We start from the raw sequence: 71,245 nt of genomic DNA on the forward strand, positions 1-71,245 counted from the left end.
CACCACAAAGTCCTGTGGATCTCAGCTACACTAGAGCTTCTCTGGGACAGTGAGAACCAAGCACTGTGGAAGAGTGGCAACCTTAGTGGTATCCTTTAAGCAGGCATATCAGACTCACCTGATCATCAGGGGTCTAGGTTAATCAGAGTGATTGACAAAACTGGCTTGACTTCTAGGGTACACCTATCAGAGCCACATGGTAGTGCAGCTCAGAGCTTGGATCAACTAGGGATTATGTTATGGGGCTAAAAGTAGTGTGTAGATATTTTGGCTTGGGAGGGAGCACCCCCCCTGTAAGTCCAGTGAGGGGGCAAGTCTCAGAGGTGAGGCTCCAGCCCAAGCCTGGATTGTCCACACTGCTACTTTTAGTCCCATAACACAAGCCTGAGTCAGTTGACCTGGGTTCTGAGACTCAGGGCAGCAAAAAACAAAAACAAAAACCCCCAAAAACGACCACCACCTGCAATGTAGACTGTAGTCACTATTACCTTTGAAAGAACATTTAGAGAGGGGTCTCTTCTAGTGTGAGAAGCTGTGGGAGTGAGGAGATTATTCCTGTTCCAGAAGCTGTTCCACAATTCCCAGGAAAGTTGTCCCATCCTTTTGTTGGTTTAACCATTAGAACCCTCTTTGGAAGGTTGTGGCATGAACAGGTATGCCTAGCACTCTAAAGGAGAGCTTACATATGGATTACACATCCCAATTGCATCCAGTTCATGTCAATACATCCAAAGATCCAAGGCCTTGGTGTCAAGCTTGCTACAGGCAAAATATTAATCTTGCCAGTGTTGGTGTGCTAGGCAGCTATGAAACCATTCACAAATCCCTTGGGGCATTGGGAAAGTATAAGGGCTGGTCTACACTTAAGCACTTCACCAACAGCTGCACTACAGTAGAGTCTTCACTAAAGTGCTACAATGTGGATAGAAGAGCTTTCCCATAGGTGTAGCTAATCTGCCTCCACAAGAGGCAGTAGCTATGTTGACATAGCAGTGTCTATACTGGGGCTTAGGTTGGGGTAACTGTCAGAGGTGTGGACATTTCACACCCTGGAGCAATGTCATTATACCAGTGTAGACCTGGCCTAAGCCTCATCTCAGGAAGATTTACAAATGAAGTTTCTATTCTTCTGCTGAAGGAAAGAGCTACTGGATTGGTTCCCCAATAATTCCTGGTTTTATAAAGCTTTTGCTTTATGTGGGGAGGGACTGTCATTCCTGTATATCTCTGCTTAGCCTTCTCTCCTCCCCCCACTCCCCTTTGCCTTCTGTTGTCAGCTGCTTGCTACTTCCCATTAATGATAATGGAAGAGACATGTGCAACAGCATGAGGCACTTCTCACCTGATCGCTACTAGAAAAAAATTCTCAGGTTGCACACGTCTCTTCCTATTTAACCTATCCTGGTAGATTAGGAGACAATTTGACAGGGAGATTTAGACATGAGCTAATATTAAGAAAACGGTTATGAAGTTGTAAGTTGCTGGAGAGCTTTGAAAGGACACTTCTGGTGGCCTTAGTGGAAGGCTAGGGCTTGCTGCTGGAACCTCCAGCACTAACACTGGACTGACTTGGTATTCCATAGGCAAGGACAATGGACAAAAAAACAGCTTCACTCAACTGATCAGATGGATAGAGGTCTCAGTTTTTAAATCACCCCATATTTGCCCTGTAGCTCAGGTGGTGTGCATGCAGGAAGCCAGTAGGTCAGCTATAATTTGAGCTAAGATCTCTGCTTAACAAAGCATTCTGTGAAGACATTCTACCACTATGGTCTGAGTGACTGAATTTCACCAAGGACTGTGCAGAAATGATTACTCCTACAGTACAGGTTTTTTGAATGTGCAATTAAAATTTATTGCTTCACATAGCAGTGGTTACCAGAAGGCAGCTGAAGCACAATACAAATAGTTTCAGGCTTAAGTGCTGGAGGCACTATGAATGAATGGTCAGTCTTCCAGCCAATGACAATTTCATAGTTTAATAAGTGGAGGGCATGGAGAGGGACCACTACTTTTTGATGAAGGATGAAGCTTAGTAGAACCTGCTCATTTGCTTCCTAAGCACTTATTTTAGACATCAGTGTGCTTCAGTCTGAAAGTAAGAGCTTCCATGTTACTTGGAATCTTGTGCCTATTCCAGAGATTAGGCAACTGGAACACAATAGCTTATGGTCATCATTGTGATGAAGTCCAAACCAAGGCATAAAATTGGCAAGTATAAATGTATCATCTTCCTGTTAAGATTCCTCTTGCTCCTCTATTCAATCTTGTTCTCAGTAGGTGACTTACTGTCCTGAGGAGTGCTTTGGTATTCCACAGAAATCTCAATGAGTGTTTAGAATGCCACCCTATTATTCCTGTATATTTGCATAGAGGGCTTCAATTTGGGTCTGAAAGTATTTAGAGAGTTCTGCTCTTTTTGCCTTCAGGGTTGGAGTCAGGAGTCCCTGTTCAATAGTGAACATCTCTGGATGAATGTAGATGTCTTTAACCTGAATGTAGAAAGACAGACATTTAAACTAGCTGTCAGTGATGTGCTAGAAAGTGTATCAGCACCATGATAAACTGAAAAGCCACTGAATTTCCATATGGAAAGGTTTACTAATGTGGTTCAGGACTAGTTTAAGCTACAGCAATGCATACTTCCCAGACCTTTAGCAGCCACTGCTTGCCTGTGGCAATGTGGTTACAGAAAGTTCATAATCCTAAATAGAATATCGGGTTAGAAGGGACCTCAGGAGGTCATCTAGTCCACCCCCCTGCTCAAAGCAGGACCAATCCCCAACTATTCCCCCCCCATATGGCCCCCTCAAGGATTGAACTCACAACCCTGGGTTTAGCAGGCCAATGCTCAAACCACTGAGCTATCCCTCCCCACCCCAAATACTCACTTGTTCAAAGGACTTAAGGCCAGCTTCTCTTCCTACTTTCACCATCTCTTCTAAAATAGCTTTTTTCAATACCTAATAGAGACCAAGTTGAAAAACAGACCATGTAACACAGCAAGCAGAAGTTTAAAAACTACCTCCCTTTCTAAATTCACGGTGGGGTAGTGGTCCCATTGTGAAGTTCTGCTTAGAGGTGTTGGATACTTACCACTCAGTACTGTGTTCAGAGCCCCATAAACATTAGCCACATCCCCATGAAAGCCAGTAGAGCATTATCCTCATTTGCTAGATTGGAAATCATTGCACTGTCTTAGTCTTCCTAAACCCCTGTGGCAATGGCAGAGCCAAGATTGGAACTCAGGCCTGGCCACCTCAACCTAGTGTTTGCTCCAGGACATACTCAGAACAGTTGTGACTAAGGACTAGCAACTAGTATTTTAAATGGAAGCTTAAAATTTAAAAACCTTCTAAAGGCACTAAAGAAATATCCTAAGTCCACATTAAGGCAGTTTCTGCAGGACTATTATTCTCTGCAGCACAAATATAATGCACCTAGAAGATACAATCTTAAGATAAAAAGGCACTTACTGAATTTTTGTAAACTTCTTCAGATGAACCTTTTATTCCAAGTTTTGCTGCAAATTTTGGAAGTACCTCAGGGTCAGGAACCACTACACCCACTAGAGAGGACTGTGGAAAGAGTCACATTTGGAACAAGATGTATGATGTGAAAGTGTCAAAAGTTTAATGCAATCCTGTTCAACATTTAACTGTTGGACTCAGTACAGGAGTCAGACCTAGAATCTCAACCCAAAGAGGCTTTGCAGAACTATAGGGTTCTCACTTTGCCACCACTGATATGGACAGAATACATGCATCATGGATTTAAAAAAAAAAGTGGCAATCATTGCAGAAAATTCTTTTCCAGGTGTCTGGCTAGCAAATCTTGCCCACATGCTCAAGGCATAACTCATCACCCTGTTTGGTATCAGGAAGGACTTTTGAGATCAGATTGGCAGAACACTTGGTTTTTTGCCTTCCTCTAACAGCATGGGGCACTGGTCATGGGCTGGTTTTAACTAGAGTAAATGGTATTCTCTGTAACTTGAAATCTTTAATCACAATTTGGAAACTTCAGTAAGTCAGCCTGGGTTATGGCCTTATTGCAGAAGGGAGTGGGTGAGATTGTAGCCTGTGATGTGCAGGAGGTTAGACTAGATTGGGGTTCTCAAACTGGGGAATGGGACCCCTCAGGGGGTTGCGAGGTTATTACATGGGGGGTTGCAAGCTGTCAGCCCCCACCCCAGACCCCACTCTGCATCCAGCATTTATAATGGTGTTAAATATAAACAAGTGTCTTTAATTTATAGGGGGGCTCATTCAGGCTTGTTACGTGAAAGGGGTTACCAGTACAAAAGTTTGAGAATCACTGGACTAGATGACCATGATAGCCCCTTCTGGCCTTAAAGTCTAATACAATTGCCTGAGTCCTCTGGATAGGGTGAGTGTTAGATACACCAAAACTACTTAACATTTGAGTTAGAGTTTTGCATAATTTAAATCAGCTCAAAGTGTGAGCTACAGTTTAATGGCTTCTCCAAAAGAGAGTCTAGCCACCCAGCCTATACTCTGGGCATCCCATTTCTTAACAGTGATGATCACCCTCTGGTTTAAGATTTCAGCATTGGTTTAAATGCTCCCATTGAAATACATGGGAATTTTTAATCAACTGCAGTGATATCACTTAGGCAACTTCTGATCATTTGAAACCCACACAGATATTGAATTACTCCCCCCACCTCCCCAAGTTAGTTCTCATCACCTCCCAGCCTACTTAGAGATCATAACAATTGTGGGATAGCATCCTGACAAACACTGCTGAAGAGAAGATTCCTGCCCTCTAATGGGAAGGCTAGCAAGCGACAGCCTGGTTAGCAGGCAGAGTTTAAAGCCTAGAGTCCACTAGTAGTCTGACCTCTTGTATATCTCAGGCCAGCTATACCCCACAGAGGCTCTGGAGGGGAAGCTGCAGCTTGTACACAGAACGAGCTTCAGAGCAATTTATGGGTCTTAAGTACTCAAGGTAATACCTCAGAAGGCCCAATTCTTAGCACTCATTTCTTATTTAGGGAGTAAAGCACTCAAGAAAGAAGCAGTTTACCTTTAAACTCTCCCCATGTACAAAAACTTGCGCTACAGGAGCGCTTCTGATGTAGACATTTTCAATCTTCTCTGGTGCAATGTACTCTCCTTGTGCTAGCTTAAAGATGTTCTTCTTTCGGTCAATGATCTTCAGAGTTCCATTCTATGGTAATGTTTTAATGTTAAGGTATTTCCTAATATTTAGAGTCATTCCTTCCCCCACAAATTAAAGCTTGCTTCTAAAAAGCTGACCTACTCCCTTTTGCAAAAGATTTCATTTTTGTTGCATGGAATCATGTGGCTTGTCTCAAACAGCTGCATCTTCACAACCCCACAGAGAAGTTGAGAGGTACTAATTGGTTCAGAGAAACTGATTAACTTAAGCCCCAACTCCTCAGTTATTCTTCCAATTATCTCAGGACATGATTAGACAGCACCTTTATTTTCTCTTTATTAAGAGAAGATCTCACCTTGCCTGATCATTGTGAAAGCAATGGCATGTTCTGGAGTTAAATTACTGGCCTGACAGGTGTTATTTGAAGCCTCCCTTGTCTGAGCTAATTGGTCTTGGGCACTCCGCCCTCATGCAAGAAACTTTAAGTTACTGGTATCTTTGTTTAACCACATATTGTACCAATCATAGTGGTGAAAAGGGGTCCTTAGATGGACTCTACACTGACATCTAAGTTTTGATCAACACTCCAATTCTATGTCTATATTATCTTTGTATTATGCCAAACAAAGCTCCCCCATTTAACTGGTTAGAGTTTTCTGGAGTATATATCCAAAAGAAAGATGCTTAGGCCTATCTTTAACAGTTTGGGAAGATACTAGTATTATGTATCTACAATACAATAGATACAATACTTTTTGCCTTCACTGCAAGTTTACTAGTGATCATCACTTCCCCAAGATTCCTCACCCAACTAGGGAAGTGTTCCTCCTATAGCAGGTATTAAACCAATGAAAACTTACTGGCATCCATTTCCCAATGTCTCCAGTGTGAAGCCAGCCATCTGTGTCAATAGCTTCGGCTGTTTTCTCAGGATCCTTTAAGTAACCTTTGAAGACATTTGGTCCTTTAATGCAGACCTACAGCATGCAAACAAGAGATTTGTTATTTGATGTAGCATTGCAGCAATCCTTACAGCATCACTCCAAAGACAGGTTTGCCTACCTCTCCTTCGTTATTGGAAGAGAAATAGTTCATATCAGCCACATCTTCTAGTTTTAGGATATTGCAGGGTAGAGGGGCTCCAACATGGCCTGCATGAGAAGTTTAGGCAGATTTTATTTGCAAGACCTAACCTTTTGCAGAATCCATGGGTGACTTCCTCACACCCTCAAGGTATTTTGAGGGAGTCAATTTAAAGTCAGTTTCAACTTTAGAGATACTGGAATTCAAACCCTTGAGATTCTTTCAGCCCCCCCCCCCCTATTGTTTTGGAGTTTCCAAACTGTACTATACAATGGTTGGATCAGGGAGGTTCTTCACTGCTGCAGGAAAACAAACCCAACAGATCTTGATTAAAGGTGAACATTTTAGCTGCCAGGTTATTCTTTATGCTGAAACTATAGAATCTCCTACATCTTTTGATATAGAAGTCATTGGTCCTTACCACTGATTGTTTAAAATCCTAGGAAATGTGTAAGTTAGTTTGCTCCCTCCATCTCATGTCCTAGCAGTTTTCTAATTTGGGTAATAATTTCTGCCCAAGATCTCCTCTGCTCATCTTTTCCAACTGTATTTGAAATTTTACCCTGTCCTAAGTCTCAGCTACTGTGTGCTGGTAAATGGATTTCTGCCTAGTAGTTTCGATTCATAGTGATTAAGTGATCCAAGTTGGATCTAGCAGTTTCCTGACTAATGGTTGTGTTGAGGATTAGTTACCCAATAATTAGGTTGTTTTATTATGAGCAAAAATAAAACAGCTCTGCATTCCTCCAGGAAGATACTGAATCAAGATCCATTTTATATTCCATGTTGTTCAGAAATACCTAACCACATAACAGTGCCTCCCTGGATGATGTTTAGGTCCCTACCAACTTCATGGTCATATGATTTTTAAAATTGTAAATGCCATGATTTCAGCTATTTAAATCTGAAATTTCAGTGTTGCAATGGTAGGGGGTCCTGACCCAAAAAGGAGTTGTGGAGGGGTTGCAAGATTATTGTAGGGGGTTGCAGTATTGCTACCCTTACTTCTGTGCTGCTGCTGGTGGTGCATTGCTTTCAGAGCTGGGCAGCTGGAGAGTGGCGGCTGCTGGCTGGGAACCCAGCTCTGATGGCAGAGCCACTGCCAGCAGCAGTGCAGAAGTAAGGATGGCATAGTATAGTATTCCCACCATTACTTCTGTGCTGCTGCTGGCAAGGTACCACCCTCATAAGTGGGCACCTGGCCAACAGCTGCAGCTCTGGCCACCCAGATCTGAAGGCAGCAGTCAGGGTGGCAATATTGTGACCCTCTAAAATAACCTTGCAACCCCCTACAACTCCCTTTTGGGTCAGGACCCCCAATTTGGGAAACACTGGTCTCCCCTGTGAAATCTTTGAGGGTAAAAGCACATGAAAGGCCAGATTTTGCAGAAGGTTACTAGATTTCATGGTATGGGGGCACCTTTTTCGTGGCTATGAATTTGGGAGGCCCTTATTGGGTTTTAGAAGAGATATTGGAGATTCTCGGTGAAGCGTGACCAAGGAAGATATGCATGTGCGCTTTGGTCCTTTAAAGCCTTTTATGCCCAAAGAACACATTTCTATTCTTCAGCCCCCAACAGAACTATACCATTAAGCCACCAGGTCAGTAAGTTCATGCTTAACAGAAGAGATGCTATCCAGGCTAGCAAGCCCTTCCTCATAGAAAAGGCAAAGCAAGGTTAACTGGTGCTAATGGGTGTTTGAGAAGTTGTGTGCACAACAGGGCAACAATAAACTGAAAGAGTATTTAAATTCTGTCTACCAGGTGGGAATCAGGGTGATCTTTTCAAAGGCTCCTAGGACAATTTAGTTGTGCAACACCTTCCATGGCAGTGAGGCATCTGCCTTTAGCAGCTTCAGGGAAAACTCAATCTCAACCATACCTGATGTGCAATCTCCAGGCACTGTGAAGGTGCAACCAGCTGCACATTCTGTCTGACCATAGGCTTCAAAAATCTGGATAAGATGGAAACAAATATCCTTTTAGTGCTGGAGTCCTTGGGTGGTCCCTGCTGTAACATAGGAGTTGTGCCCATCTGTAGAGTGTCAAGATGCACTTTACATGACCATATGAAGTATTTTGCCACTTCAGGCATATCCAGCCTTTGTATGCAATAGACGCATATAGAAAAGAATTGTGTACAGCTATTGTAAAAAAATCCAGATCTAATAGCCCACTGTTTTGGTATGATCAGAATTTTACCACTGAGAAGGTTGAGCCTACATCCAGTTCCTTCATATAAACACAGAATTCCTAGTGCAGGCCTCCGTTAACAGCTCAAGTGCAGATTTGAGCAGAGAGATCCCATCTAAACGCTTCCTATTGGCAAGAAAAAGTTAAACCTATTTCCTCCCTGAGCAGAGCTGTCCAGACTCCTTTCCCAGTTCCCTCCAGAGCCATTCCCACCACACACCCCTGCATAGAGCTAGTGGTATGCTCCAGACACTTTATGCAGGGTTCTGTGGCAGAAGTGCCAACACTTGCCAACAGGGCATGTTGCTAAAAACTCCTGGCACCTCATTACACTCCCCTGCAAATTGACTGCTGTATTGCAGAGAGCATCTGCTGGAGGGAAGAACTACTCAAAACATACCACAAAAGGTTTGTGTTCTCCCCTTGCTATACTAATGCTACAGTGTGGGGATTGCCAACTTAATTTGCAGAGAGGAACATGTGCAAAAGAACAAGTCTTAATAGGATTGTGGCACTACAAGAGGCTTTAAATTCAGTCATCTGCTTTACTGCTCCTCTCCACCCTTTCCTTTCTATTTGGAGTAAACTTTTCATAGCAGGGAGTCTTCCGATTTGGCTATATGAGATGCCTGACAGTGTCAACCTTCCAAGCAACCTCATCCTCCACTCATTCAGGAAGAGGCCCTTATTCTACATAGCATGAACACTAAAGATTGTAGGATGTTGGATCCAGCTAGAAAAGTGCAAGTACATAGATGGGGAGAAGAGTTTGTGTGATCAAGAGTCAATGATGTAGAGTCTGTCTAAAAGAGATCTTTTAGTGCAAAACTGTTTTCTTCAATGTGGAATGCTATGGCATTTGTCTTAGCTACATGCTGAGAAGTCCATACTTCATACAAAAATAATCCCCCACTACACTCAGTCTGGGCCAGTGTCACTTGTCAGTGAAAGTGCCATCTAAAGTGTTCTTTCAAATCAAGTCTGAGAAGTTAACCATAGTCTCAGAGAAGAGTCTCCACCATGGAATAAGATGGCAAACATGGCTCACCTGACATCCCAATGCTCCTCTGAGAAGTGTCAGGACAGAGGGAGATATGGGGGCAGCTGCTGTTACCATTATACGCACTTGCCCACCCATGGTCTCCTGCAAGAAATGATTAGAGTAGTCAAAAAGCAGAGCCTCATCGATCTATAGGAGTCAAGGGTTTGTTACTCATCAGCATCTCATTTTTAAGCTGTGTACAGGAACTTATGACTTCATTCAAGGTATGCCTCCTCCCCCCTCCTTAACAGGAACCATTGCCACAAGTAGCTAGCAAGTCATTGTCCAAGCCACACAAGCCCTCCAAAAGCAGCATACCACTTGAGCAGAATTGAGAACTGCTCCAGCTAATGGAGGACTAAGGCTTAGTTGCCATTCATGGAAGGGAGAGGATCAAAAGACATGCTAACAGGCCTTCCTATCTAACAGGCATCAGTGGTGCAAGCACCAAGCTTCCCAAAGGGAAAAGTTGAGACATTACTGTATTCTGTCCCACCTGGCTCTAGAACATGGTAGCTACTTTTTGGAATTACTTCAAGGCAGCCAAGTCAAGTCAGATCAGCATTCTTCTCCCCACCCCCCAGCTAATTCGGTAAGGGTCTCAGGGTGCTTTTAAAGTGCCAAGAATTACAGTATCTCAAGTGAGGTAGCTACATGCTATATCCAAAGTGGAGGTGGAATGCTTGTCATTTATCCATTTTACATGGCCAGCCAGCGATCACTCAAGGATTAGATCTCTACCTTCATCTCCTGCTTTAGCTTCCAGATCTCATTCCCTCCCCTATCCATGCTGCTATTGCCCCAATTTGGTTGTTGATCCAGTGGCCGCCCACTGAACAAAGAACTAGGCTATTCTCCTCTTAGATGCCAGACAAGTATCTGGTGTATTACACCTTACACTAATACTACCATAAGGAGCAGTCACCAAGGATTGGACACTTCTAGATTTTAAAGAAGCAGTCCCATCTTCCAGTTGGTTCAGTTTCAGCTCAACACCACCTTCAGACTAAACTCAGGTGCAGAGTATATGTTCCCCAGACACTTCTGTCCAACTGGAACACAGCAACTCAAAGTTGCATTCATGCATGTGTACAATGAAGTTAATCACTGCAAGTCTAATAGTTTTACTGTGTTGTTTTGAACTATTGCTATAAAACAGTGTAGTGTTGTGACACATCCTTGTGTGTAATTCACCTCTGTTACACGTTTCCCATTCTGGGCATGATCTACAGATGTTCCAAGTCTGCTACATTACAGCCTGGTTCTTCAGCTCATGTCAGACTCCTGCTTTCAGCTCTGATCCAAGGTAAACACCATTACAGTGGTTATAGTATTTTTTTGGGGGGTTCCCATGCTGTTCTAGCCTCTGCTTATCTTATTTGGGCCTGGAGCAGTTACTCTGAATATGTTCTGTTACTCAAAATTATATGCATCTTTGAGACATACCTGGACTTTCTTAAAGATCATTTTGTCCCAGATGCTGTCATTTCGGAGAACGCCCTTCTTCACTTCGTCCAGTTTTCTGGCTAATGCAAAGTTCAACAGAACCCGTTTCAATGGATTCTGTGCACCACTTTGTATCTGCAGGAAAAAAGCTGTTTAAGTGAGTTTATTCATGAGCTCGCCAGGATATTTTCCTTCATGATAAAGAAAACATTACTTCTTAAAAAAATTTGCAGGGTGCTAGATTCAGTGTCCAGTGCCATCTTCCTCCATTTAGAGACAGCCTGGACATTGGAGAATATAATGGTGCCACTTGGTGTAGTGGTCACCTCAGCCATGACCTTGAGGGACTGCCTTTGTGGTAGATGGGCCATGCAGACTCTACAAAGAATGCCATGACAGTAAAGACTGCCAACAGGGTTTGTGTTGGCTTTAAATAAAAGCAGACACTCCTGCCATGAGTGTTAACAGTTGAAAATCCACATTTATTTGATTTTCATGGGAAGTATGTGATGTATTTGCATCTAGGAGCTACAATCATGACCCCCAAGCCCCTGCATTGTGCTAGGGGTTATAAAGACAATGCTCACTCCTCTAATCAGGACCTCTGCCCCCAACGTGTGGGTTTTCAGTACATTTAATTTAAAGCCAAGTTTCCAGTGAGTGCTAAGTTGTGTGAATTTGCAACTGTTGGAAGCAGATTTAAGTGCACATCCCCTTCAAGTAAATTCATCTGGGAAAGCAGCAGCTTTTATTACCTTGTCATAGATCCTGTTGAGCAGTCTTGGTACTGTTGGAAACATAGTCGGCTTCAAGGTTTTCATGTCATCTGTTAGTAGTCTAATGTCTCCTTGGAAGAAACCCACTCTTGCTCCACTGGAGTACATTATAGTCTAGAAAGTAAATATACAGAAAATGAGTCTAGTTCTGCAAGTCCTTGCTTGGGGTAAGAATTCCCAGCCTCATAGGACTAGGAGTCTTGGAACAATTAATGAGTTTAAGGCTATGCAGGCTTTTCATGCATCTGTAGCATACAGCTTCCTTGGAGGAGTGAAACGGTTATCCTTTGTGCTCATGCACCCCCTGGGAGCAAAGGATGAAATCACTTAATTGTCAACATATCCCCATTTGAAGGATAGGCAAGTCACTTGTACCTGTTAACCAAATGACATCCCTCTTGTAGGTCTAGTTTCTATCATGAGATCCCAGACTGTAGTGGAACAAGTGAAGAAACTGAATTGTGATATTAAGATTTTTTTAAGAACACTATTACACTCACTGCAATTTTCTGAGTGCTAATGGCTTCCTGTATTCAGTGTTCTTTAGAAGTATTAAGATTAAGGATTTCCACTTTACAGATAGGGAAGTGGAGGCAAAGGGGCCAAGTGACTTGCTCAAGGCCATTGAAGTAGTTCAGGAATCAGGATTAAACAGAAGGTGAGGTTGGGTAGAGAGTGTACTTTGTGAAAGGTTATTACAATATGGGTCCACATATGTGTATTTGGGCTTCTGGACCTGCTCTGGGAGGATTTATTGCTTCTGAAGGGCTATTAGAGTTAAGGGATGTTTTAGAAATGTCATTTGTTTAGGTGTTTTCTTAGTGTCCTCTGCCCTACACTTTGCAATGGTGTGACAGTGTTGCTTTAAGGTGGGAAATACCCACCATCAATCCCTTCAGAGGTAGCAGATACCAAGCAGGGCTATGTTTGTCAGATGCAATTCTGACAAAGGTTATTTACTTCATTCAAATTGATTGAAATGTGAAAATTAATGAGACTGAATCCATTTCTCAGTGGGATCAATAAGATCTTTGGCATCAAGTTCTGTGGGGATCAGGACTGGCCTGAGATCATGCCTTAGGAATAGAAGAGCCCTCAGTTCCTCCTGTGACCCCTTACTTTCTTTATCTTGCTCACATTCAACCCCTATTGGTTCAGGCCCTTGATACAAGGGGCTCTGGCTCAGGGCCTATTTTGGGGATATTAAGGTGTTGCATGTGAATGCTAGAGAGTGAGTGTGATAATCTAGACCTGTGTTCACACCTTACATACTGTTGTAATATATTTTGTACAAAGTACACCTAGTAAGGTAATCATTTGAAAACTCAATTTGCTGATACATCATACAGGGGAATCTTTGCCATATGTATTTCAACATGTTCCAAACTCCATGGCTCTGCCCAAACAGATGTTGGCAAACAGGTCTGTCCTAAAACAAAGGAATGTGTGCTGTGCTTAATTTGCATTTAAGCAATAAAAAAGTCAAGCAGGAAGGGAAACCAAGGAAGCTCAAACAGGTGAGCAAGTGTATGTGGAAGGATGTTCCCTGCTGGTTATCTCCTAGTGCCCAGCTAGAAATTATAAAAAAGGAGGGACAAAAATCTCAAGGCACCCCTTCTCTCTCCCTGCCCATCCCATACACTGCATTCACTGGACTGTGGGGGAGAGGGGTCCTGACTTACAGGGTTTTGTCAGTAAGATGGCTCAAGCAAAGCATCTCACCACAAGCTAGCAAAAATGTAACTCAAGTGGGGTAGCAGACTGTACTATGCAGACAAGCTGAAAGACTGAGCAATTCATGTGGGAGCTACTTTGGCAAGGCATTGTAAGGCACCCAAGGTTGCAGGACAGAGGGGACATTAATCTGGATCATACCTGGCAAAGTCAGTCTCCTGACCTATGCTGCAATGTTGAAATTTGAGATATTTACAGGTACATGCGTTCACACATTCACAGAGGGTTTATAGTACACGTCTGAGCAATGCACCAGCTTGTCTACCACATATGTATTTAGATTAGGGCTGTCAATTGCAGTTAACTCATGTGATTAACTCAAAAATTAATTGAATTTAACTGTTAAATAGAATACCAATTGCTATTTAAATATTTTTGAATTTTCTACATTTTCAAATATATTGATTTCAATTACAGAATTGAAAGTGTACAGTGCTCACTTTATATTTGATTACAGATATCTGCACTGTAAAAATGGTAAGATGTATGAGCTGAATTGAAAAATACTAAGTACTGTAGTGCTTCTATGATGAGATTGCACAACTGACAAATGCAGGTTACGCAACTGCACTCAAAACAATGTAAAACTTCAGAGCCTACAAGTCCACTCAGTCTTACTTCTTGTTCAGCCAATTGCTAAGAGAAGCAAGTTTGTTTACATTTACTGGAGATGTTGTAAAGAAGCAGGCAGCATTGTCAACTGAAAATGAAACCAGGCATTCATGTGGCACTGTTGTAGCAGGCGTTGCAAGATATTTATGTGCCAGATATGCTACAGATTCATATGCCTCTTCATGCTTTGGCCATCTTTCCAGAGGACTTGCTTCTATGCTGAAGACACTCATTAAAATGTGTTAATTAAAATGTGACTGAACTCCTTGGGGAGAATTGTAGGTTTCCTGCCATTTTACCTGCATTCTGCCATATATTTCATGTTAAAGCAGTCTCATATGCCAACTTTATTGGCAAGTTTAAAAGAATGTATATGAATGTTCTGATTAGTCATAGTTACATTTGTTTAGTGGTTGGTATAAGCCCTGGAGCATGACTATTAATATCACTAAATAATGGTTTTGAAGGTTGCCCTATGGACAATCTGTTATTGACCAGTCACTTAAGTCAGTAGCTAACTAATACTGAGTTAAGTGTGCCATTGTAGGACTAGTTGCATGGACAAAACTTCTACCAGATCATTACAGGAAGGACATTGCTATAGAACATAAGGAAACAAATTAAGGGCTTGGTTTACTCTTACCTGTACTACTCTCTCAAACATGTGAGCCAGAGGAAGATAGGACACTGAGATGTCTGAAGTCTTGCAGTCAAATGTAGTCTACAGTGAAACAGAAGAGCATTGAGGTGGGAGATAGTTATGCCACAGCATAGCACAAAATTCAACAGATCTAGGTTTAACTGCTATATTGAAGTGGCAGGTAATTTTACACCTGCTCCAGCCTACTCAGAGGTTTGAGGAGTCAGAACTTTGGTATCCCTGCCGCCAGGGATCTGTTAGAGACCACTGAAATTAGCATGGGGGACAGAGGGAGGATGGTGGCCATCCGCAATTCCTGAATTCCCTGTCTAGTAGATTTCCTCAGCTTGGTTTGGAGCCAAGTCAGGCACTCGAAAGAGTGCGATTTGGGTGGTGGGGGTGGGGAAGAGGGAGGAGGGAGGGAAGAGTTGTGTCTTCCTTCTAGGAGCACGTCTAACTTTCCTGAGTGTCCTTGTATAGGCAAGCCCCAAGAAAGGCCCAAGATGGGAAGTTCAGATCCAATCTGAGCAGCAAGGATTTAGATAGCCAGACCACAAGATCTGAAATCAGATCCATTCCTAGGACCAACTTCTCATTTCTGTAAAATTTGTGTTCTGGCTTTGGACAGGAGTGAGGTTAGTTGTCTTGGCCTGGTCTGCAGGGGAGACTTGTCCATTTCAAAGTCCTGCACACAGTGTAGGCAGATTGTTAAATTGACTGTGGCAACTCAGGAGGACTTGAATAGTTTTGTGAAGCTGGGTGGCTTAGACAGGATAACAAGCCTCCCAAGGAACAAACACCAAGTTACTCTGCAAACATGAAAGCAGCAACTTACCTCTGTACTTTTAAGGAAAGCAGCAGCATTTGCAACAACGTTTTCATGGGTGAGCATGGCTCCTTTTGGGTTGCCTGCCAAAGATCATGGGAAAGAACAAACTCATGGCAGCTGGAACCACTAGGGATTGGGCAAGTTTTGCAGTTTACATTTGGCTCAGTCACTTGTACATTTGCAAGCCCTCAGTGGATTCATTTGTGGTATTGGACTCAAGTCATGTTTCCACATGTAACTAGTAAGTCTTCACTAGCAATGTGAAAGTGTTGCCATGGTAGTGCTTTAATGCAGGAATGTCGTCATGGCACAGCTCTCCCAGCACTAAAAAAAGCAGGGACACACAGCCTGCCCCTGCCCTGCCCCTCCCCCCCCACACAGGGAGTAGCTCCCAGTGCTGGTGCTCTGTCTACACTACCACTTTACAGCACTGAAACTTGCAGTGCTCAGGGGAGGGTGTTTTTTCACTATTCATAGATTCTAGGACTGGAAGGGACCTTGAGAGGTCAGAGTCCAGTCCCCTGCCCTCATGGCAGGACCAAATACTGTCTAGACTATCCCTGATAGATAGTTAGGAGTAGGTTAGATAAATGTCTAAGAGTCTTGAGACAGCTTTTGGATCAGAGATAAAAAACCATCACTACATAAGCATTACATCAAATGCAAGTGTACCCAGAACATGACCTATAGAATCCTGAGGTGCAGTCTAGGAGCGTCTCCAGCTAGGCACGTTTTGAGTGGAGTTGAGAGTGGCAGGGTTTAAAGGGATAACATGCCCAAGACGGAGGGCCAGCTTCTTAGACTAGTGGAACTATTCACTGGAGTGGAGTTGCATGGATGTAACAAAAGGAGATTTTTGGCTCATATCTGCTATCCCTCTACAATGGCTTCCATTTTTAGAGTTTCAGTGTAGTGTATGAAGCCTCCTGCAATTATTCACTACAGGATGACAAAGCAGGAGAGGCTCTCATTTGATTGCAAGTACCAACAAGCAGTTTATGACAGAAGGAAATTGTTTTCTGCATTTCAGGTCTTGAGACATTTCCAGTATCCCCTCTCATCACCACAATAGTCTCCCCTAATCCAAGGGAAGAAAATTTAGATAAATAAGACAGACTATAGTGTCTGAACGCTACTTGTTACTTACCTGTTGTTCCACTGGTGAAACAGACAACACTAAGATCCTCAGGTTTAGGCGGCTAAAGGGATGACAAAAGACGCAGTGTTAATTTCATAATCCAAAGGGCTTTTTTAATCCTTTGCCCCACTGTGTCCAAGCACCTTCCAGTTAAGAAGCCAGTAGCCAAATCCCTGGTATTTCTCCCCTTTTCCAGCAAGGCCCTGCTTGGGTTCAGTTTTATTTCCTAAGAGTTCTGAGGTAGAAAGGAGGGGGGGAATCATTGGTGGACTTATGATGGAGAGGCCTCTTCAAAGAGGCAGGTTTTGCAGTGCTTTCAAAGAAAGAGTATTAAGTTTCAATAACTTACAACAGGTTCTCTTAAGTTGTTCCTGCCCAGCTCCTGTGTCAAGAGATAAAAATACATTTTAACACTTCTTGTAATATCAGAATGTAAATGCAATGCAAGCAGGTGAAACAGGCCAGATGGGGCATGATTGTTTAGCCAGCATGTGTTTTGCCTGTGTGTCAAGGAGTTTACACCTTGTCAGGCACTGGGCTTTCCCTGCACTTCCACAGCAGTTACTGCAGAGCCCTCTTCAACATACTCAAGACAATTAAGTACAAAGCTGGCTGTAAAGAGTTTCAATGGATCTCACTAAACTGGTGACAGCATGGCAGATGAAATTCTATGTTAAGTGCATAGCAGAAAATAATTCCAACTACACATACAAAAATGGGGTCTAAATTAGCTGTTACCACTCAAAGATCTTGGAGTCATTGTGGATTGTTTTCTGAAGACATCTGCCCAGATGCAGAACAGCAGTCAAAAAAAGCTAACAATGTTAGGAACCACTAGGAAAGGAAACGATAATACAATGGAAAATATAATGTCACTATATAAATCCATGACACCCACATCTTGTGTACTGTGTGTGGTTCTGGTTTTCCCATTAAAAATTGATTAGAATTGGCAAAGTACATTTTGTTTCTGTTCTCTGTAAGGGTATGGAACAGCTTTTATATGAAGAGGAATTAAGACTGGGACTATTCAGTTTGAAAGAGACAGGGATAGTATAGAGGTCTATAACAATCATAGATGAGTGGAAGTGTTATTTATCCCTTCTCATAAGAACTGGGGCCCACTCAATGAAGTTAGGCAGATTTAAAAAAAATTCAAGATGCAGTTGATCTGTGGAACTTGTTGCTGGGGGATGTTGTGAAGGCAAAGAGTGTAACTGGGTACAAGAGATTAGATATGCTCATGAAGGATATAGCCATTGCCAAGATGGTCAGGGATATAACCCCAGGCTCTGCATTTTCCTAAGCCTCTGACTGCCAGATGTGGGGGAATAGTCCACTTTATAGTTATCCTGTTGTATTTATTTCCTCTGAGGCATCTGACAATGGCCACTGTCAGAAGGCAGGCTACAGCGCTAGATGGATCATTGGTTTACCAGATACAAGAATGGCCATGTTCTTAATATTCCCATCCAGAGTTCCAGCAAGCTCGTGTTGGACCCTTGCACTGCAAGTTTTACAGCCCATGCATTTTACAAGTTACAGCTCCAGAATCTTGTGTTTGAGATCTCCAGAGCTAGCTTTAATTTCAGTTAATTTCTGGAGAGCATGAGGGAAACTCATGTGGAATCAGAGAAAGAACTGACAGAAAGGGGATGCAATGCATGACAGTTTGTTGACAAGAGTCAGGCTAACTAACCTTAATAACGTGAGATTTGTAGAAGCAAGAATTGTGTGAGGCGAGTGGGAAAGAACTGTGTGAGAAGTTGTTGCAACTTTTTTTTTTTTTAACCACACACACACACACACACACACACACAGTAGACTAAAGTCAAAACAAGTAAAAAAATAAAATATCAAAATGGCCTATGTATAAACAAAATGCAGCTGTTGCTTATTGTCTGTAATAAAAGGTATTAAGGTTTGCTGTAATTGTTTACCTGTAGAGAGACCTGTTTAGCTCTCTCCCTCTATGCAATTGTTAAAAAAAATAAAGTATCTGACTTGCTGTCCCCAAATGAAAAGTGAGAACTCAGTTATTCTCCGACACTCAAGAGGTGGTACAGACCACGTACCTTAGGTGGCTAAGGATAAAGAGCTGCAGAAAGTCTGTCCATTCGAACAGTTTCCGCAAGGCTTACCAGTTTGCTTTGGACAATTTCTTATTCAAAAAAAAGTCTATGTTGTCATTTAAGGGAGCATAGATTAACCCCCAACATTGCTATTGTATTAAAAAACTAGACATCTGAATACCAAGTCAGTATGCCAACTTAAATGCATATAAAGAGACCTTTGTAATAGATGCAACTTAGGAGTGTTGTATCTCCTTAATAGGTGGTACATGACTGATCCGCTCTAGGGAAACTCCAGTTACCAGTGTAGTAAACATGATCCCAGTGTCTGCATTGCACTAGTCAATACATTGCTGTTTCTTCAGTGGCATGAACTAGCAATCTGAATGCTCAGTCTGAAGCTCTCAAGCAAGCAGTGAAATGTGACTCTAGCTTCAAATCATTGACTGATCATAGCGTTAAAATCCTTCTCTTACCAAGTAGCTGTATTGACCTTTCCCTGAACAGTCACCAGATAGGCTGTAAGTGAAGTGTTCACATACCTCAGCTTCCTGAAGAGACAGGATCTCAACTCCTTCTTTGGCACCTTTATCCTTGAGCTCATCATCAAAGAGATCCATCAGAATGATGGTCTTCAGACCTGGGATCTTCCCTTGCTCACAGTTTTCAAGCAGGACTTGTGCCTTTTCAGGTTTGTCACAGATGACCATGGAGATGTCAGCTACAGAAAAGGAAGAACTTACACTTCAGAAGCCTGATCCACCTCTTGCTGAAATTATAGGAGCCCTGATCTGACCCATATTGAGATTTATTAGTCATGATTGATTATAGGTTAAGGGAAATTCAGGTTCTGTCCTTCAGCATGTTGAGTTGTCATTTGAAAGGTTGCAGCCAAAGCCAGTAGTTGAAGTTAAATGCTCTGCCCTCAGTTGCTATGGTTACAAGTCTGGGCCTATACTAATGGAGTCATACCAGGGCTGAATTTTGACTTATGTACAAGTGTCAGCCCTGCCCCACCCCTCCCCCAAATGGACTGTACATTTTAGTTGTAAATGTAGAAGTGGGTCTTGGTAGCTGGAGAAGGGGGAAAAAAAAAAGTCAGCAATAAGTATTTACAGTGGGATTTTCAAAGTCACTCAATGACCAATTCCAGCCTTGTACTTAAGGAAAGAAAGTTGATCGGGGATAAAGTTTTAATGCCAGTTTAGACATTTTAGCCATGTACCAGGAGTATTGGCCTCAAATACTTGGAATTTACAGAAGCCTTTTACATGTGGTTTTAGTAATTGCATGTTGTGGTAAGACAGCAATGGAACACTAATGAGCAAGTGACATGTTCAGACGCAAATGAACCTAATTAGGATTACTGCTCTGTTGTCCCAGGAGACAGAACCTGTTGCTAAGGTTAGCTTGGCTTGTAATTTAATTTGTAGTGATTTTACAAGTTGACTGATGGTCTGATTATGTTTGGCAATCCTACATTTGATTTATTTGAACAGAGAGAAAGTTCTGACAAGGAAATAAGCAAGATAAAGATCAGTGGAAGAATCAGTCACCTAAGGGGAAGACTTGAAATAGACAAGAGGGTGTTCACTCATTTTACTAACTTTGGCTGTAATCATGTTGACAGTTTTGTATTCAATTAGTCCCATAGGATCTCAGACATACTTAAGTGTTGGCAGGACTGGGCCTTTGTATTAGCCTGTGTTTCAATTTAGAGTCTCACCTCAAACTGAGGATACTGCACTAGTTTGCTTTTTCTAGTTGGAGAAAGTTTTGTAGGGGGTTTCAATAAGTGAGATACAGATGACCCAGTTCTTCCCAGGTAGACTTGACATCATCCTTAGAGTCTAGTGGACAGTCACCAAATCTTAGTACAAGATTTCTCCCAAGAAATGCAGTGGTAGACCTATTGCTCAGATCATGTCATCTTACAGGATGGGCATTGAGAAAGTAGTGCTAGCTACAGGTGATGTGCTGACAGTTTAGGGTGGAGTTGCAGAGCTAGAAGTGAAGAGGTCTAGGTTTGTTAGCTAGTGTAGGTTTAACTACTATGAAACCTGAAGCAGAAGAGGAGCATTGTTAGGTCAGTGAAAGTGGAAAGGAAGAGTTATTTATTGTGAAGAGTATAAGGTTTTTACCTTTGTTAATAATAAATACAATGGCATCTGGCCCCAGAGTGTCATAGAGTGGAACAGCAACCATTGAGTAAGTGTAGCAGGCATATTCCGAAATGATCCACTGCACAAAAGAAATAGCACCGTTAGAGAAGCAACTACCCTGAGTTTGTTACCTGAGATGTATGGTAGTTCAAATGCTTTTGCCAGAGCAAGTTTAGTAGCCTGTAGAGTAGCCCCTCACACATATACATCTAGTATTGATTTGTATATGAACTGCATGTTATGGCATGCCAGAACCCAGATCTTCATGGTTAGTCCTAAGTAGCCACCTGGACTAGGATTAGCAGATCCTTCCAATCACCTTTTTTGTAAGACAGATAATCAGTTCTTCTATGGGTTCAGGCTTTAACTCTTCTCAGATTGTCACTTGGAGTCCAATCCAATCCCTACTTAAATAAATCGGGGACCACTCCACTGAATTTAGACTCCCATGAGTGCTAGACAGTTGCCCATAGCTAGGGTTCTGCTTGTCACTTACCTCTGGTCTATTTTGAGCAAAGATGCCAATGAATTGGTCTGGTGAGGGTTTACATCCCTTGAACAAGAGCCCTGATCCCAGGTATTCAGCTCTGTCCGACACCTGCAGGAATAGAAGAAGTAGTTTTGGCTCATTACCACTGGAGACTGCTACAATGTGCTGATCCATTCTTTGGATGGTATACAAAATAAGTGGAACTAACCTGTTTGTAAGTCAACCACTGATATGGCTGTTTTGGTTTTCTGTACCCCAAACATGGTCCATTTTCTACAAAAAGTTGGGAAGTTTGTTATGAAAAGTTACATACAAGTTTTATATTCAAACTGATCTTCGTTTATTGGGTGGTCTAAAAGATGGAAAGTGCCTTGTTGGATCAATCTTATGTAGTTACTCATGTAGTTAAGTATTTTGCTAGAATCTTTAATCCCAAGAAGAGACTGCACATGGTCAATCTTCCAAGCAATCAGGGAGAACTACAAGAATGTGTAAGAGGTAACTAGGAGGAGAGTAATGTGTGTGCCCCATAAAAGGTGGTTTCTTGGAAAGTCATTTGTCTAGAGAGCAAGGGAGTTGGGTAGCAATTAGCCAGAACTGAGGTACTCCAACTCCAGAAATGAAGTACCAGAGACTTGAGAAAAATGGAGTTTTAGTGGAAGTTTTTGTAACATCTCTGGCAAATTGATCTTCAGGACAGATCAAGAGTAGTCAACTATTGATTAGAGTTCTGAATGGCTTCTGGCTGGGATTGTCTCTTTTGTACCCTTTGATATTTGCAATTTTTGGGGAGGGATTTCTTGTAGTTAAAGACCTGTTAACTACACCTGCATGCTGCCCCCTATAATAAATGCATTAAGAATTTAGCATTTGCCACCTATTAACTATTTTCCAAGAACTTTCATTCACCCAGTCAGGGAGCTGCAATACCATCCAATTCTGCTGGCCATTCACAGGACTATTTTAAAAGATAGACTGACACTTATGGCCATTGCACATGTTGTCCAAAGTCAGGGTCAGTTCATGACTGCAGATAAAATTGGCTAAAAATCAAATAACTGTCAACATGTAATTGGCCATGCAGTCTCCAGCTCAGAGTCATCTTAGCTTTCCAGATAAGTGCTACCTAGCTACAGTGCACTCTGAGTTTCAATCAGATATCTGGACACAGAGTAATGGCATCCTCTATGGATTAGAGTTCAGGTTCTTTCCTTTATACTAGGATGTAGAGACATTTAAATTTAAGCTTATGATCTCATCTTCAGTTAGCAAACCTGAATGTCACCTTCAAACAAACAGAGGGCTTTTTGATTGTAGCTAAGTGTGTACAAACATACACTGCTACTAGTAGTTCCCACCCACTCATGCTGGTTAATGTGAAACTGTAGGCTTGTGCACTGAGCCACAATGAACACCATTACCCATACTTTGCACTACACATTTCCCACTCAACTAGATGCACAAGATGCTAAAAACAAAGTGACTGGAAGTGCTTTTCTTCAGAATTCAGTTGCATATGAAGAGTTTACACTGCTTTTGTACTTTTTGTAGTGGACTAGTTTGTTCAGCAATGAAAAGAATTTTCCTAGCATAGTATTCTCCCAAGGCTTTATAGATGAGCCATAGGCTGCATTAACACAAAAAAAATATTCACATCCCCCCCTCCCCCCACAGTAGTGGTCAAGTGTCCTGAAGGCACAGACACCAAATTGTGTTGAATCAGAAAAACCTTGATTAATCTCTTATGCCATAATGTTTCCAACAGTATGAATGGAAGCTTCATTGCTTTGGACTGTGGAATTAGAAAGCTTTTTGTCCAGTCTATTGAAGGCATTCTTACATTGGCAGGATATTAAAAGATCTGAGACTGTCTGATCTAACAAGTTTATGAGAGGTGTTGGCATCTTGAGAGCAGTTTGAAGGGGTATGAAAGATGGCGGTATTGTTTATTTGGATAAATGTGAATCTGAAAGGCTGATTATTCCTTTATTTAAGGAGTTACTATCCCAGGCTTTTTAAGTCTGTATTTAAAGCATGGTCTTGCTCTCATTGAGAGATGTGGCTTAGCCCCTTAGATTGAATTCAATCAATGCACACAGTCAGAACCCTCTCCTAGAGAATGTCCGAAAGAGAATTTAGTTGGACCTAGACTAGACAATAACATTGCTTCTGGCTTTAAGTCTATGTAGCTGGAACAAACGTTTACTTATGACCCACATGAATATCTACTTACCAGACACATGGAGTCCTCTTTGGAAGGCCTCGTACATAGTTTTGGCATCCTCATAGTAATAAGCAAGCAGCTTGTTCTCTGGCAAGAAAGTACTTCTTCGGGCACCTCCCTAGGGTCAGAGCACATGTTTGTAAGTGTGGTTACAGAGCAGTGAACTGAAGGTCAGGTGTATGACAGGCAGCTACTTCCTCCTCCAACCCTCTCCCCAAAACCCTTTGAGGGGGAGCTTTAACACAAGCCTACAATCAGTTAGGAGGATTTAACTTCCTCCTAGATTTCTGTCTGCTTGCTCAGTGGGGATGATCCATCCACTGTAGTCTCCAAGACTAGAAAGCCACCTTAAGTTTAGGTAAATTTACTTCATCCTCCTTTATAATCAGACAGCCATGGTGTTTACACAACTAGTAGATTCTGAAATATTGCACTTATTTTAACCTCAGAGCTGACAGGTTATCAGATAGGTATTTCAATGAACTCATCAATAAATTGAGTAATTGCCACTAGTACCACTCAAGTGATCTAGATGTTGCTTGCTTTGTCACAGCTAATAATGGCCCACCCCTTATTATGGGCATAATATTAAAAGTGAATTAAGAATTTTGAGATTTACCAAAGGTAAATCATGCTCCTACTCCCCATAGTTTTAGGCCAGATCTCAGATTGGAGGACTGAAAGAAATTCCCCTAGTTTAAATCACTTTTTTTTAGCTCCCATAAAAACCCACCACACAAAAAAATACAAGGCAGTTTTTTTTAAGTTAACTTTTACCCAAGGCAAAGTTTTCAGTTGTGCCTAGATCCCCTTGAAAGTCAAAAAGAATTAAGCATTTTACTTAAGCAACATGAGCATTACCTGAATTCCTATTGACTGGTTGTTCAAGTCAATAGGAGGTGAAATGGTCTTTGGTCTGGTTATCACCCATAAGAAAATTATAGCTCCAAGAGTAATAAGGCCAATCAATGCTGGTGTTGGGAGTGGCGAAAACAAGAAATGAAGTATCCAAATCATGGTGCTGGATCAGCACCACCAGGGTGTTGGACCTGAGCAGAGAAACAAAAGGTTTAGCAGAGTATTATGGCTTCCATGATTAATGTGAATAGCTATTTTAAGAACAAAATAAGATGCAAGATGTTTAGACAGGTGCTATTGGTGCCAAGTAGCATGAATCAGTTAAGTGGGTTGCCTTTGAAGACATCCTCTTTCAGTAGGTAGTTGACACCAGGCTTATGCAATGCTGTAGGTCCACAAGTTCTCAAGTCACCCATCCAGTAAGCCTACTCCATCCACTGAACGCCAATAGACTCCTCACTCAGGAACTAAGATAAATGTTAAATGGGGGAAAAGGTAGGAGGTTGAGAGGAAGTGGTTTCATTAGGACGGGGTGATTACCACTATTGAAAGAAGTGGAAATATTTGGAGGGGCTAGAGGCCATGAAGTTTAGCCAGATCTTGCCCCAAACTCGTTCAGTAATGCAGTGAGTTAGTAGAAGCTCCAAACTGAACAATGAGGGCAAGAAAGGCAAGAGCTGGAAGCTGCTTGTCAAAGGAGTTCAGTGGTGACTCCCATCTATCCTTAGTCCTTTTACAAGAGCAGAAGGAGAAGTCAAGGGTAGGTTTTTTAATGCTGGTGGCTAGAGAATGCTTGCATGTTAAGTAACTAGAAGAAAAAGCAGCTGCTAAGAAAGAAGTGGCTAGGAGTGGGGGAAGGTTGAGGCAGAGAATAGATGAAGTCTCCTTTCCCCCATCGCTGAGGGGAAAAACAAAATAATGTCTTTTGGATTGGAAGGGCAGGTTCTCAGATAAGTCTTCAGCACAGCAGCTATATGGATTGAGAAGTTTTAGCCCTTTCTACCCCCACCCACATGGTCATTGCTCTGCCTTGCAGATTTCATCTTTGCATTAAAAAAGGAAAAATAATTTAATAGCTGTCCAGCTAGTATCTATTCCCTCTACAGAAAAATGCCAAGACTGATAGTTTGTGTTGATAGAATCTGGTCCTGAAGACCACAAGAGTTACAGTGGTAACTTTGTTTAGTAATGTAGTACACTTCTGGAATGCCAAAGAGCAAATTATGCCTGAGCTACATCTTGATCTCCCATGTAACCAGGATCTGGCCACCTGTTTCATACACAACTAGTGAATGATGCCCACATTGTAGATCAGAAGTTTTCTGTGAAAACATTGCATCAGTGAAGCAGGAAGCTTTGGGGAACCACCACAAGAACTCTGCCATATTAGGATTTGTTTCAGTTCTGTCCCCCAGGTACCATTTCTGAAGGTGGAACTGCCTTAAATAGTATATTGAAATGGTAAGATAGAGAGCTGATCCTATTTTGAAGGATAGTATGCAGAGATAAGGAGAGTTTTTCAGCCCTTTGCAGATTTGTAGGCAAGGTACTCATCTTGGAGTCTATTACAAAATGCATCTGATGTAGATTATGTAAGAGAAATTACTTTCTTGGACTCAGAGTTGGTAAGACAATTCCCACCTGTTCATGCTCTGTGTGTGGGGTGTGTTCAATATATGTTCCATTCTATATGCATCCAAAGAAGTGGGCTGTAGCCCACAAAAGCTTATGCTCTAATAAATTTGTTAGTCTCTAAGGTACCACAAGTACTCCTGTTTTTTGCAGATACAGACTAACACAGCCACTACTCTGAAAACTATGGTGGTAAGTCAACCTAAGTTACACAATGCCAGCTATGTGAATAATGTAGCTGGAGTCAATGTAGCTTAGGTTGACTTACTGTCATGTCTACACCATGAGCCTCTTGTTCCAGTGGAGTACCATGTAGACTGAAAGCACTCGGCTGTTGATTTAGCAGGTCTTCAGTAGACCTGCTAAAATCAAACCCTGGAGCATTGATTCTACAGTAGTATAGACATGCCCTATGTCTCAATAGCTTTCTGTAGGTGATTTAGAATGTGCATCCACAGCTCTTGAGAAGGATGGACCTGGGGCAAGGCTCTGGAATGGGAATAAGGAATTTAGATCCAATTCTTGATTCTGCCTTTAACTTCAAGTTGGTCAGGTTGTTTCCATCTGCCTGGAACTAGCCATTTTACTCAAGATTTTTGACATGGGCTTGAACCAGACCCCCTACCACAGTTCCCATCAAGTTTAGGAGGTGCTTGAAGTCAGAATCCAGATCTAGTTTCACAGCAAGTAAACCTGAATACCTAGAGTTCAGAGTCCAAATCCACATCTGACTTTGCTGCCTATCACCATGGATTTTAGCACAACTGATCACTGGGATGTTAGATCTGGTTCTGAGTTTCCATGTTTGTCTTTATATAGTGCCAGAGCAGAATGCTGCTTTCCTGGTAGCTTTAAATAGTGGTGATGCCATGCTTTTTGCTGACTAGTAGATATTAATTCTTATCTACTGTGGCTAATTTTTTCTGATTATGGGCAGGCTTGTTCCTGTTCCCTTTCCCCAAATGTATTTTCTTCACTCTATGTTAAGTTAGAAACTGAACTAGTATCTTTTAGCCAAGTGGTGTGTGGGACTAGTAAAGGATGTGCAGACTATGTGCCACAGTTGTACAGTTTTGGGATTTGCTGAAGCATACTTCAACCCCCCCAAAACAACTTATTTAAAATAATGTTGCTTGTGCTCTTTGCAAAGAATGCAATGTACATGCTGTGCAAGTTTGCACCAAGTCCACTTTATGCTATTTTTGCCCACCTGCTTTCAAAATGTCTCTAGTGGAGGAGGAAGGACAGGCTTCTGAAAGAAAAAATGGGGAGGACAAGGCCACAAAATAGCACCTCTCCCACTTTTTGGGGGGTGTCAGATTCTACATGGATTATTGGAGATTAATGGAGTAAAAATTAGGACAGAACAAGGGCTTTGAAATTAAAGCCAATGTTATATTCATACTTAACAGGCTACAGGGATGCTCAGACCATAGCTGATCATGGAGTAATATTGTCCCATTGTTTCCTTGTACTCCCAAGGCAGTCTGCCTGTATCCACATATGCCATTTTATACTCTGACTGTAAGCTTTTGGGGGCAAGGATCATCTTTTCGTTCTGCATTTCTGTAGCCCTGGTCCAGGATTTGGGCTGCTAGTCACTATGAAATACAAATATTTTGTCTGACAGTCAAAAAAAAATTGACAGACCAGTTGTCAAAGTGCAGTTTTGTCCAATTTGATATTTCAGTAAAAACATGACAGGAGCACAGCAGCCTTATTGGAGTAATTTGATAGCATCAGGATAATGTGTTGGATGTGGCTTTGTAAGGTGTTTTGACTTTGTCTTATCTGAGATATGTCAGAGTTTCCCCACAAGATGGAAGTTTGTTTTTGGACCAGCTCTGCTTAGGAGTTACTCCTTTTTGCAGAGTTAAGATTTTGAAAACAAGCAACTGTCATCTTAAAAATTGTACAGTAGAACCCCAGAGTTACAAAAACTAGAGTTACAAACTGAACAGTCAACCACCCCCCTCATTTGGCAGCAGCAGAGGAAAAAAAAGCAAAAATCACTACTCTGTTAAAGTATTAAAAATAAACAAAGAGAAAGCAGAATTTTCCTTCTGCATAGTAGTTTCAAAGCTGTATTAAGTCAATGTTCTGTTGTAACCTTTTGAAATAAACCACCATAGTGGTTTGTTCAGAGTTTGGAGGTTGTTTGTAACTGAGGTTTTACTGTAGTTGAAACTTATCCTGGGCATTAAACCAAGGATGTTAGTTGGATCACACCAGGCATAAAATTTGGTGCAACATGCTTATTTCTACAGCCTGGAAAACATGGTGTCCTTTTTCACATCTAATTGATGTGTTAATTCTTCTGCATGTACAGACTTATTCAGCAGTGAACACAAAGGCTAATTAGAAGGAACCTACAGCTCCAGTCTTTCCTTAACTAAATGGTTAAGTCAGTTCTGTCGATTGTTAAAGTTGTTCTGAAACAAGTACATGGCAGATAACAGGAATCCATGCTTTATTTTGTGTCAAACAACCTGAAGTCTGACAGCTTACATTTGCTATCCCTAGCCCCTTTTTACATTTCATAGTTCAAACTTGACTATGTCCAAATTTAGTTTATCTCCATTGCACTGGTTTTCCAGACAGGAAGTAGGGGATTCCTTTGGCATATTTGAAAGGAAACACTCCCAGTACCAAGTCTGACCTAGGACAAATAGTTCATATTGACTGGTCCTTTGAATCATGTATTTAAGATACAGTTCTGAGATATCAAAGCCAGTTTCTCTTCATTTACACCAGGTTGTTTTACTAGCCACTCGAGATGTGCAGCAGAAATGCCACGTGCCATTTTAGATACCTTGTGCTGCTACTGGTTTCAGTTAGTGGTCAGTGCTCAGCACTTTGAGGAGCCAGGTTCAATGCCTCTTAAGCAGATTACTCTACACCTCTAGTCACCTTTGAAAGTTTCACCTTACAGTAGTAAATTCTGCGCTCATTTTCAGGAGTGGTGGCCCCTGCAGGATTTGTAAATCAGAGCAAAATTTGGCCTAAAGGGGAACTGATTTGGTTCCCTATTTAGGGAAAGGGAGGAGTTTACAGCTTTTGAATCCTTTTGGCAGTTCATTCTCAGACACCTTCACTTCAGCTAGGGCACTGTGGGTTTTATGCTTGTTGTAGCACAACTTCTGCTCTTGATTATGCCTCTGTAACCCTATTGAAGCCAGTGGATTTACACAAGTTTTAACAGAGCAGGATTTAGTCCAGTTGCCTTAGTGGTTAGAGGCAGGAGACTGCAGGATTGTAAAGAGCACCAAGGTGAAGTGGCAAGGGATTGAGGTAACAGACCAGTGGACTCCCACATCAGTATTTATTCAGGGACAAATTCTGAGGCCGTCAATGTTTGACCCAAGGAAGTAACATGCATTTTGAGCTCTCACCATCTTAGCCATCTCACTAATGCTTAGCCTTCACCCCTATTAATGTACATCATAGCTACATGTACATTTTCTCCCTTTGTACATCATGCTCTCAATGTCCCAAGGTTGTTTCTCTACACCAGTGGTCTCCAAATTTTTACTGATAGGTGCACGATCAAAAAATTCATCACCCCCCCCCCCCTGCACCAGCTCTACCATTTTTGCTAAAGCAACAAAAACACCACATGCTCCTCCTGCTGTGCACCCCCCCTCCCCCAAGGATTCTCTTGGGCACACCCCCTAGGGCGTGCATGCACACCCCACTTTGGAGACCACTGCTCTACACCACACCGCTCCTCTAGTTCTGTGTCCCATTAGTCCAATTCACTCCTGTCTTTGAGGAGACAGCTTGATCATGCCAACTGCAGATTTAGTAAAGTGGAGTAAGCTGTGAGGTGTTCTACAGTAGTTCTAGATACAAAGATCATCATTTCAATCCAAGAGATGGACTATTTACAAGGAAGCATTAAAGTAGAAAGGGAGATTAAAATAACCTCCCAAAGTGGTCAATATGATGGTTCAGGTAACCCTGTCCCATTCCTAATCCAAGAAGTGGAAGTTGGAGAATTGGCTGGTATTGATGCCAAGACACCTGTATTTGGGAGCAGTTTGTTGATTTTTACATGTGTTATTCATACCACATATGAAAGTCAGATGACTGGATCACCACAACTGGCATCCATCTTCTCTGGTCATGGCCAATAATGTTTGAGGAAAGTGAAAGTCCCTGCCCAGAATGCACTTTGCCAATAAGCAGTTTCGTATGTGGTGTTCACTGGCGTTGAGAACGCTTGTATCCTATTGCTCACCTAGATTGTGAGCATTGAGTAAATTCCAGCATTAAGATTACTAGCAAAATCTTAATTCAGTCCCTTTGTGCTTATGCTACAGTCTTTAGTTGCATCACTGTACATTATGGACAACCTTAATTCTGGCGTTTTAGCCTTCAGATATTTGCATTTGCAACTTTAGTCATGTTCTAAAAAAGAAAAACCGACCACTAAGTTACACACAAACTACATTAAGAGAAGTCAAACTCCATTGTGATATCACATTGGCACCCATATGGGCCATCAGCAGGGTTAGAGTCTTTCGTGTCACTGCACAGACCTCTGCGGATACTAATCCAATACTGCATAATAGCACTGGTAGGCAGTCATCTTCTAGACTGCACTAGATGGGCATGACACTTTGCCAGTGGGTTTTACAGACATTTGCTGAAATCAGAGGAATGGTGAACACACAAATAGAAAACCACACACACTAGTTTCATTCCAGGCTGTGGATAGTGTCTAGTGGGAACAGATGCTGTCCATTCCCCTAAACTTGACCCCTTCTGCCCTGTCCCAGTCCTGTCTTTTCCACCCATAGCTCCTTGCCCCAGCCTTATTCTCATCCAGGGAGCCCCCACTTTCTAATCAAGCTTCTCACCACTGTCCCATAGCCCCACTAGTCCAAGTTCCCTCCCAGTTCCATCTCTTGCACCCTCACCCAAGTACTCCCATACTCACACCCCAGTCCTGCTTCTCCTTGGCACCTTGTCCCAGGTTTTTCCCCAGACAGTGCCAGTTCCCATTCTTCCCCCTCCAGCCTAGTTCTGTTCAGATCTCTCTGCCCCACCTCAGCCCAGTTCTTTGCAATCCCAGGATCCTTTCCCAGCCTCTAGTCAAAGTCTTCCCCTTCCCACAGGCGCCTTTCCCCAATTTAATCCCATGCTTTTGCTTCTGGGTTCAGTTCTTATCCCTCTGCTTTCAATTTAGGCAGCTTCTTCCTCCTTGCTGCCTGAAGGCTCATCAGGGAGGGGGAGGAAGAGGCAATGAATGAAAGCAGAGACAGGTCCCCTGCTCTGAGGTTTGTCTACACCTAGCTGAGGATTGTGTGGAAAACAGCTACATGCCTAACATTGAGATTACAATGTACCCTCCCCAGCATAGATGCAACTATGCAGACACAGCTGTGGTCACTTGGAGATGGTGTGTGTACATTGGCAGAAAAACCCTTTTTGTTGGTGAAGCTTGTGTCTACACTATAGGCTGACATATATTGGTATAAGCTCCATAATGTAGACAATCTCAATTCCAGTGCCTAGAGCCAACATGACCTGAAGCAGCCTGCAAGTGCAATAGCCAGGAAAATCCTGCACAACCCCTAGCTGGAGCATGTGCTGTACAGACTGTTCAGAGCCTAAACTGTGGCATCTGAGTATGTGCAAACTGCAATTTCTCCAAAGGTTCACAACTTGGTCAAATTGGATCATTTTTATGGGGATAGGCCTCCTCCTGTCCCCACTATTAAGGCCACCCTCCTGCTAAATGACAAGTCCCTGCTCCAGAGCATGTGGGAAGTTCTAATTTCCCCCACAGAAGAGTTGAGTTTTGTATGGACAACCTTTCCTCTAGACTTGTCCTTGAGGAAAGTAGAACTGTTTTAGTTGATAGTTTTTGGAAACTATCAGCTCCAGGCAGACATCTGGTATGGAAGACTTCAGCCTAAATAGCTTGTTTTCAGTTCCTATTCTAAGACTAAGAATTGCAGTATTTTAAGGAAGTATCAGGAAATGTTACAAGTTAAAGTATTAACTTGTATTCTAGTAACACATAGCTATTAATAGTAGCTAATTGTTGTAGCCCAGTCATTTTAGATATGCAATCCACATTCTGAGCCTAGTTTTTAGGCACAGGGGCATTCCAGGGGCAACTGGAGCCTGATTAACACCTTCCTGCTGCCCAACTTGCTCCAGGGGAATCGAGAGCATAGAAGCAAGGGCTTATCTAGCTAGTACAAGGGATTAAATCAATCCCCAGCAGCCCCTTGATAGGGGTGGGGCAAGCCAACTCTTCAGGCCCTGTTGTGGAGTTCTGTGCTTTAGCATGTACTGACCAACGTGGGCTATTAAAGAGATTTTCATCTGGCTGGGAAGCTAGCAAGACCATCTGCTCACTGCCTTCATGAGCCTCCTCCCAACAGTCACTCACTTACTATTGTCATCAGCTAGTCACCATGCTGAAAAGTGTGCTAAAGTTCATTTGAAAATGGACCTTTAGCAGGTTTATCACCAAAGATCTCAATCTCAGCACTGTCTTGAGATTGCCAAGTGCATGCAGTTTCATTATTTAGAGTCTAAATCACTTGGCAAGCTAACACCTAGGTTAGTCAGTGCACTCTAACCAAGTCAACTGTCATTTACTATGCAAACAGGAAATGAAAAGAATTGATTCACTGAGCAACTGGTTACTCACCTTCTCTAACAGTCCAAGGCAGAGCCAGGTTCATCTCTGGTCTTTGTCCAGCATAGTTAGAGAAGGAGTGAAATGATGCCCTGCCCAACCTCCCCCCCAGATAACCTTGATTTTTGAAGAGACACGATTAGGTGGTATTATACAGAAGCAGAAAGCTGTAAATCCCTTGCAGCACACTTAATGAATGAGTCACTGGGATGATTGAGTCCCAGGATGGGGGGGGGGTGTGTGAGGAAGAAGAGGAGAGGGTGAGAAGACTCTTCAAGCCTGACTAGTCTCCCCAGGAAGCACAATTTAGGGGTATGTGGCCTCTTTAGAGTCCTTGTCCATCTGTTGGTCACTCTTCACAACACTGCAATGTTCAGAGACTCCGAGGTCATCCCCAGTGCCCAAACAAGGCATCTGTCCCAGTGGCACAGTAGAGTTATGTGGCTGCCCTGATTCCCTCACCATAAGGTGGCTGTTATCCTTACAGATTCACTTAATCATCTGCAGATATGAAGCATAGAGGAGCTGCCCAGCTCCAGCCAGGATCTGGACCAGGGAATATCAAGGGCCAAGTCTGGGCCATAAACACCAAGACAACCAGGAATACTTAGCATTGAAATCAAGTCCTCTACTTGGTAGTGAGCCTAGAGTCAAGCAGAGGCAGTTCTCCCACAAGAGAGAAAAGGCCAAGTGAGTAGATACATCATGTGTATCAATAGACGATCATGACTGCAGGGTCACAGCCTGAGATATTCTTGAGCAGCTGCAACTCATTGGCCTCAGCTGCTCAAATTCCACTTTAATTGGTAGTGCCAGTAGCCCTCAATTTGGTCGACAGGTAGTTGTCTTGTGTAATAGAGTGATAGACCACTAAAGTACACTCATGACTGTTGAGCCTGATCAATGGTCAGGGATAATGTGCACCAGAATCAGAGTACAAAGGCTTACCACTGTGATAAAACTGTTCTGATAAAAGGTATCAGTTGCACTGCTGTACTCAAGGCTGTAGGTTACTGTTATTATACCTTACTCCTTTTTAAAGGATTTCCACAAAGGCTGAAAGTTAGAGGGAATAAAGCTGTATGCTTCCACTCATGAGCTGTGGATTTGAAAGTTTGACTTAGTGTTTTTCTCCTAATAGGATAAAACACTAAGGGGTGGGGTGGAAATCTAATGCAGAGGGTAATGCAGGTGGTCAGAATCATCTTTAGCCATGTACAGGTAAGGGTTAATCTGTGAAACCTGTGGCCTACAAGATCAGAGGAGTGGTCTACAGATGTGCCTACACCACAGGAATCAACACCACATCAGGGAATGGTGATGCAATACAGTATAGTAGACAACCTCTTATGTTCTCTTCACTTGGAAGTCAGAGACTAGGACTGAATTCATAGGCAACTTTAAGATTAGGCACATAATATCAGTGAGATGTTGCTGCAATCAATCAATTTGCAGACATCTAGATTAGGTGACAAGTAACAGTCAGCATGGATTTGTCAAAAAAAGTATCAAACCAACCTGATAGCTTGCTTTGACAAGGTAACAAGCCTTGTGGATATGGGGAAGCAGTAGATGTGGTATATCTTGATTTTAGTAAAGCTTTTGATACTGTCCTGCATGACCTTCTCATAAATAAACTAGGGAAATGCAACCTAGATGGAGCTACTATAAGGTGGTTACAAAACTGGTTGGAAAACTGTTCCTAGAGAGTAGTTATCAGTGGTTCAGAGTCATGCTGGAAGAGCACAATGAGTGGGGTCCCACAGGGATCAGTTCTGGGTCTGTTTCTGTTCAATGCCTTCATCAATGAGTTAGATAATAGCAGAGAGTACACGGTTTGTGGGCAATAACAAGCTGGGAGGGGTTGCAAGTGCTTTGGAGGATAGGATTAAAATTCAAAATGATCTGGACAAACTGGAGAAATGGTCTCATGTAAATAGGATGAAATTAAATAAGGACAAATGCAAAGTACTCCATTTAGGAAGGAACAATCAGTTGCACACCTACAAAATAGGAAGGGACTGCCTAGGAAGGAGTACTGCGGAAAGGGATTTGGGGGTCATAGTGGACCACAAGCTAAATAGGAGTCAGTGCAACACTGTTTTAAAAAAAGAGGCAGACATTATTCTGGGATGTATTAGCAGGAGTGTTGTAAGCAAGACACAAGTAATTCTTCCACTCTACTCAGGCCCCAACTGGAGTATTGTATCCAGTTCTGGAAAGATGTGGACAAATTGGAGAGAGTCCAACAAAGAGCAACAAAAATGATTAAAGGTCTAGAAAACATGACCTATGAGGGAAGATAAAAAAGGGTTTGTTTAGTTTGGAAAAGACGACAGAGGGAACAGGATAACAGTTTTCAGGCACATAAAAGGTTGTTACAAGGAGACTGAAGAAAAATTATTCTTAACCTCTGAAGATAGGACAAGAAGCATTTGGCTTAAATTGCAGCAAGGGAGGTGTAGGTTAAACATTAGGAAAATCTTAACTGTCAGGGTGGTTAAGCACTGGAATAAATTGCCTAGGAGGTTGTGAAATCTCCATCATTGGAGACTTTTAAGATCAGGTTAGATAAACACCTGTCAGGAATGGTCTAGATAATTAGTCCTGCCATGAGTGCAGGGGACTGGACTAGATGACCTCTCAAGGTCCCTTCCAGTTCTAGGATTCTATCACCATACAGTTTTACTCATGGTGGCCATTTGACACTTGTGGTTCTTTTGAGACAAGGGTGAACAGAAGGATTGTGGTCCTATTGGCACCTACATGAGTGCCCATCAGTTATTTGCTCCCACAAATGATGCAGTAGGGCTCATTCCAGAGTAAGTTCACTTGCAAATTACCTTTGATTTCCTTAATCCCTTTTAGGACCCAGTCCTGCTCCTGCAGCAGGAAATTAGAATCTTTCCTTCAGCTGCTGAATCACAGGGTCTATTAGGTTTTCAATATAGAGCCAGTAACATAGAAGAGAGGAAATCTACAAGCAGGAAGCAGAGTGGCTTGGTTTGGAGGAATACAAGGCTGTGATTGAACAATTGCTAGTTGTATCTGCTATCACAGGCAGGTTATTTTGCCTACTGGCTCAGTTTTCCTCAACTGAGCAATAGGGTAAATACAGTCATCCTCCTAGAGAGGATATGAAGATTAGATATTTTGGACACATGAAATACAACATAAGCATTAAATATTTTCCAAGGATAAGAGGGGCCCAATTCTCCTCACACAGATGAAAGTCAGGAAAAATACAGCTGACTTTTTTGGAGTTGCACTAGCATGAGAGTAGCAGGGGAATGAATCCTCATGTTTAACATGAATGGCTTTCCTCAGGATCCTGTCTAGCAGTTCAGTAAGCTCAGTTACAAAAACAGGGAAAGAAACCTTTAAGGCATTCAGAAACCCAGGAGTTATTCTCAGACATGGCATTTTACTCTCAAAATGGAGGGTTTGGTACAACACTCCCTCCCTGTAGCCAGCTCTTTGCTATAACTTGTGTGTTCTTTGAAGCTCATTCATTGGTCTCCTCTACTGCAAGGTCAAAGCCTCAAGAGAGCATTCCCTGTTCTGAAGGGGGGGGGGGGTGAACAATGCTGTTCCTTTTAGATAGCAGTAATTTCTGGGCCTTGGCTAATTGAGACAGCTCCAAGCAATGTTGCTCACCAAGTGCAGGTGAAGGGTCCTTTTAATCTGATGTCCCAAAGCTTTTTGGCTCAGTGTTATACCAATAACAAGTGCTTTATTAACATGGTTATAATGTAGACTTAGAAACCCGAGGGGCTAGACAGACATGTTTTGATTGAGATTATATAAACAAGTCATAAACAAAACTTAAGTCTTCTGATTATCAGTCCTGTGCTGTAATCACTAATATAGTTTGTCTTCCTTTAAGGTTCCAGTCAGAAGGAGTTTACTATCTTTCTTGGTTGACACCTATATACAAGTGAGACCTTGTTGAGCTGGTTTTAGATAGTCAAGCTTTTTAAGGTAGTTAATATTTAGTACTTTAATAGATTAAAGGGCCTTTTATGCACTAGTGACTTATCCTTTTATTTGAGATCCTTAAATGGAAGAAGGAAGAAAGCTAGGAAATGTTAGTGGGGAAACCAAGTTAGAATGTCAAGTATCAGAGAGGTAACTAGATTAGGCTAGGTCTGTAAAAAGCAACAGTCTTATAGCACCTTAAAGACTAAGGGATGTTACAGTGGTTAGACATCTTGCTTATAGATGCACAAGAAATGCAGAGCAGTAGTAACTATCAGTTATTCAGACTCATGAGTTACTAAGGTCTTTTTACTTATCCTGTAAATTTGCCAGGATACAGGCTCTATTGATTTTTTTAACACTATTAAGTTTATCAGTGGAGGTAGTAGCTCTTTAGAGCCAAGTACACCTTTACAATTACATATATCCACAAGTAGAAGTTAAACCTTTGATAGTAGAGGAAGTAAAATTATATTTACTTATAAATTAAAGCTGTTAATATAGATACAAAGAAAATACAGCTAATGAAAAAAAGTACTAATTCCTCAAGAACTACAAGTAGGAAAACTTACCTCTAGAAGAAAAGCACTACTACTTGTTACTTACCTATAGAACACTACAACATACACCTCAGCACTAACTGCTGTTAGTCTCTGCCTGGTTTAAATAACCAGTAATCAGAAGAGCATGCTGGGAAAGGATCTTATAAAAGAGTGACCCTAGGCTGGAGAACATAATGGTTCCTAGGTAATGATAGGGGAGAGATTGAGCTTGTACATTTCTGAAGGACCAGATGAAAGATAAAGCCTTTAAAGGTCAAATCTTGAGCATTTGCTGTAGATATGACTTTGAGATTGTTTTTTTGCTAATAAAAACCCTGTTGTGTTTTCTGTATTTAAAGAATATTTACTGTTGTATGCTGATATGATCGTGTGGCTCTACTGTTTGTGAGGTTAAAAAATAAAATCCTTTCTACTGGAATATCCTTTGCCCTGGGCTATTATTTTTTCTTATTGCCATAGAGGGTTTTTATAGTTGCTTATACCTGTGTAGGGTGCTAATATGCTGATCTGGTGATAGTTTCTACCTGTTCCCCACAACTATAAATCACTTCACAAGGTATAAGGTAGTAGCTAATCAGACCCTACAATTTGAAATAGTGAAGTTGAGTTTCTTCCCATCAGAGTGACTTTCTGCATGTGAGAATCCTTGGGGTTGTGTCCCTTTTCTTAACTCTATAGACCCCTCTTACACTCCTTCCCCTCCCAAAGGTAAAGGAATAGAAGAGCTGTTCTTTGCTGTTGGTGGCTATACTTCACTCATCAGTCTTTCTTTGAGCCCAGAGATCAGATCCTGGACTTGGTGCTCTGGATTTTCACCAGCTGTGGATTTAGCTCAAGGTACTTTAAAGAAATCACTATTATAAGTACTGTCTTAATACACAAGCTTTGTACATATTCTGTCCCCAAATGTATCTCCTACAAACTCATTGATTTCAACGGGGCTACCCTAGATATAAACCAGTGCAGATGTTGGCCATTATTAATCTTTTCTGTTCCTTGGGGAGTGTGCTTTTGTGATTAAAGCACATAACAGGGAATTGACTCTCTCATGGACTTGCTGTGTGTCTGGGCAAGTATTTCTAGTAGAAGAATAGTTGCATATCTCAGAAATGTAACTTCTTGTTTTGTGTATGAAACTTGGCCGTGTTCAGCTTTGCCTAGCACTAGCTGCTCCCCCGAATTCAGTTAGTGCACAGGTATATATGCTCAAATGGGAAAAGCAGGCCTATGTTAGGAGTTTCCTGGATGCCACTTCAGGTGCATTTATGGTCAGAAAATGGAGTGTTTATTAAAAGCAAATGAGTAAGAAAGTGACATGAACGTTGTTAATTTTTACATGATGACCTTCCAGCTTAAAAAACAAACATGGTTTGAGCCAAATCCAGCTCTCAGAAAAGGAGGAACAAGTTTTACTGACTCCAGTTAACAATTTTTTTTTTCAAAGGGACAAAGTGGACCAGAAGCACAAGCACACAAATCTCAGTCTCTTGCCTTCTTAATGGGCTTAAAATGGAAAAAAATACCCATGGGTGTAAGTACAGATGGTAAGTAATTCAAATCAGTGGCACATATTGTATATGTTCTGAGAACAGCTGTGTAATTGACCGCATTCCCTCAATGGAAGTGTTTATGTGATGGAGGAGCGGTTAGGATGAGCTTTTACACAAGGAAACAGGGCAGTTGTCCAAAGGTGGCAAAGTTACCTATTTAGCTAAAGCAAATAGCAAAGTGTGCAAATAAACCAAAAAGAAATACTTGCTTAGTCCACAGTTCACTCTGTACTGTTACCACACCTGTGTTTGGAGGTGATTCCAGATCTGGAGTAGGACTTTCCTAAGTTTTAGTGAGTGTGCTGATGTTCTGAGGTGTGTGAGAGAAGAGGTCGATTTAGCCCTGTCTCATCTCTCGAAAATAAAAAGCTTAAATAATTCCCCTGCCCTGTCAATCGTTTGCATTCCCAACGTGGTGGAAAAACCACATGTTGTGTAAATCCATTCTTGTCTATTTAAAAAAAAAAATAGATCAAAATGGGTCTCGCTTATAGCCCTTGTCACTGCAGTCTATGTATACAAACAGACAGGCACAAGGACTTTGTTTTGCTATTGAAATCAATAATTCCATTGCTCAAAGCTGGCAGTGTGATGCAGTGGGCTAGGAGTCAGGAGACCCAAGTTCTTTCCACCCCTGCCTCTCATTTGCTAGTTGATTTTTGGCAAAACATGTCATTTTTGTCCCTCTGTTTATCCCCAGTGAGCAGAGGGGGAATGATACTTTGAATATGAAGATCTCAAAGAGTTTGACACCGTGCTCTACAAAAGCTAAGTATTTATTGCAGGAAGCTGTGTTTCTGTACTGTCATGGTGCAGAAACACAGCTTCCTGTCAGTTTGAAAAGGCACCCTACAGTGTATTATATTCTCTCAAAATTTTTTAATGAGGAGGGATTATTATTTATTTCCATTATAGCACCTAGGAACCCAGTAAGAGGAAGCTTATTTGCTAGCTCTCCCTCCGGCATGTAGTATTACTGTGATTGGCTTGTATGCTGCTTCTGACCTCAGCCCTACTCATCTCATAAACCCTCAGAAATCTAAACACCCCAGTAATCACTCATCTCTTGCCTTTAACAACATATATTGTGGGTTGTTATGGGAGCTTTGCGTTTGCATGGGAGAATGGGGGGCTGTTACCATTTTAATATCCCTTTAAAATTCTTCCATAAAGGAATTTAAAAGCACCATTTTCCGACCAGGAGAGAGAATGTTACAGAGCTTACCTTTTCCTAAGAGAGGGACACGATATCTTGTGCAAGGTTTATGTCCTACTCAGGTTGCAGTTCAGCTCCAAGTGGATGCATAAGGCTTGTTATTTTCACAGACTGTTCCTGTGGCAGGATTGTATCTGAAATCATCACCAGTGCTGCTTTAATAAACAGGTGACAGCGCTCCTCGGTAACCTTTGAACCGGCATTGCAACAGGTTCAAAGGCAGTAATTGTCCCTGATTAAATATGAGCAGTAATTTCAGCCAGTTAGAAATGTCAATTTAAACAAAAGGGTAAACATACAATTCTTACCCAATGGCTTTACAAAGGAAGAGCACGCCTTGAAAAGCTAACACCAGCCCAGAGAAAGCTAAGTGCTTCGCGCTTTAATAGGGCTTTCATTTGTTTTGAGTGCTTGGGATATGTAGCAAGAGTGGCTTGATTCAGAATGGGAGACTCTTATGTGCGTGTGATGGGCAACCAGATTATAATACCCTACCCCTTTACAACCTCATTAGAGCAGAGCCTTTCTAAGACATTACGGGGAGGGGCAAATCCTGCCCCTGCCTGAGCAAAGATGTAGATTCCCTTTGCAGTGGAACCTGTACAGTTTTGCTAATCAATGGAGTAGTGCACTTTGGCAGGGAGTTCGGTCCCTAGGGACTCCTAATGCAGCAATGCACAAGGAATAGAGGTGCCATGGTAGGGTCCAAGGACTTACTGATTTGTGGAGATCCTTATCTCTCCCCACCAGCATGGGTGCTATGTAAGTGGGTCACATCCGTCACTGGATTGTAGATAGGAAGCACAGTTCAATGGTTAGGGTGCTAGCCTGGTCCAGTGACACCTGAGTTCAATTCCCTGGTTTACCATAGATTCCCTGTAAAATGGGATAATAGCACTGCCCTACCTCCCAGGGGTGCTGTGAGGATACCTATATTAAAGATGGGAAGGTGCTCAGATATTATGGTGATGGGTGGTCATTATGTACTTTAGATAGCTAGATCCTCGGTGTAACTGCTTCAGAGCCTGGGGAACGGGCCTACCACCATGTCCGAGCATTTGTCAGAGCCCGGTTTGGTTACTTGAGCCAAGAACTGAGTTCAGGATTTACCTCTAATAGTCTGAAACACTAAGGGCCAAATCCCGAGTCCTTACTCAAGCAGAGGTCCCACTCAGTCAGTGACTTTGGGGCTGGCTCTAGAAACAACAATGTTGTGTGTAAGGTGTTAAGCCATTACTGTAGCAGAGTGTTTTGAAGGGTTACAAATTACGATAGTACAGTTTGCATGTTGATTCAGGCCTGGCTGCAGTCTTGTGCATCTGTCTATGTCTTTTTTAAATTTATTTATTTAAATGTATCAGAATGCCTTGCATCTGAAGAAGTGAGGTTCTTACCCACGAAAGCTTATGCTCCCTATACTTCTGTTAGTCTCAAAGGTGCCACAGGACCCTCTGTTGCTTTTTATTTAAATGTGAATCAGTGAACCAATATTGACCCTTTTCGTTAAGGCCTTGGGTAGTCTTAATCCAAAATACCACGATAGACTTTAGAGAGGCTTCTCCTAAAAGTTGAGCGACTGTTGCCCAACATGGGTAGTTCTCTCATATAATTGCACTCACTGTAGTATCAAAAAACAGGAGTACTTGTGGCACCTTAGAGACTAACAAATTTATTAGAACATAACCTTTCGTGGGCTACAACCCACTTCTTCAGATGCAAATATGTTAATCTTGTCAGTCTATGGCCAAATTCAGTGGTGGCATAATAGCGTAACTTAACACTACTTTGCCTCTTACCACCCCGTGTGCAACTGACAGAGTAATATGGTATTTCAGGGGTGTGCACAGCAATTAGCTGGCTGGATCTTCAGCCAGTGTAAATTGGTGTAGCTCCATCAACTTCATTAGAGCGGCTGTATACGGATTTACACCGGCTGAGGACCTGGACTGAGAGTATCTTACTTGGAGGTAAAAAGAACAGGAGTCCTTGTGGCCCCTTAGAACTAACACATTTATTTGAGCATAAGCTTTTGTGGGCTACAGCCCACTTCATCAGATGCATGCAGTGGAAAATACATACATATATATATACACACACACACAGAGAGAACATGAAAAAATGGGTGTTGTCATACCAACTGTAACGAGAGTAATAAATTAAGGTGAGCTATTAGGTGAGCTATTAGCAGGAGAAAAAAAACTTTTGTAGTGATAATCAGGATGGCTCATTTCCAACAGTTGACAAGAAGGTGTGAGTAACAGTAGGGAAAAAATTAGCATGGGGAAATAGTTTTTACTTTGTGTAATGACCCATCCACTCCCAGTCTTTATTCAAGCCTAATTTAATGATGTCCAGTTTGCAGATTAATTCCAATTCCGCAGTTTCTCGTTGGAGTCTGTTTTTGAAGTTTTTTTTGTTGGAGTATTGCGACTTTGAGATCTGTAATTGAGTGACCTGGGAGGTTGAAGTGTTCTCCGAATGGTTTTTGAATATTATAATTCTTGACATCTGATTTGTGTCCATTTATTCTTTTGCATAGAGACTGTCCGGTTTGGCCAATGTACATGGCAGAGGTGCATTGCTGGCACATGATGGAATATATCACATTGGTAGATGTGCAGGTGACCGAGCCTCTGATAGTGTGGCTGATGTATTAGGTGCTATGATGGTGTCCCCTGAATAGATATGAGGTGTGAGGTGTACAGAAGAGCATAGAAGAAAAAGTACTAACAAAAAGATATAAGATAAAGTAGTCTGTCCATGCCCCTCCTATATATCTATATCTATAGGTATACACACACACACACACACACACACACACTTGATCTTACACATTCTTGATAATTACTTTTCCTTCAGAACCCTTTTTCCTTTGGCCTTTGCACATCCATTGAAGGCTAAATCAATGCAAGTTACGTTCCTTCACTATGACCTTACACCCACTGAGACTTGTTTTACGATCAACCCACACCATTGATAAGTTCACTACTAACATGGCCCAGGAAGTCTAAACATTTCTGAACTGTGGATTTGTCATCCCTTAATCGCACAGGTTGGGCCTTGAGTGGAGCAAGTGTTTTGTTGAATTACTAACTCAACAGTTATCAATTATCCAACCGGTTTCCGTTTTGAATGCAGCATTAAACAGACATATTTGCAAACACTGAAATGCTTCTATGTTGAGACTCTGCAGAGCAGAGTACTGTACGTAGGCTTCATTCCTCCTGATTGAATGTTGCCTTACGGCTCGTGTTTGTGTCCTCAGGTCAACAGCTGACCTCTAAAGCACTCAACAAGTGACCTAAGACACACTAATCTAACATTTTCAGAAGTCCCTAAGGTTTCTAAGTCTCATTTTTAAATGTGACCTAAGCACTTAGGCCTAGATCTTCAAAGGTATTTAGGCATTACTCCAGTCAGCATTGTAATGCCTATCCCAGAAGGGAATCCTCAGCCCCAAGTTAAGCACCCAGGCTCCCCATACAATGCATTGGGACAGACAGATACCTAAGGAAGGGACTCTCAAAAACCAGCAAGCTGAGAGGAAAGGCAGGCATGCCTGGATTAACCAATGTGCACTTGCACAGGACCCCCATCTCAGGGGGGCCCCCAATGACTGGGGTGGGGGAAAGCCAGAGGCCAAGAAGCGGGGGTGAGGATGTCACAGGGCCAGGACCCCACCTGCATGCTGCAGTGAGAACCAAAGGGCAAGAACAGGGAACTGGATCAGCCACGCAGGACAGGAGCTGTTGTTGGTTGCGTGTGGGGTGGGCTCACTCTCCAACACCTCCCCCCCCAGGCCTCCCAATGTTACGGGCAGGACCCAATCCTCTGGGGATCGGACCACCCAGTGCCTCCCACCCTCCATAAGGTAAGCATAGAATATCTGGGTTGGAAGGGACCTCAGGAGGTCATCTAGTCCAACCCCCTGCTCAAAGCAGGACCAATCCCCAACTAAATCATCCCAGCCAGGGCTTTGTCAAGCCTGACCTTAAAAACCTCTAAGGAAGGAGATTCCACCATCTCCCTAGGTAACCCATTCCAGTGCTTCACCATCCTCCTAGTGAAAAAGTTTTTCCTAATAGCCAACCTAAACTCCCCCACTGCAATTTGAGACCATTACTCCTTGTTCTGTCATCTGGTACCACTGAGAACAGTCTAGATCCATCCTCTTTGGAACCCCCTTTCAGGTAGTTGAAATCAGCTATCAAATCCCCCCTCATTCTTCTCTTCTGCAGACTAAACAATCCCAGTTCCCTCAGCCTCTCCTCATAAGTCATGTGCTCCAGACCCCTAATCATTTTTGTTGCCCTCTGCTGGACTCTTTCCAATTTTTCCACATCCTTCTTGTAGTGCAGGGTCCAAAACTGGACATAGAAATAGGAAAAAATTCTATTTCACAGTACTCCAGATGAGGCCTCACCAATGCCGACTAGAGGGGAATGATCACATCCCTCGTTCTGCTGGCAATGCTCCTACTTATACAACCCAAAATGCAGTTAGCCTTCTTGGCAACAAGGGCACACTGTTGACTCCTATCCAAGTTCTCATCCACTGTAACCCCTAGGTCCTTTTCTGCAAAACTGTTGCCTAGCCACTTGGTCCCTAGTCTATAGCAGTGCAAGGGATTCTTCCGTCCTAAGTGCAGAATTCTGCACTTGTCCTTTTTGAACCTCATCTGATTGCTTTTGGCCCAATCCTCTAATTTGTCTAAATCCATCTGTATCCTATCCCTACCCTCCAGCATATCTACCACTCCTCCCAGTTTAGTGTCATCTGAAAACTTGCTGAGGGTGCAATCCATGCCATTCTCCAGATCATTAATGAAGATATTGAACAAAACTGGCCCCAGGACCGACCCTTGGGGCACTCTGCTTGATACTGGCTGCCAACTAGACATGGAGCAATTGATCACTACCTGTTGAGCCCGACGATCTAGCCTGCTTTCTATCCACCTTATAGTCCATTCATTCAGCCCATACTTCTTTAACTTGCCAGCAAGAATACTGTGGGAGACGTATCAAAAGCTTTGCTAAGGTCAAGGAATAACATGCCCACTGCTTTCCCCTCATCCACAGAGCCAGTTATCTCATCATAGAAAGCAATTAGGTTAGTCAGGCATGACTTACCCTGGGTGAATCCATGCTGACTGTTCCTGATCACTTTCCTTTCCTCTAAGTGCTTCAAAATTGATTCCTTGAGGACCTGCTCCATGACCCAATCTCCCTGGGGTCTCCCAGCCCCGTGCGGCAGGATCTGATCCCAACCCCAAGGGCAGGGAAGGTAGGAGGGCCCCCAATTGCCATAGTACAGAGGGCCCCAAAATTCTTTAATTCAACCCAGGAGTGAAATGGCAGGGAAAGGAGAGGGACATGGGAGTCTCCCTCTGCTCTGGATTCTCAGATGCAAACCCTCTTCTGGAGTTAGGTACCTAAGCCAGGTCAGAGCTTAGCTAGCCTGTGCACTAGCAGCTGAAACCATCTCTGTCTCCTGCTCGCACCTGATACCTCTCTCACACTTGTTCTATGTTTCTCTCAACTGCCTTCTGTGCCGGTGTTGGGCAGCCACCACATCTATCGATAGCCTCATCTGACCCTCTTGCTGCAGGGTCTGACGCATGCAAGGTCTTAGGTGCACTCAGAGCATATTTACAGGATCAGGTCCTGCTGTGTTCTCCTGCCTAGTTTGAGAATCTCTCAAGGCCTCTAGGACATTAGGCTCAGCTAGGGCTCTGAGCTGCTTTTAGCTGTGAGTAGGGGTGAGGGTTTAGGCAGCTTTGTGAATGCTGATCAGCGGTAACGTTGTTGCCTAGCGGACTTAGCCTATGGCAGATGAGCACTGGACTTGTGCGCCTAAAGAGACAGGTGTCTTTGAGTCCATGTCTCTCTGAAAGTCAATGGGACTTATAATGTGCCCAAGTCATTTTAAAAAGAGGGACTTAAGCTTCTAAGCCAATCAGGCCCTTTGGAAACCATTTCCCTAGGTCATACATTTAAATAAAACCGTCGGAGGATAGTATTTTGTGAGCTGTGCTCTAATGTATGAGTATCCAGTTCCTGTCACAGGTTTAAGTGGAGAAGTGCCATCTAACACTGAATTTATCTTAATATGAGTGCCTCTCCCCTAAGAGCACTGAACTATGAAATAAAGTTGAAGTGGTAGGAACCATGAGGAATTGAACTCAATTGATTAGAGCTGATCAAATGACTTGTAACCTATAATTTACACAGTGGCTTTGCCCTTCATTTCTCCTTGTGAAATATCTCTGAGCAGAAAATGATTTTTGAAAGGTTATTTCTTCAAAATTATTAGGTTTTTTTTGCCATTTTGTTGTAACTCTCTGGGTTGATTGCACATAGTTCTTTGCACGTATTCAATATTGCATGTTCGTCCTTTGGCTAGTTGTGATTGGTGATATAAATCACATGGTTTATTTATGTTTCCTGATTGGAACCAATTCCACCTTGAATATTTAAATAAGCATAAGAATTCAAAATTTGTCCAAGACTTGTGGAAGCAACTTTGAAACTTGCCCTCTGTGAAATTTCTGCCTGTAAAATTTGATAGCTTGTTTGACAGAGGAGCATGAATCTAGGGGCCAGAGCACTACTGAGGAAACTGCATTTAAAAAGCCAACTGAATGTCCTCCAGCATTCATCCAGCTGTAGTACAGATGATGGGCTATGTATGCACCTTGTAGAGCTCTCAGTGTAAATGTGTATTATGAAAGAAAGTACTTCCAGACCCAGTCCCATCCTTGCTGAGTAGGGGGAGGGATAGCTCAGTGGTTTGAGCATTGGCCTGCTAACTCCAACATTGTGAGTTCAATCCTTGAGGGGGCCATTTAAGGATCTGGAGCAAAAATCTGTCTGGGTATTGGTCCTGCTTTGAGCAGGGGGTTGGACTAGATGATCTCCTGAGGTCCCTTCCAACCCTGATATTCTATGATTCTAACTGTCTGTCAGACAACTCCTCTGGTTTTGACTTTTGAGATTTTGACTTTTACTTCCACATTGGAATGAAAACAAAATCTTTCAAAATCTTTTGCAAAGCGGAATTGTGTGGAATGACTGTTGTCAGATCAGAAAGGCAGGCTTGTGTCTGTGTCTCTGGAAGTTACGGAAGAGTCCACCCTGGACCACAGAAACCTTCTCATTGCAAATGGTGTTGCAATCAGTAGGTCTCCGTAAAATGTTTTGGCTTTGATGAAACAGCATATTTTGATGAAAAAACATGTTTGTTCAAATTCCTGACCAGCTGTATTGATGAGCTTGTGCAATCAGCCCAAGATGGTAAGATGTAACGACCTTTAGATTCTACTTGGTGCATAGGGCTGAAGTTTAATCCCTCACTCCTCTATGTATGTTTAATAGGCAAGAAAGCACATTGCTTTAGCCTTTTCTTTATTAGTCTTGTGAAATCTGTTACAATGCAATTGGCTATTAAACAATAAAAGACTAATCCCTAATCAACTTAAATAAGCGATAATTGCCTGATTGATAGTAACATTAATTCAGTGCCAATAGTTTATAACCAGTAATATTCTTGCTACATCAGAGCTGTCTCATAAAAAGATAGACATATCATTAAACGGCCCAGGTCGTATAGACTGTGCACATGTGTTCGAATATTTACAGTCACTTTGTATGCTTCCTGGATGTGCTGCTCTGATCTGGCTGTTGACTAGCAATGCTAGTGTATACAATTGGAGATGGCAATCACGGTCTTGGCTTGTAGCATAGACGTAGCATTAGTTACACCACTGTGACAGAGTAACTCCATTGATTTCAGTCAGGAAATAGATGGTGTTTCCTTGGACTTATCCTGGTATAACCAAGATCAGAATTTGTCTATTTTTTTCCTCAAGGAAAAATGTATTGTGTTGTCTCTGTGGCCCTGATGGGACTCCTGGTAGCGAAAGGTTTTGGTGACTCTGCTTAATCTCTATCAAATGAATGTAGGCCACACCACAACACTAGCCAGTGTAACATGGGTTCCAGTGTTCCATGTGACCCGTGAAAACAGCAGTGCCACCATGCAGACTGTGCACTCTGGAGTCCAGTAAACCTGATGCTGTTTGAGCCACGGATGTTCATTGCAAAGAAACACCGTGTGGGCATCTCCTCCTGGAGAGCTTAATGCTGCAATGGAGGCTGGTGAAAGTGAATAGGCAAAGCGGCCCCAAAAAGCTGTGCTCAAGTCCTGTTTTACAGCAGTTAGTAAAGATTGCAGTGTGTCCCGCTTCCAAATGAGAATGAACACTGCTTACCCGAGAAGTCTCAACCATTCCGCTGAAGCTAACTGATCTCTGCTTTTTTGATGAGTGTTCACATGTGGCTTGATCGTGTTGCCTTGACCCTTTTGACTCTCACTGATCAGGTACCAAATCCTAAAAGGTGCTGAGCGCCTAAGTGTTAGGTGCCACTTAGAATTTGGCCCCATACTGTTCTGGATATTTTAGCATATTTAACTTTCCCTGCTGTAAGCATAAAGCATGTGAAAGAAATCTGACATGGCCAGCATGGGCAGGCATAACAATTTTTGAAAGGGACTTTGGTTATTGACCACTCAACTGAAAATTAAAGTAGAAGCAAGGGGTGGCTTTGGACTTTGGGACCATTCACTGATAAAAAAAAAAGCTAGCGTTCAAAGAGAGCAATATCTGACGTGTAATATTTCGATGAGGAGAGATTAAAGACCATTTGGAATGTTTCTAAGTCTTAGCACTGTAAATTGTGTAGGACATTAATTTTTGCACAAATGTCCAAGTAACCTGCAACAAACTCCATTGTAATACACATCGACATCAAGGCTTGGCCCATCTAAAGCAAGCCTACTCTTGAAGTTAAGATCCAAACTTTTGAGACTTTGGTTTGGGTCCATCTCTGATTTAAGGACTGGATAAATAGCTCCACTGATGTCAGTAAAATCACAACATGGTAAAACTGATTGAGCAGAGAAACCTGTCATAACTACCCAAAATTGTATACATTATAAACACAGAGGGTATTTACAGTATTCGCCAGAATCCGAAACCTGAGACGTGCTTATAACTGCCACTGAAGTAATCTTTTCTTTTTATGTAGGCTAAACTCTTGATATTGAATCATTCAGGATTTTGCCTGGGTAAGGACTGGGTAGAATCTGTGAAGTTCAAGGTATGGCCTTATGAGAGTTGCAGGTGCCCAGCACTTCTTGGGTTTTAGTTCCAGGGACCTTATTCAGAGCCCACTGATTTCAGAGAGCCTTGGAAAAGTCAGCAAATCTCACTGATGTCCCTTGTACTTAGGTGCCTAAATGTGGATTTAGAAGCTTATCTTTAGGCACATAGGGAGGGATTTACAAAGGTACTTAAGGGACCTAAGCCCCAGACTTAGATGCCTTAAAATTATTTAATTAAGAGTCATGAATTCAGAATTTGTTCACGTTCACTGGTTGTGAAGCAAAGGAGCAGGCAAATAAGGCTTCCTAGGCTGAAATTACCTGGCTTTCTTTAAAGAAACAATTTTCTTGGATAGAAAAATCTGTATTCAGCTATACTAGGCATGTGCTGCAGTCTAGGGAAGCATATGACAAGAAAAAGGAGATTGATTGATTGATTTCTAACTCAAGGAATTAATGTTTCCCATGGTTGGTAACCTATAAGTCATGTTTATTAGGAGTTGATTTATAAAGTATTTGAAACAACAGTTATTCCAGCGAACATGATTTAAACAATTCCCACCTGCCTGATTCATTAGGAGAAAAATCTGAGATTTCTGAACTTCTTATGTGCAAGATGATACTCTGTGGTGATGCAATTGTTGTCACCAAAATATCTTTCAAAGACTTTCCAAATACCCTGGAAGTTCTGCAATTTCTGTTTCTTCACGCTGGGTTCCCATTAATCTAGTTGCCACCAACCGAAGAATAGACGTTGGGCCCAAATTCACGGCTGGTGTAACTCCATTGATTGCATGGATGAAACTGGTCCCTTTTTGGAGTTTGACTGAAGGAGAATGTGTTGTTCTTACAAGAGCAATGATTTTTGGGAAGCCAGATAGATTTTATTAGCAAAGGAATAAAAAGACAGAAACACATTGCTTTACTCTTGCTGATACACCTGTTAAAAGAATCCTTGGTGTGTTGTACCTTGTAGTTTTGAATGGAACTCATCTGCTTATCTTTTTCTAACAGCAGTGGGTAAAGCCCATAACTGCAAACTGTATGGCTGACAAATTTGTGCAATGCAGGGGACAATGTTCAAAACAATAGAGTGGGAGGGGGAAAAGGGTAGTGAATAAATGGAGTGATTTTAAATGGGATTAGCAAGGTTCAAAACCAACCTTGTCTATTTCCTCAGAAGTTTTATGGCCACATCTAGAACAGATATCTGTAGTTTGTTATTATAATGATGTAGGTATTTTTGTTCTGCTTATTGCCATCTGGTGGCCAATGTGAGAATAGTGATTTACTGTTAGAAGCCCCCAGGTTGTACTGAGTTTGCTGCAGGGCGTTGGGGATTATGTGAGGAAGTTTTCCCAAGATTGAGCCTGATTAGTTTTCTATGTGAACCTGTACTGAAATAAGAGATTTGCTTTTTCAGTTCTAATCTGTTTCCATATAGTATTAGTTGCTCAACCAAGCAAAGGAGAGCCTTAGTATGTGCAAGCATATATGACCACTTGAGTTGCGACACAAGGATCTGCTGTTTCGTGAAAAGTGTGTCTCATGCACTGAAGCAAGTAAAGCTGTAACGTGACTCCAGTCCAGTGACCTAAATATCCATTCCAGAGTTTGTGACTGCAGTGGAGAGAACTCCAAGTTAAAAGCCAAGGAAATGCAGAATGTGAGAGCAGGGCAGGCAGAATGCACTGATGAAAGTAAGGAAGCAACTCATTCTGTTTAGGTATTTGTGTGACCCCTGTCAGCATAATATCTGAGTATCCATGGGCTCTTGATCACTTCAAGTTTTCATGGTCAAATTGCAGAGACAGGGCTGAATGGCAAAATTGCCACTGGGCCTTGGGGATGTTAATTTTGTATCTCCTCCTAAACATGTAACCTCCAGCAGCACAATGCCCCCTCACACTGTGTTGGGAATAGAGAAGAAAAGGTGCTGTCTGCAGCTTCATCTGGCGTAGCCTTTCATGCTTGGAAATGGGCCCTCTAGTTCACTGCTGGGGCAGGTGCGGAAGCTTGTGCTTCCCAACCACTTGAGCTGTTCCAGGTCAAGAACTTTACTCTTCAGACTTATCAAATTGGTTGCCATCCTCTCTTAGCACAGAATACACACACACAAAGTGTTTTCTTGTTAGCAAACCAGGGTGCCCAAATTACACGGGTGTTTCACCTGTGTTGTACGGAAACTCTTCCATTTTAGGTATAAATGGTTTCTCCAATGGTGCATGTTCATTCATTCCTAGAGCGGCTTGAAAAAGTCTATGTATGTTGAAATTTTGACCATAAAATGAAGGTAGGGAGGGAAATTTGTGAGAATTTCTCCTCCTCCCCCATTTTTGCCCCCAGCCAACTCAATTTGCTTGTAAAATTCTTCATTACTTATTGAGTGCCCAAAGATGTGGAAGGTGTTCCACAAACCAAAGAGAGAGTTCCTGCTCAAAGAAGGTACAATCTGCCTTTGACATGACACAACAGCTGACACAACAAACTAGGGTGATGAAGAACAAGGGTAACAATGCGCAGTTACTCAGTAAGCGTGTATACACCTTGATGATAGTGTTATGTATTGTCCCACTCTCTTTCACATACAGTATTATATTATGTGAGGCACACACATTTGTTTTCTTTCTAACTAGGCCAGAGTGCGAAAGAAAGCAAGAAGTGTTTTTACTGTAGTGTTGTGGATAGGAATCAAATTCAGAATAAGCCTGAGTATATAACGAGGACTGAGTCTGAGATCCATGCTGTCCCTTTTAAAACATGCACGGAGTGCATCTGAAGAAGACAAGTGGTGTTTTACCCATGAAAGTTTATGCCCAAATAAATCTGTTAGTCTTTAAGGTGCCACCAGACTCCTTGTTGTTTTTGCGGATACAGACTAACACGGCTACCCCCTGATACTTGACATAAGGAGGTACTTCACACAATGCACAGTCAACCTGTGGAACTCATTGTTAGGGGATATTGTGAAGGCCAAAACTATAACAGATTCAAAAAAGAACTAGATAGGTTCACGGAGGACAGGCCCATCACTGGCTACTTGCCAGGATGGTCAGGGATGCAATCCCATGCTCTGAATGTCCTTAACCTCTTTTGCCAGGGCTTGGAAAGTAAGATGGGATGGATCACTCAATGATTGCCTATTCTGTTCACTCCCTCTGAAGCACCTGGCACTGGAAGACAGGTTACTGGGCTAGATGGACCATTGGTCTGACCCAGGATGGCCGTTTTTATGTTATGTTCTTAAATGCAATGAATGGAAAACTGTCAAATATTTGAACAGACTTGACTTGTAGCACTAAGTCCAAAGTAAAGATCCTACTGAAAGGATAGATTGCAAAATGCTCTGGAGAGTAAGGGTTCAGTTAATTAGCATTGTTTAATTAAAATCATGTCACAGGCAAAGGAGCTGGTGCTGTGATTAGAGCCAATAGTATAAGTAGCACTAAGAGCAGGAGGAAAGTGAAATCTTCCAAATTGCTGATGCGCTGCTAGTTAAGGGACAGCATGGATCTCGGAATGGGTCCTTGTTATACACTGAGGCTCATTCTGAATTTGATTCCTATCCATGACGCTACCATAATAACACTTATTGCTGTGGTCTTTGCTAATGCTTTCGATCGTGGACTGGAAACGTCTAAGCTTATTGTGTCTTTTCAAGCGCCTTGGAATGCTTCCCACCCACTTAGTGCCCAAAAGCTGGGCTCAGCTATCCAGATTGCCATTGAGAAAGTCAATTCAGACCCATCTTACCTGGGTAACTACACCTTGGATTTTGTTTATGCTGATTGCGGCTGTGATGCCAAGAAGTCCGTCAATGCTTTCATCAATCAGGTTCAGACGGAGAACGTTTCGGCCCTGTTTGGACCTGTCTGCTCAGAAGCAGCTGAGGTAGGTTATGACTTCCCACCACTTTCTCTCTCCCGGCCCTGCTGCGCTGTGTACTGTATGTATTTCTGCTGTCATTAGGAGTTGATTAATTCGGGGAGTTGTGTTTGACCTATAAATCTCTTAATGGGCTATCTTAAAGATGTGAATTCGGTGCTGGTGCTTGAGTGAACAGCGGCTTGTGGAAAGTGGGAGCTGGGAAGATGTTTCCCCTGAATTCTTCTCAACTCTGGAACTTGCTTTCTTTGTCCTTGGTCTGATACAGCCGGAGATGGCTGGCTTTCAGAGCATTCTGCAAGGCTTTCACAGGCTTTTGTGGAGGGATGTGTTGAGGGGGAGAATGTGATCAGTTCTGATGGGCAGGGAGCATTTTAGTTGTGCTATCAGTCTAAAAGTCTTAGATGTATTTTGGTTTGCATGTGTGCTTAGATCTTAGGCCACAGAGTACAAATCAAGGGAACAAATAAAATTAAGATATTTGCTCCTTGGGGGTGGAGGAAACCATCAGTTCTGAAAGTTAATGAAAATCATGGAAAGGATAAAAGTGATACTTCCTTACAAAAAGCACTAAATCTAGGACATTGTGTCTATCAGATATATCCAGGCTATTATACACAGTTTTTTCCCCCCACCAACTTATCTCAGGATAGAAGAATGATACGTTATTGTCTATTGTTAAAGTGCCCATATTAAATTATTCCCATAGGCTATTTTGAAAGTTGCCTACCGGGGTTGTTTGCCAGTTTCTATGGGCAGCTTTGACAATCTCAGCTGTTCTGCTTACGAAGTCACTTAAATATAATTAGCTAGTTAATAGAATTCTTTCTGTAAATCAAATCTTCTTGTTTTACACCAGTAAGTTTCACGTGTCGAAAGCCAAACCTTAGAGAGTAAACAGGATTGATTTTTGTTGTTGTGAAAATTGTTCTTTTAAAATCTGCTGGGAACAACTGAAGACCTTTTAGTAGGAATGTTAAAGCTGACTTGTAAGCCATGATAGGCAAAAGGCCCAGAGTTTTTGTTCTATTTGGATTGGAATCCAAACGGTCAAGCGTTCATCTGAATCTCTTTGGCCTGCCAATCCCATCAGAACTAGCTTTTTTTGAGATGTGCCTTACCTCCTGGGTAAGTGCAGGTTTGTTTGCACTGTAATCAGAGCTCCAGTTCGTACACTGAATGGCAATGAAACAATTTGGGACTTTGACTACAAATAGAGCTTTGCCATATCAAAGTTCACAATAAGCAGGATCCATTATACTGTGGGATTAACACCCCCCCCCCTCACGATTTCTGCTTCTAATTATAGAATTGAGCTTGGAAAAGTCTGTCTTGTTCAACTTTCTATGCCATTGCTGCAGGATTGTTCCCTAGTCCTGTCCATTTAGTGCATGGTCCCTTCTAGTTTAAATATACCAACTGATGGTGTTTCTGCTACTCTCCTTGGGACTATACATCAATGTAACAGGGTAATTTCCCTGTGCTGGTGATAGATAACTAATTGACGTCCTCTGCCCCTCATGCTATGCCCTGGTACAGATGCTAGAAGATCTACTTTATTCTGTAGTTTCTCTCTCTTTCCTGTTTTCTTTTCTCTTTTTTCTTCTTCAACTCCCTATCCCCAGTTCCCCATTCACACCAGTTAACTTCATGTCTCTTGACCTGGGAGATCCCCTGTTGTCTCCGAGGCTCAGCTACATAGGCAGTGGTCGGAGATCAGACTTTGAGACAGCAGCCGCATGTCTCAGAAAGATGCTTCTAGGACCAACTACCTTAGAGGCCACTGTGGGAACAGCCAGTTTCTAAGGGGCCACCAACTGCTTGGAGCATGTTTGTATTGAAGTTGGATCCAGGGTCATATTGGAGTTTTCCCTGACCTTGCTAGTCCCTACCCAGCCACCCATTCCCAATCCCTGATCTCACCCCTTCCCTTCTGATCCTGATTCCCTGATCCTTCCTGACCCTGCACCCCTTCCTTCCTGACCCTTCCTTTTCTGCTTCCTGTTCTCAAGCCTATTCCTGTGACATGGGAAAGTGATTTTCAGACCATATCAATTCCCTCACTGTGAAATATTTCAAATAATCAGGACTGGATATGGGGGGAGAGGGAGTGTATGGGGAAATGCGAGTGAGGTGGGTTTTGCTCCTGTGCAGTGGGAGGGGAGCTGGAGTGCATGGGAGGGCTGGGGGAACCACACCACGGGGAAGGAGCTGGGAAATGTAAAGGAGAGGTGGGTCTCCCAGAGAGAGCTGTAGAGACAATTGGAGGGCACAGGTTTGTGCAGGGCAAAGGGCCCACACAGTTAGGGGGAGTCAGCAAGCAGGTGGCCCCTACCAAGAGCCATGGGAAAGAAGCAGGTGGAGAGGGAAATGAGGAGCTGGCTAGGTGGATGGTGAGCAGAGATCTATGCTTAATATACAAAAACTTGCTTGCTTGTCTCTCAGCTCCTCCTTCCCCCACTCTCTCATCAATCCCCTGCAACCCACCTTAACGTCCTCTGGGCAGAGATGGGTCTCCTCATGGACTGACTGTACAACAAGTGGATCTGATCCTGGACAAGTGTCCTTAGGCACCCCTATAATAATGAATAATAATACAGCAGGGAGGGAGCCGAAGCTGGAGAATTGGGGCCTGGGAGGAGCATTGGGAGAAAAAAAGTCTCCCTTTTATTGTGCTCAGCTCTATGTGATGCCCAACTCTTTTAAATATTTAAATTCCTTTTGTCACTGGGGAAAATATTTAAAGAGATGCATGGCCATGAATGCATGGGATAAGATATGGGAAATAAGCACTGCTCAGTAAAGGTACAGCATATGACTCAATGTAAACTACTGAATAAGGTTGTGCTTTTTTGCAGAGAGCCAGTGGAAAGCCTGTTCTGTGGGACTTACATGGCAGGCACAGTGGTCTTTTTCTTCTCCTCTGTTCACGGGTGAATTTCATCCTGTGTAACCAATTCAAATATAATAGCAGTGAATCCCAACCCCGCCAGAGCATATGTGCAATTTCAGTTGCCCAATAATTTGAATCACGGACCCACAGTAGCAGCTCAGCAACGAGGTGGTGCTGGAACGCTGTTTGAGAAGTGACTCATAAAGCCTACAAGGAGGCTACACTTGTGGATGTGTGTTTGTGTTATTTGTTGTTAGTTGTATTTGACTTTGTGGGTAGAGAGAAGAGCAGAAAAACTTTCAGACTGACTTCTGCTGGCAGCCAGGATCACATGAGATGCTCACTGGAGAAAGTATTATCCACCATGATCCCTGATTATCAATGGTATGGGTTACCTGAGCAATAGAGAAACCTACCTGGACTTTTACAGTGATCCCTATATCATTGGGACCCCTTTAATAGACTTCATTAATGAAATGTCAAATTGGCACCACTGAATTTTCTCTTTCCACAGAATAGAGCCTGCAGCATGAAATATTTCTGTCCTCATTTGAATTTGAAAGTGAACTTTGATTTGACCATGTTTCTTATACTTTCATGTTTTCATTCTAAGAACTTCCTAGTACTCAAGGTTTAGTACTGTGAATTCTCAAGAAAAGTGAATTTCAATCCTGACTATGCACTAATTTCAAATAGCCTGTGTTGAGCAGAAACAATGCAACATGCTTTATGTAAGTAACCAGCACAGTGTGAATTTGTGCAACTTGCATACTCATTACTGATCTTTTGTTCTGAATTTTGAAAATGATTCCTACCTTTGTAATGGACCAAACTAAGTCTCCGTATCGAACAACCACAGACAGGGGGATGTCCAAAATCTTGATTTGAATCCTCATTTTATGGCATGAGTTGAGCTCTTAGAACTTCATTTGAGGGGTGAGGGAAGAATTTGGAATGTTGAAGTCAATGGAGTTAACCAGAGATTAATTTGGTTCATACAATATTAAACCCCAGTTCTTGGGCTTTACACAGGATAAGCCAGTTCTTCAGCTATATAGCATCATTGTTCTATAACAATATGGGGGCTGTTTCTGAGTTAAACCGGTGTCAGAGGAGAAGCAGATGCCAGTAAACCTTCTTAAGCAAAACAATTTACTTCTACTTATCAGTCTAACCTTTGCATTTTAAATACTGACATTATTAATAACATGTCTGAAAAAACACTTTTTGTTGCTGTCTAGGTTACTGGTTTGCTGGCTTCTCATTGGAATATCCCCTGGTTTGGATTTGTTGGCCAGAGTGCAAAGCTGGACAATGCAGATCTATATGACACCTATGTCAAACTTGTCTCCCCTCTGCAAAGGATAGGGGAAGTTCTGCATAAAAGTCTGCAATATTTTGGCTGGAAATATGTTGGATTATTTGGAGGTTCATCTGATGCTTCCACCGGGGAGAAAATTGATGAACTCTGGATGTCTGTCGAAAACCAACTCCAAGTCAATATCACTATCACTGCTAAAGTCAGATACAGCACAGAAGATCCAAGTCTCCACCAGAAAAACCTCAAATACATATCGTCTGTTGCCAGAAGTAAGTTCCAGTTAAAAGTGTTTTATACTGGCTGGCTTTAAAGGGACTACATGGAGAACTTTGCCAAATACAGATGAATGAAAAATTACTACAACACATCACTTGTATCAATCTGGAAGCGTATCTGGTATAATTTTATTAAACATAGTTGGCTATTAGGGTATGTCTAGATTGCATACTAAGCCCAGGCTCTGACTCAAGGTTGAGTCCAAGCCTCCCTTCCTTCCACAAACAAACCAGTCTGACTTGGGTTAGCAAGCCATCAATACTTAGGTCCTAAGACCCTGCCGAGCGTGGGGGTGGCTCAGATCCTGAGCCCCCCTGAGACTTAGCTCTAAGTCCAGTAATTTTGCAGTGTGAATACATGTCAGGCTGCAAACCCAGGTCAGAAAGTCTTTGTAGTGCAGTATAGATGCATTAGCATGGCTGTGAGACCAGACTCCAGCCATTTTAAACCCAGGTTTACAATCCAGTGTGGATGCTCAAGCACAGGCCTGGAAATACCAAAGCCACAAGTCTAGGTCCCATAGACCGAGGCTTAGTGTGCAGTGTACATACCCTTAGTTACCTGGGGACTTCAATTGGAGAGCAAAATATGGCTCGCCGTATTAAAGCAATTAAATTATTGGTCCACTTAGAGCAAAAATATGCTCATACCCCCCCCCCCCCCGAGTATATATTGACTCATATTTCTGTAATAACATGTCAATGGGAATAGACTATGGGAGTGGAATGTGATTGTCAAATCAACCTGGCTGAACCAGAATTTTGCCCTTAGCTTGTCTCACATATGTAGGTCAGAGGAAATGAGATGCACAGCGTTGCATGGAGCGTATTCATTTTTATGCTTAAGGAAAGAAACTCTGTCAGGAAGCTTGAATTGACTACTTCTTAGTGTATATTCTGCATTATTATTTTAGAATTATTTCTCTCTCTCTCTCTAATACACACACACGCACACATACGCTCAGCTGGGAGTGACTTAGAGGATGGTTGATATGTTCTCACTAGCTGTGGAGTAAGGCATGCAATGCACCATCAGTAGGAAACATTCTCCTCTGGGTGAGAGGGCAGCAGCAAGATTGTGTAGTGTGAGTGAAACCTGGAAACACAGCTACACCGACTTAACTGGGTTCACTGTGATTAGCACAGATCATTGTGCTAGGCACCACACAGTGTACAAACAGGAGACACTCTCTGCCCTGAAGAGTGATCCAGATGTTGACTTGTTTTTAATGTAACTGGAGAACTCTTCCTTTTATTCGTTATTTCAGCATCCTTGTTAATTCAAATAAATGCAGTCATAACTACATAATAGCAGCAAACAAAAGAACTCCCAGTATGCAACACTGATCTCATTTCAGTTTGAAGTGAATTGCACTGCTGTGACTGCCAACTACTGCAGGGAAAGGGATCTAAAAGCCGCGTATAACACACAAATGGACCAACAACAATTTGCAAGTCTGGTTAGCTAGACTTGTTCGATAAACTCGTTAGTTCGTTAAATGGCGTTAGAGACTTCTTTTTCTAAAATAGCCCTTTGGCAGCTGGTATGTCCCCGTTAAAACTGACTTCTAAAGGATTTAGCTACAGACCTCTCTTCACCAATCAAAAGGTTAAACATGGCTTGTGAACAGGAAATGACTAGAACTGGTTGAAAAATTTGAAACAAAATGTGTTCCCATAAGAAAGAGGGGTTTTGTTGAAATGAAATGTTTCCATCTAAATGAACAAGAGAAATATGTTATTCTGGGTCAGCATTGACCTGTGTCCTAATCCAATCCAGTGCCTCAAGGGAGTTGTAGTTCCAGGTCTCTCATGCCCCCGTTGTCCCCTATTGGCCCAGCTGCCTGGCTGGACGACATTTGCCATGACCCACTATGGTCCCTCCCTGTTGCCATATCCTCGTGGCGCATCCAGGACAGGGAATCACTAAGGTCATTAGGGATCTAGAGCTACTGCACTCATAATGAACCGCAACAGCTCAGGTGGATGTAGAGATTAGGGTAAACCCAAATGGAAATGTAATGGGTTTGTTTCAAGTTGACAAAGTGAAATGAAATGTTTAAATTCAGGTGTGTTGATTGAAATGTTTTGACATTTCCAAATCAAAATATTCATTTGGAATGTGTTTGTTCTACAGAAAGTTTTGAGATTTCAACTTTTTCTCTCAATTTGGAATAAAAACAAATGGCAAAATATCAGAATTTCCTGAATTCCACCTACTTAGCCAATCTCTTAGCTCATTGTCTGCGGTCCCTCTCCTCCCCCCCCCCTTTTGCTTGTCTGCATCTTCCACACACACGTTCTTCTATGCTGTCCCCTGTGCACAGATCACTCTCCCACTCCATGGTATTGGGGCATCCTTCTCCACACTAAGGGCTTGTCTACACTACGTGCCGGATCGGCGGGCAGCGATCGATCCAGCCGGATCGATCTAGCATAGACGCGATAAATCGACCGCTGAGCACTCTCCCGTCGACTCCGATACTCCACCAGAACAAGGAGCGCAAGCGGAGTCGACGGGGGAGCATCAGCTGTTGACTTACCACAGTGAAGACACCGCGGTAAGTAGCTCTAAGTATGTCGACTTCAGCTACACTATTCATGTAGCTGAAGTTGCGTATCTTAGATCAACCCCGCGTGGTAGTGTAGACAAGCCCTGATTGTTTGGGCTGCACACATGCAGGGACTTGCCCATAGGACTACATAAAACACTTGAATCATTCAAGGAGCTCCAGTTGCTCATAGAAATAGAGAAAGCTCTCTCCCTGCCATTCAATGGACAACGTGTCCTTCCCATCACGCTGCTGACAGTGTGTGTCAGTATTCCCTGGTGGCCCGGTTACACAGGTCAGCTTTCTGGATTCATGAAAACTCTGCCTATGGACACAGCTTTTCCAAATCTGGTCACACGTGAGAGGAGAAGACAACCTGTCCAAAACAAATTAATTGACCTGTTAACTAGAGCTGGTCAAAAATATTTCATCAATCATTTTTTTTCAACCATTTTTGTGAACCATTTTGGTCAACGTTTCCTACATTTTCAACATCCACAGCAACAACAACCCCCCAACATTTTCTGTTAAAAAGCAAAACACAATTTGTTTTTTATTAAAAATATTGGGTTTTGATAAACTTTTTGTTTTCAAAAACAAAATGTTACTAAAAACAGTTTTTGAACTCACACGACTTTTTATTTTTTTTGGTTTAAAAATGTAATAAAGTTTGGGAAAAAAAGACTGTTTTAAATATTTCCACTAAAACAATGGAAGACCTTTGTTATATTACTGTAAGTATGTGCATCAAGGTTCTTCTTGATCCTTATTATACAGAAACCTAATCCGGTTTAAAAGCTGTTTGCTGTGGCAGTGCAGAATTCTGAAGCAAAATGCGTGTGTGCTCATTGGAACGTCAGTATCCAAACGCTTGGGTAGATGAGAATTATTTCACAACAGCACATGGTTTAGCTCTGTGGCAAACAGCAGGTTTTGCCTATTGCTTGCAGCTACAAGACGACAATTTTTTTTCTGCTTGTGTTTTGAAAGGCATGATTACAGAAAGCTTTTCCTTATATTTAGCCTTCACACCCTTCCCTTATTAGCACATCATCTTTAAGGAGAAATGAAGAAAGATATTAACTCGAATAAACATGTTACATCAGAAAACCTATGAAGCTGAATATAATTGCTGTGCCCAATTGCCGTGCTGGCTACAGACCCCAGCTGGGTGATTTCCATTCACTCTTAGGCTCATGAGAAGCTGATCTTTGACAGGGTTCCTACTGACTTTCTCTTTGACACCTACAGCATCTTGGAAGTGTGTTCTGATTTTCCCTTTGTAACTAGATGAGAATGACAAGATGCAGCATAAGGATTTTGCTTTACTTACTGAAGATTAGTATGTTGCTCTTACTACATAGAAAATATCCACATGTGAAACTGACAGTACAATAAATCCCTCCTACAAATGCCATTCTATGACACCAAAGTTAGCACTTCAGAAGACAAGAATGCAAGGCAGACTAGAACCTACTGCCCCTTTTTGAGCTGCATAGGCGATATGTGGCATAAGTCAGAGGAACTATTCTGAAGAGCAAAGGATCAGAAGAGGGGCAGAATTCCTCTGATCCGTTACAGAGGTTCATCTGACTGTTTAGGGCCATGACAATACAAATCAGTGCAGAGGGGGAAGAGATAATGTGTACCTCATAAAGAGTGGGAGGAATTGGGGTCATGGTCAATCAACTCGTTGATATGAGGGTCAGCAATGTGAAGGGAAACAGGAAACCTGTGGAGGGCGCATGCCCCAACCTGCTGACTTTCACGTACTCAGGAAAAAAGTACTCTTCGTGTGATGCTTGAATTGTCAGGCCCTCTAGCTTCTCTAGAACACCCAGTCCCACCGACAACAGTGGGATGTGATTTGTGTGTGTATATATAGGACTCGGGTTGTATATGGCTATCAGCGTTAGCAAATGCTTGCATGCAAGGGAACTACAAGGGTTAGTATAATGTGACCTCAACCTGTTTGTTTCCATTGGGCACCACAGTGATACAAATAACTCCATCTGGAAAGTATATATTCTTACATGGGGAGTATTCCTTATGTAGCATTTGCTTCCAGATTTCCATGTGCTGGACTTCTCCACATACCCTTTCTAAAGGTGGCTGGAAAACTGATCCCCCACCCCCATATGTACACAAGAACAATATCTTTTTGAAATTTCCCTTTTGGGAAATTCTGATTTTTGTGGGTAAGGGTTCCCCCAATATGCACTTTCTTCCTGCCCCCCCCCTTTTTTTTCCCCAACTGGGAAACAGTAAGAAATTATGGGAAAGTTGCAGGGTGGGGGGTGGATAACATCTCATGTTTAAAAGTAACACTACTACAGTTACCACTTAGCAGTGAAATTGTTACTTTCTCTTACTGCCAGAGAGAACATTTTGTTACTCTTTTCCCACTGACACAAGTTAGTTAAAGGTCAGAAAGTCACAGCAGGAGAGGGGGAGGGGATGGTGGGAGGCAAGGAATCCAGAATTTCAAAACAAAAAAATCACTTTCTTTTTTCTCAGGAATTTTTGTTTAAAAATATTGCAAATAAAAAATGTCTTTGATAATTTTTTCCACAATTTTTTTATTTTGTATTGAAACCCTCCTTGACAAAGAACAAAAAATAAAAACAAAACAAAACAAACAACCAAAACAACCAAAAAACACTTTCTGTGAGGAAATGTATTGAGCATCTCAAATTGCCACTTGCGTCTGCAGATGTTTCATGGCTGTCTTTGGTTGCTCAGTGTGTTTTGGGCTACACAGTGGATTTGCTATTTTGTTTCTTGAGTAAATTAATACAGATTTTTCTACCTCTCTACTGTGTAGCAGAGAGAAGCCTGCGACCCTGGTAACCCTTATTCATAACAGTCACCCTTTCTCCCATGACAAATCACATTGACTTCAATGGGACTACTCACATGAGTAAGTAGTGGGTAAAGTGTGTAGGATCCTCGTTCCTTACTTTCTAGCGACCACTGAAAGCCCCAGTGAGCCATGCATGTTTCATTTAAACAAGTCCATGACAAAGAGCTTTCGACTGACATCAGTCCATGCTGGCTAAAGCAATAAATATGTTCAATGTGTAACCATGAGCCATGTAATTTAACTCAGCTTTTTAAAAATCGTCCTAGTGTTGATTGGCAGCTCTGATTGTCTTGTCCATTTTTTTTAATGTGGTGGATGGATGGGGATCAAATGACTAACCGCACCTTTTTCTCTTGCAGTTATTGTTTTAATCTGCAGCTCTTCGGATGTTAGGTCTATCATGCTGGAAGCCAAACATCTAGGGCTGGTGAATGGGAAATTTGTGTTCTTCGTTTTGCAGCAGGTCAGTGGCAACCTGGCGAGTATTGCTCCAAGATGGTTTATTAGCACTTGTTTTTGTCAGTCTGGAACCTGTCACCAGCAGAGAATTGACATTAAAAATGGTGTAGCAAGAAATCTTTATAAACCAACGTACAGTAAAGATGGCCCTGACTCTGCACCCCAGTTTGTGCTAGCAGATCACAGTTCAAGCCCAAGCTCAGTAACTGCACTTTGAACTAAGAGCGCCATCACTTTAAGCCACTTACTGTACCCTCAACTCATTTTTCTCTTTCAGGACAATTTTTTGAAAGAGGCACTGAGCAGCGAGAAGAACAGCAGTGTACTTGAAGCCTACCAGCCAGTGTTTTTGATTTCCCTCAACCCTTACGGAGGATACACTATGTATTCAGATTTTCTGAAGCAGGTCCATGAAAAACTGAAGGGACAGCCATTTTACAGCTCACTTGCTTCAGAAGAAGAGGTTTGATATGGTCCTCTCTAATTGCTGCACGTGTGGCCACTGGGTTCAATTCATACCAAGGGCCATCTCCCTCTTGTGCAACTTGTGTGTGTAGTTCTGCTGATTCCACCAGGAGTACTTACTTGAATGAGGTGGCCTGAGATCAGAAACATATGTGGGTCACCCATTTATTGATTTTCAGTGGGTGGTGATGATATTGCCAGTTAAGTAGAAGGGTGACTTGAACCATTTCTATAGAGGTTTTCCTTCACTCTCATGCCATCCTATCTGGACATTGATCCTGGTTGCTTTTCTATACAGAGGATCAAATTCGTATGTATGTAGACACAGCTCCAATTGCAGTCAATGGAAAATTGCACCTGCTTACACCAGGGCTGAATTTGGCTCAGAAATTCACTGTTGACTTTGTCCCAAGGTTTAAAGCAACAGAGGGTCCTGTGGCACCTTTGAGACTGGGGGTACATCTACACTACAGGGGGGAGTCGATTTAAGATACGCAAATTCAGCTACGTGAATAGCGTAGCTGAATTCGACGTATTGCAGCCGACTTACCCCGTTGTGAGGACGGCGGCAAAATCGACTTCTGCGGCTTTCTGTCGGCGGCGCTTACTACCACCTCCGCTGGTGGAGTAAGAGCACCGATTCGGGGATCGATTGTCGCGTCCCAACGGGACGCGATAAATCGATCCCGGAGAGGTCGATTTCTACCCGTCGATTCAGGCGGGTAGTATAGACCTAGCCTAACAGAAGTACTGGGAGCATAAGCTTTCGTGGGTAAGAACCTCACTTCTTCAGATGCAAGAAGTGAGGTTCTTACCCACGAAAGCTTATGCTCCCAGTACTTCTGTTAGTCTCAAAGGTGCCACAGGACCCTCTGTTGCTTTTTACAGATTCAGACTAACACGGCTACCCCTCTGATACTTGATCCCAAGGTTTAGTATCAGTCCTATAACGTTTATATGGAAATTTTGTAAGCAAACCCTATATTCATTCTCTAGGGAGAAGGACCTTCTGTCTAAGTCCTTTATCTCTGAAGCTGAAACATTGCTTTTCCATCTTGCGCTTTTCAGGTGAGTTCTTACTCTGCCTACCTGCACGATGCAGTCCTGCTCTATGCCCTGTCCATAAGGGAAATGTTAAAAGAAGGCAAAGATATCAGCAATGGACGGGCACTTGTCAACACTTTGAAAGGCTACAACAAAACTCGTTTGTATGGTAAGCTGCTGATGGGGAGACTTTGTCAATCACATGCAACTGACTGAAATTAAGCCTCTCATGAGTTAGCACACTTCTTATTGTCTTAGAGGGAAGATTTTCTTGATTTTCTCTGGGCAGTGTGCAAAGTAACATCTTAGTTCAAATTAATCCTTTTTTTTTAAAAAAAATTTTAAATACTGATGAATTGTAGAAGTTTTGCAAAGGTATGTAAGGTTGGATTCTGTTCTCAGTTATCGGAGTGTAAATCCAGAGGAACTCAATCCAGAGAACTAGAAATATTATCCTACTTTTTTTTGCTAAAATGGTGGCTTGCTTGTAACCATTCATTTTTCTTTTCTTTTTATACCTTAGCAAACACCAGCTCTTAGCGACCCCCACGTCTGTCATTTAAAAACAAACAAACAAAAAAAGAGTTTTAGTGCTGGCCAAGGTGTACTTCCCATGTTCCCCTTTTTGCAGAAATGGTAACAAAGCATTATTGTGCTGGGGTTTATAAAAAACAAATACCAAGAAAGTAAGGAAGGGGTGTAGGTGGGCACTACATACCCAGAGCTGCTTTAGTTGGAACTGTTTCTTGTCTACATAAACTCTTTGTTTCCAAAATTGCTTTGACATTTTTAACTTTGAAAAATGTTGACCAGCTCCATAGTTAGCAGGGTGTCGTCTTCTATTGAAAATGGGTCCCTGAAGCTTACTTGGCCACCAGACAACTTCAGCTCCAGTTCACTCCAGTTGCAAATCAGGTTCCTGATTCCCCTCCAGTTCCCTCTGAGCTGGGCAGTTCTACCAGTCCCACTGCAGCCCCTGGCTTCTCTGGAAAGGCTTTCTCACAGAAAGACTTCCCAGAGAAAAGTCCTGCCCCGCTCCTGAACTGACAACTCCTTCCCCCTTGGTTTAAAGGGTTCCACAACCCTCCTTCATGGGCCAGTGCTGCAATTCAAGCAGGCTTCTCCGGCCCACCAGTCCTCAGGTTCTTGAACTCCTACACTTCTTCCCTTTGGTTCCAGGGCCCCACAGCCCTCCTTCTTAGGTATATGCTATGGTTCAGGCAGGCTCACTTGGAGGGTGCCTGGCTTGTACTTAGCTGGGTGTCAGCTCCCTACCACCACCAGCCTGTTAGCTACTAGTGCTAAAGAAGGAACATGGAATTAACCTTGAACCAAAAAAAAGCCCAGCAGTGTTGAGTGAGTATGCTATGTACTCTTTTCTCTTCCTAGGGGTTACTGGCCTGGTGTACATCGATGAATCAGGTGAGAGGTGGATGGATTACTCTGTATATTGTCTGCAGAAAGCTGGGAATTCATCACAGTTCGTTCCTATTCTTAATTATGATGTTGAGAGAAAAACAATCAGGTACTGTGGGTAATATTTTTAAGTGAAAATACAATATTGAAAGTAGCTTATGGGTGATAAGTCACCCCTGTTCAGAGAGCAAGCACAAGGTCTTGAAGTTGTACTTAAGCCCTCAATATTGGGCGTATGTGTTACATAGGCCTTGTCAGAGCCTCTGCACAGGGGTGAAATTCACTGGTTGTGAACATGACTGCCCAGTGGCCGATGCGAACACAAGATTTTCTGAGAGTACTGCCTTAGAGTTAATTCTAGGACAGTGTTTCTCAAAGTTTTGTATTGGTGACCCCTTTCACACAGCAAACCTATGAGTGCAACCCATCTTATAAATTAAAAATACTTTTTTTGTATTTAACATTATTATAAATGCAGGAGGCAAAGTGGGGTTTGGGAGTGGAGGCTGTGACAGGCTCACGATCCCCCCCATGTAATAACCTTGTGACCCCCTGAGAACAGTTTGAGAACCCCTGTTCTTGGAACTGCTGCAGATATAACTTCTCAGAGCTTAGTTAGAGCAAATGAGAGAGCCTTATATAAGTAGAATATGTTTTGTGTTTTAGTCTTATTGTATATGACAAGTATATGCTCTGATATTGAACTCATATGAAGGTGGCCTCTTTTCTGTAGTGCAGGTCACACACATAAGTTACATGTATACAAATATGGCATGTTATCTCAGTTTGAGAAACATGCATCCTTGTTTCCACTTGTCTTTTCTATTAGAGCAAACTTTGTTAACATGAAAATGTCTTACACAAGCAGACAATATCACCTGAAAGTAATGGCTCTGCTGAAAGGAAATCAATTGCCAACCTTAACTGAATGTATCTGATAGTCCATTAGCAGGTTCCAAATTGGAGCATGTTGATAATTAGTAGGGTGGTTGTGTTTTTTTTAAAAAGAGTATTAATTACAGGCAGGTAGATAATTTCCAGTGAAACACTTTCCTGTTGGAAAACAGGGTTTCAATAAAAATGTTTGATTTTTACAAAATATTTTGGTTTTTTGAAAATTTTCATTTCATTGGTAGTTGCACCGCCCCATGCACACACTTTCTGACCTTTTTCCAACCTTCGGCAGCTGAAAAAGAGCAACAAAGTATAGGGGACACTGTTATGTGCTGAAAGTGTTTCTTTCTCTTTGAATGTGTTATTTTCAACACTTTAACTGTTTGCTAACAGACAGAAGTTGGGAAATGTTAAGGAAGTGTTGGAAAGTGGTGAGAAATCCCATTTTTAGCACCGTTTTGCTGTTTAAGACTGTACAAATGTGTTACACCAGTTTTGAATAGTATAAAGGTCTCAAAAGTAGGCTTCCCCCCATGTTGTACCTTTTTGTCAATGAGCAAAAAAGGGGGAAAGAAAAAAGGGTAAATAGCTCAAAATTTAGCAACTTAAAATTTTTCAGCTTTAAAAAGCTGAAATGAAATATATTTGAATTTGAAATGAAGCAAAAAAAATCATTGTGTTTCTACATATTGATTTGAAAGAAACATACATCTAAGGGGAAAAGAGTTTCAGGAGAGTTGGCCATTTCTCAAAGAAACAATGTTAAAAGGGCAAGAGCAAATTATCCTGATAGGAAGGCAAGATGGGAAGAACCGTAAGAGGCTAATATGGCTCCATCAGGAGCTCTTTAAGGACTTGAAACTCAAAAAGGAATAATACAGTAAGTGGAAACATTGCTAAGGATGAGTACAAAAGAATAGTACCAATATGTAGGGACAAAATCAGAAAGGCTAAATGAACCTAGCAAGGGACATAAAAGGCAAGAAGAAGAGGTTCTATAAATATATAGAAGCAAGAGAAAGATGATGGAAAATGTAGGTCCTCTATTTAGTGGGGAAGGAGAGCTAATAATGGACAACATCAAGAAGGCTAAGGTATTTAATGCCTATTTTGCTTCGGTTGTCACTAAAAAGGTAAATTGTGACCAGATACTTATCACAGTTAATATTAACAAGAAGGTAGGAATGCAAATCAACATAGGAAAAGAACAGATTGAAGAATATTTAGATAAGTTTAGATGTATTTAAGTCAGAAGGGCATGATAAAATTCATCCTAGGGTATTTAAGGAACTAGCTGAATCAATCTCGAACCCCTTAGGTCTGGTCTACACTGGGGGTGGGGGGGATCGATCTAAGATATGCAACTTCAGCTACGAGAATAGAATTAGAATTACTTACTTTGCATCCTCGTGGCGCGGGATCAACTTTGCTTCCTCCTCTCGCCGAGCTGGAGTTCAGCAGTCGATGGGAGAGCGATCGGGGATCGATTTATCACATCTACACTATACGCGATCCGGCGGGTGAAGTCCCTGAGCCCTGGAGAAGAGCAAACGTAGTACCTATCTTTAAAAAGGGAGGGGGGGAAAAGGGGACCAGGAAATTATAGACCAATCAGCTGAACTTCGGTTCCTGAAAAGATATTGGAATAAACTATCAAACAATCAATTTGTAAGCACTTAGAGGATAATAAGGTTGTAAGTAATAGCCAACATGGATTTGTCAAGAAGAAATCATGCCATACCAACCTAATTCCTTCTTTGATGCAGTTACTGGCTTAGAGGATGGGGGAATCTGTAGACATGATATACCTTGATTTTAGTAAGCATTTTGACACAGTCCCACATGACATTCTTATGAACTAGGGAAATATGATCTGGATAAAGTATTATAAGGTTGGTGCAAAACTGGTTGAAAGACTGTACTCAGTGAGTAGTGGTCAGTAATTTGCTGTCAAACTGGGAGGACATGCGTCGTGGGGTCCTGCATGGGTTTGCTCTGGGGCCAGTGCTATACAATATTTTGATTAATGACTTGGATAATGGTGTGGAAAACACACATAAAATGTGTGGGTGACACCAAGCTGGGAGGGGTTGCTACCACTTTGGACGACAGGATTAAAATTCAAAATGACCTTGACAAATTGGAGAATTGGTTTGAAATTAGCAAGATGAAATTCAATAAAGACAAGAGCAAAGTACTACACTTAGGAAGAAAAAATCAGACGTGTAACTACAAAATGGAAAATAACTAGGTAGGTGGTAGTACTGCTGACATGGGTCTGGGGATTAGAGTGAATCACAAATTGAATGAGAGTCAACACTGATGCAGTTGTGGAAAAGGCTATTATTGTTCTGGGGGCGTATTAACAGGAGTGTTGTATGTAAGACACAGGAGGTAATTGTCCTGTTCTATTTGATATTGGTGAGGCCTCAGCTGGAGTACTGTGTCCAGTTCTGGGTGCCGCACTTTAAGGAGGTTGTGGACAAATTGGAGAGAGTGCAGAGAAGAGCAACAAAGGTGATAAAAGCTTTAGAAAAACCTGACCTATAAGGAAAGGTAAAGAACAGGGCATGTTTTGTCTTGAGAAAAGAAGACTGAGAGGAGCCTCTGATCAATTGTTCTCCATGTCCACTGAAGGTAGGACAAGAAGTAAAGGGCTTAATCTACAGCAAGGGAGCTTTAGGTTAGATATTAGGAAAAACTTTCTAACTACTATATATGGATAGTTAAGCTCTGGAATAGGCTTCCAAGGGAGGTTGTGGAATCCCTGTCATTGGAGATTTCTAGACAAACATCTGTTAGGGATGGTCTAGGTGTAATTCACCCTGCCTCACCACAGGGAGCTGAACTAGAGGATCTCTTGAGGTCCCTTCCAGCCGTACGTTTCTATAATTCTATAACAAAATATGTGTTCCATTTCATTTCAAACCCCCCTGCAGAAAATCAGACATTTTTGAGCAAAATATTTCAAAAGGATTTTTTTTCTGGTAAAAATTTGTGTGTGTGTGTGGGGGGGGGGGGGGGGAATCACATTTTCCGATCAGCTCTAGTATTTATGAGCTTTAGAAATGATGCCAATTTTGTGTTCCCTGTTGGAAAATAACTTTAGGAAAGGAGGACAGGCGATAGAAATGGGCACTTACATTTATCTGTTTCCATCTATAGCCCAACCACAGAAATTGCCTACATCAGCTGGCTGGCTGACTTTCCTCCCAAAGACAGACCGTACTGTGGGTTTTATAATGAACAGTGTGAAACTTCAGTTATAAGTGAGTATGGTCATACTTAATGAGATCAGCACTCTTGGGCACATGAGCAGGGGAAAGAGACAAAGGAAATACTTTGCTGCTATTTATCATCTTTCATTCAAAGATCAAAGAAGCTTTTTATAAACATTAATTAATGAAATCTCACAATACCTCAGAAAAGGAGAAACTTTGTGAGTGTGTCTACAGTATACCATCCTCATTTTATAGGGAAATTGAGGCAAAGAAAGGCTGAGACTTAGGACCAAGATTTAAAAAAACGGATACTTAAATTTACATACCTAAATCCATATTTATGCACTTAAATAAGTAGAGCTATTGTGTGCTCAGACTTCTGAAAATTAGGCTATTATTTAGGTGTCAGTACTACATCCATATTTAGATTTTTTTTGAAAATGTAGGCTAGTATTTGAAAAGGTGTCAGCTAATCTTTGGTGATACCCATTTTTTGGGTTCACAACTAGTGACACTTAGGGCTGATTTTCACAAGTGGTGAGCACCGACATCTCCAGTTGAAGCCAGTCTGAGCAGTGAGTAATCCGCGTCTCTGAAAGTCAGGAGGGGGGTAGCTATGTAGGAAATGTTAGGAGGGCATTATTCCGCTGGATTCTCCACAAGGAGCCAATTAAATTGGTGTTCCAGCTGTTTTATGCTGCCTGAGTGGTGCAAAGCCCCTGGATTGGAACCAGGGATCAACCAAGCATATGA

At 42.1% G+C, this 71,245-nt stretch overlaps 2 protein-coding genes and 1 long non-coding RNA gene across 6 annotated transcripts in view; 1 reads left to right on the forward strand and 2 right to left on the reverse strand.

Annotated features, from left to right (window-relative positions):
* Positions 1–2,024: 2,024 nt before the first annotated feature.
* ACSL5 (acyl-CoA synthetase long chain family member 5) lies at positions 2,025–40,261 on the reverse strand. Its single transcript, XM_034777066.1, has 21 exons — positions 40,052–40,261; positions 24,449–24,636; positions 23,597–23,705; positions 21,572–21,636; positions 21,370–21,471; positions 20,853–20,952; positions 19,254–19,432; positions 16,989–17,021; positions 16,649–16,700; positions 15,508–15,581; positions 14,676–14,753; positions 11,666–11,800; positions 10,911–11,045; positions 9,471–9,566; positions 8,112–8,184; positions 6,208–6,296; positions 6,006–6,122; positions 5,050–5,193; positions 3,477–3,578; positions 2,892–2,963; positions 2,025–2,492 (listed from the first exon to the last, which is right to left on the reverse strand). The coding sequence occupies exons 2-21, from the start codon at positions 24,602–24,604 to the stop codon at positions 2,352–2,354; spliced, it is 2,052 nt and encodes a 683-aa protein (XP_034632957.1). The 5' UTR covers positions 24,605–24,636; positions 40,052–40,261; the 3' UTR covers positions 2,025–2,351.
* Positions 40,262–52,094: 11,833 nt separating this feature from the next.
* The window catches only part of LOC117880708 (guanylate cyclase 2G-like), a 50,597-nt gene continuing 31,446 nt past the window's right edge, over positions 52,095–71,245 (forward strand). For 2 of the 3 annotated variants that reach the window (XR_004646596.1, XM_034777113.1), the window contains exons 1-7: positions 52,098–53,095; positions 57,224–57,572; positions 63,353–63,456; positions 63,730–63,915; positions 64,986–65,130; positions 66,351–66,486; positions 70,437–70,540. Coding sequence is in view for 1 of the 3 variants with exons in the window: in XM_034777113.1 (XP_034633004.1) it covers positions 52,712–53,095; positions 57,224–57,572; positions 63,353–63,456; positions 63,730–63,915; positions 64,986–65,130; positions 66,351–66,486; positions 70,437–70,540 (1,408 nt within the window). In the remaining 2 variants the exon portion in view is untranslated. Of the gene's footprint in view, positions 53,096–57,223; positions 57,573–63,352; positions 63,457–63,729; positions 63,916–64,985; positions 65,131–66,350; positions 66,487–70,436; positions 70,541–71,245 lie in introns of all 3 variants that reach the window. The other variant, XR_004646597.1, reaches the window with a different exon arrangement.
* The window catches only part of LOC117880709, a 26,376-nt gene continuing 15,392 nt past the window's right edge, over positions 60,262–71,245 (reverse strand). The window contains exons 3-5 of one of the 2 annotated variants that reach the window (XR_004646599.1): positions 68,670–68,807; positions 63,338–63,524; positions 60,262–60,506 (exon numbers count right to left, since the gene is read on the reverse strand). This is a non-coding gene — a long non-coding RNA (uncharacterized LOC117880709). Of the gene's footprint in view, positions 60,507–62,702; positions 63,525–68,669; positions 68,808–71,245 lie in introns of those variants that run through there. The other variant, XR_004646598.1, reaches the window with a different exon arrangement.

The sequence above is a fragment of the Trachemys scripta genome, chromosome 7 (assembly GCF_013100865.1).
Source record: "Trachemys scripta elegans isolate TJP31775 chromosome 7, CAS_Tse_1.0, whole genome shotgun sequence".
NCBI classification, from domain to species: Eukaryota; Metazoa; Chordata; order Testudines; family Emydidae; genus Trachemys; species Trachemys scripta.

Bases quoted from the DNA above. Each gene is read 5' to 3' on its own strand.
- ACSL5 (XM_034777066.1), bottom strand. From the start codon at position 24,604: ATGATTTGGATACTTCATTTCTTGTTTTCGCCACTCCCAACACCAGCA. The intron at 15,582-16,648 runs GTAAGTAACAAG...GATCTTTGGCAG, and splicing joins TTTCACCAGTGGAACAACAG to GCAACCCAAAAGGAGCCATG. The intron at 11,046-11,665 runs GTAATAAAAGCT...TTTTTCCTGCAG, and splicing joins TCAACAGGATCTATGACAAG to ATACAAAGTGGTGCACAGAA.